The sequence below is a fragment of the Watersipora subatra genome, chromosome 2 (assembly GCF_963576615.1).
Source record: "Watersipora subatra chromosome 2, tzWatSuba1.1, whole genome shotgun sequence".
In the NCBI taxonomy this organism is placed as follows: domain Eukaryota; kingdom Metazoa; phylum Bryozoa; class Gymnolaemata; order Cheilostomatida; family Watersiporidae; genus Watersipora; species Watersipora subatra.
In genome coordinates, this window is record NC_088709.1 from 26352891 (window position 1) to 26412724 (window position 59834).

Below are 59834 nucleotides of genomic sequence, written 5' to 3' on the forward strand. Positions count from 1 at the left end.
AATGCTAGACATCTAGTTGTTATAAATTACCACTAGATTTCAAACTCACCACAAGAGCTGTTAACAAACTAATATACAAATAAGTAGGTCAAACACAAACGAATGGAGCAGATGGAGCAGTCCAACGATAATTATAGCTATTCAAACATAACAGGTCATCAAACTTAATAGAAAGTAATAATTGTAATTGTATATATGTAACGAACAGGAAGTCTGAATTGATCAGACGCGTGTTTACCAACTTCTGTTGTTCATGATTCATTTTTCAATTCATCATCACTTCCTACTTCGTATCATATCAAATGGTTAAAAGCAAATAATGGGTCCCTTTTTTATCAATTTCACCAGTTGCGAAACAGTCGATAACCTCTGTGTCATCAGTGTTCACTTGTAGGTGTACAATAGCAGCGTAAGGCAGTGTGGCCACTGGAGCAATAAAAGTATTGCTACATCACTGGCTGTATTGCTACACCACTGGCTGCATTGCTACACCACTGGCTGTATTGCTATATCACTGGCTGCATTGCTACACAACTGGCTGTATTGCTATATCACTGGCTGTATTGCTACACCGCTGGCTGTATTGCTACACCACTGGTTGTATTGCTACACCACTGGCTGTATTGCTACACCACTGGCTGTATTGCTACACCCCTGGCTGTATTGCTACACCACTGGTTGTATTGCTACACCCCTGGCTGTATTGCTACACCCCTGCTGCATTAGAATACCTGGTAATTCATTAAATGTCGCACAAATGTGTAATTACAGAGATTTCATAGATTAGAGCTAGCCTTAAATCTGTTTCTCTGTTATCAATGAATTTCAAATATGTCTGATAAAGCTAAGAAAAGGTCACTTGAAATGCTAAATTAGGCACGTCGTCGACATATTGATCATATCAGCGTGCTTTCGTCATTACACACTGAACGAATATAAAATATTGAATTAATTAATCAGTTAATTATACAAGAAACTGTTTAGAAATGCTTTGTATTAATTATATTATTGAAGGAAGGGAATGGTATTATTATAAACCGAAGCTACATGTGTCAAAACTGTACTGGTAGATGAGAGCCTGTAGTCTTTTAAATATTTGCGCCACAGTCTGCCTGCTATACCTAATTATCACATATATTCTCACATGGTGGGTAATGTTTAGGCACCTATAGAGTCGTCATAGAAACTTCATAGATGTAGCTATGGCGGCACAAAGAGACAATGCACTCGGTTAGAGATTAATATAAATATATTAACAAGGATTAACAGAGATTAAGAGGAATTAATATAAATAATCAAGGATTAACAGGTGTTACTATGAATTAATAGACAATAATATGGGGTATCAGAGATTTACAGAGATTAACAGGAATTAATATAAATTAGTAATGGTTATGGGCGATAAAGAAACTCTATGGGCAAACCATAGAGTTTATAGTTTGCTCATAGAGGTATAAACTAAAGTTTTCAACTTATAGATTAGAGGACAAAGGGTTCGAATGAGAGTTCGTAGTCCTGAAGTTTTTATTCTACAGACAAAAGCTCTTAACTAGTTGATCGGCTGTAAATTAGAGCTCATAATTTGGGAATTTGTGTTCAAATTCAGTTAAGACAAAAGGTCTTAAACTGTAGCTTAGGGTGCGTTTACATCAGGACGGTCTAGCGGAGTTGCTTCCCCGCTGACAAACTTTGCTATTAAAAAAGTGGTAAAAACAGCTTTGTCCCAGATGTCGACACAAGATTAGTAAAATGCTGTATATTATGTTTGCCCGTTTTTGACGGCCATCACTGAAGCAGTCAATGGAATTGCAGTCAATGGAATTGGCCAATCATATTTCTAGATGTTAATCGTAGCGAAAATACAAGTAATTGGAATGGATATCGATGTTTCATTTTATTGGCTAAAAAGGGGCTCACTTTGTAAAATCAGGATTTGAGTTGGTTTGGTATAAAGTCTTTGTAAACATGTATTCCAAATCATAAACAGACCAGGAGCTACTCCAACTCAGACCTTTCAGTGAAAACACAACTCCAACAGTCCTGTGTTTCTGTGGAAACACTTAATCTTTTGCGTCTAACCCTTGATAGCAAGTCACATATTCAACTACCGTAAGTCCTTATGCTCAAGCCGCGCGGCCGTTGTTGGACGTGGCTTCTGGTTCAAGGTCATAGGCCGCGGCTAAAGTCAAGTTTTTAAAACTTACGTAGGGTTCAGGGCGGCTTCTCGATAAATGCGGTCTCTGCTCAGTTCCGCATTATAACCAAAGAATCGCAGTCATGATACACTTTTATGTACGGGGGTTTTGGCGACCTACTCGTTTATTTTCAAGGTCATGTTTATGGAATACTTTAGAATAAAGAAGAATTTATCGCTCATGTTTAACTCACCACAGTCATAGGTAATTAACACCTTTTCATTATTGACCTGCATCTTTCCATAAGCGTGAAGCCCTCTAACAGTGCAATAAAAATCTAGCTGAGACATGGCAAATAAGTTATTGATGCAAGGGTTTAGGAATTTTAAATCGAACTTGAAAGTAAAGGAAGTCTTTTCACGTGTACTGATGTAGCCTAGTTTCTTATTCAAAAGGACGGGAGTATAGCGAAACCCGTCTTAACACTCTCGCTCCCAAAAGGGTTCAAGGGCGACAAAACCTCAGTCATTAGCCGCGGTCTATGGGCGTACGCGGCTTGTTGGAGGATTTTTTTTGTGTGTGTCATCTGTTTTTGAGCACAAGCCGCGCGGCTTGAGCATGAAGACTTACGGTATACACTTTGGCAGAGCTAATTTGCTGCACTCAGTATTTGCCCTTATACTTCTCTGTAAAGCTATGTAGTAATCTACAGCTATTACCAAAAGGCAGTTACTGTTATGGTGGATCTGATTTACATAAGAAGGGAACCTGTTTAGTGTTCAGCTATTCAACTCGAGTTGTCTTTGGATTAATTTCCAATTAAGTCAATTGATAAATGAGAAACAACAAAATATTCAATGACATGCAAATATTTATAAAGCAAGCTGAGAAAAGAAACAGGTTTTGCTGTACAGTTAGCAAACAATGGTTAAAATTACTACAGTATATAACTATGGCAAACAGTTCAGTTAAAATCAATTCAGAAAAAAAATTATGGATTCTGAGACGGCATATTCGTAAATGTATCATATAGCGGTCAAAAAAGAATATTAGCAACATTACAGCTTGAACATATTGAGCATATTGTAATGTTATTGAGCAATATACGGCCAAGAGAAAACAACTCCATCTCCTGGTTGTAAACTGACTTTCATTAGATCGGCTTTAGCACCTGGGATATAGCTGGATTTTCCAGTTATGGCAGCTACAGTTGCAGACGTCTTGGAAACGGCCTCACTAAAGTCTTCATCTACCAAAGCCGTATCTCCCATGTTCACAACCACCAGATACCTTCAACAGTTCAAATATTTAGCATAGCTGTCATAGCACTGCTTGAAGGTGGCCTAGTTTTCAAATTGTACAGCTCTTGAAAAAAATTTGAAATATTATATTTCATATAAATTATTTTTGCTGTATAACTTAAAATTTTAAACTAGCTCTTATCAGGATGTGTTCTGATTCTTACAGCTGACAAACTTTTGGGAGACAAAAAAATTAATAGAAAACTGTAAAACTAACCAGAGATTCTCAAAGTTTACTGATGGAGTAGTTATCAAGTCTCAAAGTTACAGAATAAGAAGGTCCAAATTGAAATAAAAAAGTAATGAATACTCAAAGTTCAACTTGAAGAGAAAAAATGTAGAGGACAGAAAAGAGAAACTTAACTGAGCCAAAGGCTTGTTCTTATCTAACAAATACAGTCAAACATGGATAACTCGGCCACGGATAGCTCGAAAACATGGTTAATTCGAACGGTTTCTTTGGTCCGTTCCCAGGTAATGATAAATTGCTATAGATAACTCGAATTCAACACTGTTAATTCGAACTGTTTTTTTGCCCAACGGCTACCGAAACGGTTGTTATTGCTTTAGAAAATCACTTTATTCAAAGCCATAAAGGTAAACCTCATCTTTTCGTAATTCATAAGCGTTGTTATTACCATCGGCAAAATAATTTTGTCAACGACTTTTCTAAAGGTTTGGTCCAATTTGATTTACAATTGTATACTGCTATACGATTAATAGCACGGGCTTGCCGGGTCACGGGCGCAAGGATTTTCGCCACGCACATACAAAACAAAAACAGCATGTTGTTTTGTATGTGCGTGGCGAAAATCCTTGAGTGCGTGACCCGGCTAGCCCGTGACGAATAGTTTTCCGACGTTGATTCCGTGTTGAATCAACGTCGGAATGTTGAATGTTTAAAACGTCTTAAAATTGTTTTTATTAAACGTATACGTCGTCTTAGCTAAAAAAAACTATTCATCGTTTGACCTAAACACAGAATACGTGTGTACATTCAATAAGTATCCATTCAAAAAGCGTGAGTGATATACAATGTACCGTTAAACCTCGTAAAACTTTTAATTGAACTGCCTCGGAGTGTTGCCAGGTATAAGGGTATAATCCCAGGTAAAGTAAGGGATTTTTCTTTGGTGACTTTTTCTTGAAGTTGCATAAACTTCAAGAAAAATCGGCAAAATTGATCGTGGGTAAAACGCTCAAAAGAAAAAGATGTCTTTTCTTTTGAGCATTTCAACAACGATCAAGTTTTGCCAATGTCAATCTAAAAAAACGTCCTGGCAATAACATCACCTCAAACAACAAACCAATCTCAAGTGATAGAAAAATCTCTATACTTCTTGATAAAAACGTTTTAAACTTTACATTAGAAGCATTTAATTTGAAACAAGCCATTTGTGCTTTTGATTTATATTATAGTTTGCATATGTACATGTATCTACTAATAAATAAGTAAATACATGGACTTGTGACAGTGCTCTGATAACTTGAATGCTCTGATAATTCGAACACTTTTGCTCGGTCTCGTGAAGTTCGAGTTATCCATGTTTGACTGTATCTGTAATCATACATGTGTCTGACATTTACCATACTAACTGGTATACTAAAGCAGCCAGTGGTGTAGCTATACTTCCATTGACCCAGTGGCTATGAACGTTACGCTACTTACATTGCTATTGTAGAACTGACAATACGTAACGTAAGTTACAATACTTACAATATGTAATGTAAGTTCTACAATAGCAACCTTACGCTGCTATTACCTTACATTGCTATTGTAGAGCTAACAGTGAACACTGATGGCACAAACTGATGGTCAACTGTTTAGCAACTGGTTAAAGTAATAAAAATACGAGGGGAGGTTTAATAAAAATAAGGATAATGATCCTCTCAAACTAGGATGAATTTATCATTTACACTGACAATAATTTACGGAGTAGAGGAGAACGTAGATTAAAAATAGTGAAATCCTAAGCGAGCACAAAATCATATCTCAGGGTACTGTCTGTGGTTGACTACAGGCTGATGTTACAAGACACCCAAATTCAGAATATATCAATGTGTCAATATTGTAGTGTCTTTCCAGGGTTATCAAGCCTGCTAGTGCTTGCCTCATTCTTCATTTGACATGCCTTCACTATATACATGTATACGTATACTACCCACTCTGGCGATGTATTAGCCAATCAAATTGAACAAATTTCCATTTTTTATCAGTTACAAAATAATCTTTACTATAATAAGGGCTGTGTCTATCCGAAGCCACAATTGCAGGCTGAGAAAAAAATTGCATTGTATGGGATGCGAACTCACAACATTTGTCTTACCAGCTGAACATGCTGCCACCTGCATTAATTGTTACTTACTTGCCCATACTTGCTCTCTGCACCTGACAACTTCTCATGTCTCGCCAAATTTCAGGTAACTTTTCAAAATGTAAAAATTAGACTGAGTGCCGACATAAATAACCAATGATGTGTGAGTGAGGCAAAAGTGTTGAAAAACACCAAGTAAATCTTAATTCCTAATTCCTATCATAAACATGCGACAATTATGGTGGTTCTCACACAAATATCTGTCAGAGCAGAGAACTTACGAAGTCAGTCCATTAAAAGAACGTAAATATGAGTAAAGATTGGCTGAGACTTTGAGAGTTGTCCAATCACCATAAGAAAAGGTCTCTTCTCTTCTCAGTCGACTCAAGTTTTTGTAAACACTCAGATGAGACAAGGGATCATCTCTTTCAACCTGCGTGTAGCGAACAACACAAACAATTTCACAAAACCTTTCCTTTTGTCATAATTTTGCAACCAAAGTAAAGGTAAGATTAATAATATAATTTAGTACATGTTTTCAAGGTGATCAACTTTGAGGTTCCTCTATCAAACTAGTTTGGTATCTGTGAAATGTTGCCATTTTTAAATTTCAACTTGAAATGTATGAAAACTGCTTTAAGTGTAACCCTGACACTGTAATAGTAGCCTTAGGTTTTTTTCTGTCAAACACTAAACTGATGTGCAAACAGATGAAACAACTAACTTAAAAATCAGCATAAAGTTTCAATAAAAATCTAAAGAAAATTTAACATAGAAAATCCTAAAATCTTTGCTAAGATCATAATTTTTAGTCTATTAGAATAATGTGATAGCTTGGTTTCCATAAAAGATTTTTGCCTGTTTCTTTGGTATTTGATTCAGAGAAACTATTTTAACAGAAATTTTGTCATGAAAACTCAGCTTCAGACATCTAACTTTAGTACCTGTACATTGGTTTCTTCAGCATCGGGGTGAGGTGGTAACCAGGCTGCTTGACAGTCAGAAGTGAATCCATAGCAAGAACTTGAATTATCATACCACTGCATGGGTGATCTTTCAGGGTCTCTGCTAAGGCTCTGCAGAAATAGTCAACCTGGTTAGTAGCAAAGTGACTTTCGATGGAATTGACAAAATTTAGTTGCTTTAGATTTAATCCATAGCAATTCTCAACCCATAACATATAGGAATCTTTGAGTGAGTGAGTGATGATGCAATATATTTATTACCGGAATTAGAACTGTAAGATGATTAATGATATTTGTGCACTGCTAACACTTTCTTATGTTTTTCATGCTTGTTATATAACTGGTTTGTGCTTTTTCTATTATATTATTTTGTTGGAAAGCTTAAAATGCTCATGACAGATTGGCAGAGCATCACTCGCTATTATGAATGAGAATAAAAGTGTCAAACAGTAAAATACATTCATAATAACACCTAATGTAACGGTGAGTATAAACAATTCCTACACATGAGAATAAAGGAATAAGTACAAACAACTCCTGAATCTAAAAGAAACCAGACAAGTTCAAACAACTCTTGTCTGAGAAATACAAAAACAGGTACAAACAACTCCCACATCTGATATGCTGATATAAATTCAAACAACTACCATTGCTAATCAACAGACAGGAGAATTGGGAGGAAGACCAACAACTCCAACATTTAACAAAAATAGATATGAGTTCAAACAACTATGTCCGAGGAAAAGAGGAACATAGATAAGCAAGTCCAGCGCTAATGATATCTCACTAGAGTCGAGAGTCGCATAGGAATAAATTATTATACATCAGAGGTGTATAATCTCAAAACCTAAGGATAGTAGAAACATTACAAGTGAATTCAAAATTTTCAAGCTAACTAATATTATTTTATTGCAAATTAATGAATTTAAATTTGATATAGTTGCTATTTATCATACACTAAAAAGAAACTATATCAGTACACAAAAGTCATGTACAGTAGCTAAATAGTGGTCACTTTTACTAATTGTTTATGTATGGTCCACTAATTCAGAAATACATTTCTAGATTCAATAGATACAAGAGACAAAAATAGATTTTTCAACATTAGCACATGTGGTAGAAATATAAAGGTCACAAAATTGTGATTTTAATTATTAGAACTAGTAATAAACAGACACTAGTGTCACTAGTGTCACTAGTGTCACTAGTGTCACTAGTGTCACTAGTGACACTAGTGACACTAGTGACACTAGTGACACTAGTGTCACTAGTGTCACTAGTACTAGTGACACTAGTGTCACTAGTGTCACTAGTGTCACTAGTGTCACTAGTACTAGTGACACTAGTGTCACTAGTGTCACTAGTGACACTAGTGTCACTAGTGTCACTAGTGACACTAGTGTCACTAGTACTAGTGACACTAGTGTCACTAGTACTAGTGACACTAATGACAATAGGCAATAGCTTTGAGAGTAACCATTAGGCTCACTGACTCAGTATATATTATTACCTTATCACTCCACCCTACTGGGTCCTGGGACGGCCTGTCTGATATGTTTATGTTAAGCATCCCAATTTCATCTCCATAGTAAGTGGTGGAGACACCTGGAAGAGTCAGCAACAACATAGTCAGCGCATCTAGCTTCTCCTCACCGACCCTGCTTGTGATACGAGACTTATCGTGGTTGCCCAGCTGTAACAGACAGTCCAGATTGGAGCACACAAATTATCTCATGGTTCTTCACTGCAAAATAGATGAGATATAGCAAATCCTTTTCCAAAGATTTAAACAACAAATTATCTCATGGTTCTTCACTGCAAAATAGATGAGATAGAGCAAATCCTTTTCCAAAGATTTAAACAAGGATGGTTTGATAGTCAAAACTACACATGTAGTACTACGGATAAGTTACGTAGAGTTATATAAATTATAAATATATTAAATTTTATTGATTTTATTGATTTTAGGAGCTCAAAGAGTGCTTTTTTAAAAGTACTAGTTGTGTTTGTATGTGTATAACTATACTTAAAGAACAGACAACCAAAAAAAATTAAAAATTACCAAATTTGACAAATGGTAAATAATATAAGCTATGAGTAATTTCAATTTATCGCCAATCAAACAATAAAAAAATATTTTAACCAAAGTAATCTTCGTAAATGACATATTAGAGTTGTCGTGGTTTCACTGACAATATCATATTAAAGTACATCGTTTAATGAAATGTTTTGTATTTAAAAACCTACAATTTATACGTATTCAACAACATTTACTATAACAAGAGCTGCTTTCCTCTATCCATCTGTCCAAAGTCATTGTTTGAAGTTAGGAAAAAGATTGCAATGTGTGACATTCAAACTTGTAACTTGCAGCTGGTAGACCTATGCTCCACCAGCTGCACCAATTCACCGCCCAGCAGCATTGCAAAATAATTGTACGTATAGTTATGCACAATTACCTGATGATCTCCTAACAACACACTTAACTGCCATTGTACCAATATAAATATTAATAATATATATAATAAATATATAATAAATAATATATATTTGTTATCTAAAATTATATATATTATACATATTACATATATATTTATTATACATATTATTATAAAATATTTATTATATTACAGTTAAGTATATTTATGACAAACTCGGAGCTATTCATACAAGAATAAATAAAAAAAACTAACCACCCAGTTAGCTGGTGCTTCTTCAGGTTTCGCATCCATCCAGGTGTCCACCAGACCTGCAATGCAGAGGCCATCACATGACTCATTGATGCGAGTTAAACCAAAGTTGAAAGGAAAGTTTGCTCCACCATCTTTAGTTCGCCCGTAATACATCTTTAGCTGCGTTGGACTTCCAGATGCTTCCGCAACCATCACTCTTGGCCTAAAAATTGTTTCAAACACTCAGAATTCTGGATTGTGACAAATATCAAAAAGAGAGTTTACCTTTCAGTTCTACGAAGCAGCAAAAAATTTCTTTGTAAGACTAGTTCGTTGTGGTACAATTTTATAGCAAAAAGGAGATAATGTATTGACGATGTTTTGTAGTCGCGAACTTAGAATATGTTGAACCTGTTTAAGAATAGCAGACATTAAACAGAGTGCAGTTCGTGTGAGGAAATATGGAGTCTGGTGCATGAGTAAAGCATTGCTTGTGACGTTGTGACCTTGTGACCTTGTGACCTTCAGACCTTTTGACCTTTTGACCTTCAGACCAGGTTAATTTTAACAACTCTTGTGATAATTGGTGGCCTTAAAAAGGGCCATCGGGAGTGTGTTAAAGGTTGACTTGCAACAAAATTCACATTACAGTTATTTGGTATCAAAAGACTCACCATGTCTTACTCTGTTGTGTTGTAGGTGCAAAATATGTGGAAATGTGATTACAAGTTCTTAAACGATTAAAAAATGAACAGTTAAAAAAACGGTCATGGGTTGGAATCTCTTTATTTCGAGGATGTACACAACTCGATGTGGTTATTGTTTTGACACATGATGTTATCACGCGAAATGAAAGGCCAATGAAATGCTCAATACAACACTTCTCGTAGCACTAATTTATGACAAACACAATTCAATTCACAATTACACAAAAACAAATCTATCGCAGATATAAAGTGATGACACTAATTCTATCTAATTTCAATATAAAATTAGACGGACAGGTTTTTGCTATATTTTGCTAGATTAAGGAGAGATTCCCGCATTTAATAATGTATAGTGTGTGGTAATTGAATAGATTAACAAGACTCCAGCAATAGTGCCAAGATGAACAAAGGCATGAAATAGTGGGTAGTCTCGTAACTTCTCGCAGCACTGTAATATTAACCTTGTGTAGAAATATGAAGTCACTTAGTATAATTTATCATTTATCACCAGCTGTAATTTGTAATTTCAACATGAACTAGATTAAGGAGGTATAGATTTTTAAGGCTTCAACAGTCTCCTGTCACAACCTCTTCCATACAGTCCAATGTTCATTAATATTATTATCATTATTACTATTACTATTATTATTGTTGTTAGTATTATTGGCTCAGCTAAGTCTAGTCCCTATTGATATTGTTACCTTGCAGGTCCTGAGTCAGTGTTAGTACTGTACTCATCTAGAATTCCTCGCCATCTGTTGATCATGTCCATGATCTCTGGTAGGTTTTTTGTGTAGGTGTGATTGAGGTACCCACCGTAATAGTCATTCTGTAGTAATAACATGAAGCTAAAACTAAGTTTATAAGATATTCATGTGTGCAACATTCATTTACCCAAGTAGCAAAAACCAGAGTAAAAGCATGAGTCTCAGCATGCAATTATACTATTTTACATTTGAATATATATTATATCATATTGTAATTGTAATTGTGTTATATTACATTGTATTTTAGTTTTTTATTTATATTTATTTTATTTATATTTTATATATCTATTTATATTTTATAATTATAGCTATATTTTATTTTTATCATACCATATTATATTTATATTATATTGTGTTACATTATATTTGATTCCAAACACTTTTATCTTTTTTCTCATTCAAGGTTTCTTTTTGGTGGTTATGTATCTGTAAAAAATTCTTATTAAATAAGGTTTACCCCAATCAAGTTTTTAAATATTACCAGTAATTAGACTACATTATATTATAGTTTATTACATAATTTAACATTGTATCATATAGTATCCTGTTGTACTACAATTAAAGCTCAACCAAGTTAATGTATTCTAACATTTGCTGCATGCGACAAACTCCTCGTAGGGCGAAGAAAACATTTTTTAGAAGGATGCATTGTAGTTTGTTCCATTCGTATATTAGGGTGACCAAAATTCGATGATTTACTGTACGTGCTGTGTACTACTATTATATTTAGTGACTACTATATGACAATTAAATTAAGTTATAACATTTTGATATAATATATATTTTTATGCGACTATGAATAGTGGATGTATATACCGGGTCAGCAGATTCATCACCAGCAGGTTCATCTCTCAAGTTGTAGTCTTCGTATAGTTTAGATATGGCATCTATTCTTATTCCATCCACATTCTTATCTAGCCAAAATCTTAGTACAGCCTTCAAGTTTAACAGGGAAAAGGTTTAGCAACACTTGAGATAAGTATTCATATACTGTGAGACCCGGCACAAGCCCTCAGATGCAGTGACACCTTAGACAACTACTCAAGTGCAGGGGCATCAGAGGCAAGTATTCAAATGCGGAGATACCTGGAGCAAATACACAAGTTCAAGAACTCCTAGGACACTCGCTCAGGTGTAGGCACACCTGGAATAAGCACTCAAATGCAGTAAGACCCACCACCGACAATCAAGCGCCAAAACGCCTGGGCAATTACTCAGATGCAGTGACACCTGGAGTGAACGCTCGGACACCTGAGAAACTGTTCTTGCGCTGGAAAACCTAAGACAAATGCTCAGGTGCAGTGAGCCGCAGTCTGCTGTTTACTGTCATACTAGATATAGTAAAAAATACAGCTGAGAAAACAAAGCCTGTAATAGGCTTCGAAAAAAGCAAATAATGCAAATAAATTTTTAGAGTTATCTTTCCTGAAAATAAGAGGAAGCACAATCTCAAGACTCAGATTTTTGCATATAACGGTCTGATAGAATTCAAAGACTATGAAGCCAAAACACTCAGAATGATAAGTTTGTATAGCAGTTAATTCTCACAATTTTTTGATGGATCATGGGTTGAGGTAAAGTCTTGGCAGGAAATACTTAAATAGCCGGCTTTACAGCGTCTCACTGATCATACGATAAAGCTCAGACAATATTTTACACATAGACACATAGTAGCCGTGATTGTACATACATGTTTGCGCAATGCTTCTTACAAACATTGCAAATTGAGTAATATGTCTATGGATCTTACGTCAATCTCTTCCTTGACTAGATTGTTTCTGTAGTTGAGGTCAGGCATGGAGTCCTGGTACTGATGGAAGTAACACTGTTGCCGTGTAGAGTGGTAAGTCCAAGCCGGAGTACCCAGGGCTGATTGCTGCTCAATATATGATCACTAATGTTAGCCTACTAAACTATGGTTGCAACTAAAATAGATCTAACTTCCGTAGAAGGTACTTTTGAGTGTTTTAATCTTATGTGTAACTAACGATCCTTTCTAATATGCCTTTTAAATAATTCTATGGCCCTAGTATGTATTTAATAATAGTCATACAAGATTGTCTGTTATATTAAAAACTTCACTTTAAAAATTTTGATATGTAAGTTTGCCATCCATTCTTCTTTTAGGACATTTTAGATTTTTCTTATTAATTTTATGATTGATTTTTTACAATATTTATTATTCTCATTACATTTTTACAAATAAAAATTTTGATCAGTCAATTATTATAGATTTTTAGTAGTTCTATTGATTTGTTTGATTTAAAAAAGTTGCTTTTAAACTTTTAATGTCATCCAGCTCACATTTTCTTCACAAGCATCTTAAAAATGACCTCTGATTAAGAACCATTCTCAACATTGTCGAATTAGATAGATTTTACTTACACTTCTGATTGGTTGAACGATGCAAATTAACTCCACATGTGATTGGTTGAATGATTAAAAGTAATCCCACAGCTGATTGGCTGAACTATTCAAAAGCCTGACCGTTATGAATTTTTTTTCTAAAGCATAATCCAGTCTTACTTAGGCTTCTTTCTATTATTTGTTTTACACTCTAAAGTTAAATACACCATTTAGTGTTATCCGGTTGCGAGAGCAACGAAACAACAACTTCAAATCGCATGTTTTGCAATGCCGACAACTGGAAGCGAACTAGATTAAAAGGATAATCCTGCACAAGACTTGCACGTAAGTATTACTGCACAACCAGACGAATAGCTACTGATTTACTTAATCTCAAATAAAACCGTGTTTATGAACGATGAGAAGCAAATTTAACACAGCTCATGTGTATAATTTTTATCTCAAAATCTTCTGTCGCCTAAATTACAATGGCTCTGCATACAATATGAGACGTTTGTAACTGTAGCTGCCATAACTGGAAAATCCAATTATATCCCAAGTGCTAAAGCTGGTCTAATGAAAGTCTGCATACAACCAGAGATGATGGAGTTGCTTTCTCTTGGCCTTATAAGGCCTATAACATTACAATATACTCACAAAATTTTCAAACTTCAATGCTGCTAATGTTCTTTTTTATTGCTATATGATGCACTTGTATCTTACCAAAGTCCTTAAACTTTCCTTTTCTGAAACAGTTTAAGTGGAACTGATTGGCAGTAATTAAATGTAACTGAATTCAAGTGTTTCTTATTGTTGGTTATGTGTGAAATAACAATGGCTAACATAACTACAGTCACTTTGTCACCAAAATTACTTTAGTTACACTGTACAGCAAAACCTGTTTGCCTATTTTAGCTTGCTTTATAAATATTATAAATTTACATATAAATACTGAATATTTGTTTAGAGGAGACATCGTGGCAAACAGCAGATCCGTTCTTATAGTACAACCTGTTTTATAATTTTGAATGTAAAATCTTTGAGCAAAAATAGAAAAACTCCCGTTTTCTTTATACCTAATACAATATTTACTATAAATTTTTAGGCCCTAAGAAATGCATGATTTGTTGATTATTTATCAGTTTAAAGAAGCTAATCTCAAAGCAGGAGGCTAGACATTTATAGCTGACGAGCATTGACTGGCATTCATCAAGCTGTTTACTCAGATCTATAGATCTGTAGATCTATAGATGCAGATATACAGATGCAGATCTATATCTGTAGATCTGTAGATCAGTGAGTCCACAGATCTATAGATGTAGATCTATAGATCTATAGATCTGTAGACCTATAGATCTACAGATCTATAGATCTATATCAATAGATCTGTAGATTTGAATTTATAGGTTTGTAGATCTAGGTTTGTAGATCTGTAGATCTATAGATGTAGATCTATAGTTCTGTAGATCTATAGACCTGTAGATCTATAGATCTGCAGATCTACATCACAAGCACAGCTGTAGATCTGTAGCAGTTGTGCTTGCACTCAGTTTACCTGAGCACAAACACAACAGTTACAGGTTTAAATTTTTTACCTGTGGAGATAACCCACATTTCAGAAAACAGTCAAATGCCAATGCTACCAAAAGACAATTAATATATCTAAACCTAAATTTTGTCTGTCTACCATTCATTCATGGTGATAAAATTTTAAAAATTAAAAATCTGCTGTGCACTGTATTTGAACTCAGAACATCCAGTTCTGTAGATAAGCATTATTCCAACACACTACGATGTCCAATTGGCTATTCTATAGAATTAATTAAGCACATATTTATTACACCTGTCAATCTTTCATGCTTAACACTGCAGCTAGCGTTATGCGTGAAGCCATACCAGAAGACCCAGTCATGCCAAATGTGGAGAAAAATGCTTAAACTTACATGGCCAACAAGACCATTGCAATCAGTATAGTTCTGTAGTAGGCATAGCAGCCGGTACGGTATGAATTACACAGAAATAAACAAAGTATACAAAAATAAACAGAACATTTTTATTTAAAAGTTAGAACGGTAAATCTTGTACATATAAATATTCCAATTGTCTGTGCAAAACTTTTTATTACTGATCCCACGTCGGGCATTCACTTAGTATTTAAACTTGGAGAAAAAACAGGCCAATAGAGTTTCAGTCATACACTGGAATGCTCACCCAATTGTTGGGGTCCTGAAGATGAGTTGCATTCCCGCAATCCTCCCAGATGTAGTACTCTGTATATGGCTCAACACGGTCAACACTTTGTTGAAACCAGATGCTCTCATTGCTAGTGTGGTTAGGAATAAAATCGATGATTAGCTTTAGGTCTGCAAGTAAAAATAATAACTGGACACATTAGAAAATAGTATACATGTATATGTACATGATTAACAAATAGCAGAGGATAGTAGATGTATATATGATAGGCAATCATACAACATACCAGTGATAAAAAGCAGCGTATATCATAGCATACCGCAGGAGAGGACAACACATGATAGCATATGGTAGGAGAGAATAACACATGATAGCACATGGTGGGAGAAAATAACCTGTGATAGAATATGGTAGGAGAGGACAACACATAATAGTATATAGTAGGAGAGAATAACACATGATAGCACATGGTGGGAGAGAATAACCTGTGATAGCATATGGTAGGAAATAATAACACATGTTAGTTTATAGTAGGAGAGGATAACACATGATAGCATATGTTAGGAAATAATAACACATGATAGCATATGGTAGGAGAGGACAACACATGATAGTATATAGTAAGAGAGGATAACACATGATAGCATATGGTAGGAGAGGATAACAAATGATAGTATATAGTAGCGATAAACTCGAAAACTCAAAATAGCTCAAATGAAAACAATCTCATATAAAGTGAAATCTTTGCTTGCCTCAACATAGAGCTTTGCATAGTGTTTGGTTCTTATATAGGTCAGAGCTTAGTATAGACTATCGTACACATACCAATATTGTTTTATTGCAACCGTGATGCGTGACTGGTCATATCATCAAGGAAAAAATGATTTTTTAACTCTTTATTGTCAGAAGTCAAGAAGTAGTGTGCACATGCTAATATATACCTTACATAAAAACTTTTCATACCAGAAATGTGGAAAAATTTATGTAAGGCGCTCCTCTGAATCCTAAAGCATGTTTGGCCACCCAATTTAGCATTGTTATCGTGCGTTGTCAAAAAAGCTTTTACAGTTTATGACCTGTGTCTTCCGATGAATAGCCAATGCAACAGCACCTCAACTTTTTTGCATCTGTACGGTCATGTGTACGTGTATAAGAACCAAGCATAGTAGGGTCATCAATGCTTTTAAGAAATATTATTACTATGTTTAATGTTTATGTATTAATACGTTGATGTATATTAATAGGGCTAGAACTGTGCAGATATTCTGTTGCAAAAGACCAAATTAAGTGAAGGCTGAAAGGCAGCAGTAATGACAGCAGAACTATGAGTTTTCATATAACTTAAAAGAACTAAAACTCAAGTAGCCGATTTACTCAAACAATAGACTTGTTACGCCATTTATGAAACTTGAAAAGGAACACTTTAGCGAGTCCAGATCTAAGGCTATCTAAAGTTATTATATTGTTACCTTTTTCAGATACTGCAGCCATAATTGGCAGGGCTTCTTATTCTTGAATAGAACTGCTAGTGTTACAACATGAGGATCAAAAGATTCAACACTCGAACAAGCATAGGTATGGCAAAAGATATTACTGATAGCACTGTTTAAATTGTGAATTTTTTTATTATCAATATCTGAATCAGCTGCTAAAGGGAAACCTAAGGCGTTGGGAGCTCAGTCTATGTAGAGTCTTTAAGGAAAAAACCTTCTATAGAACCTGAGGTGAAGCAGCTGGTCATAATGAGAAATGTAGAGTTAATGTAAATACCATCTTGTGTGTATTGCCTTGACGTGTACAGGTTTATTTATAGAGCCTATACAATGTATGGTTATAACCTTCGTAATGCCAACCATTAGATATCTGCCAACAAGTGGATCACTCTTGATTTATAGCTATGTAGTTGGGAATCACCGCAGCCTTCCTGGCACTACCCATGATTTCTGAGACCTAAATCTCAGCCTATCGACTACATGCCGCAACCTCTAATCCAAGCCTAACGCCAATTTCTTTTGATAACATATTTTATATACTCACTCCATTTGTCTGTTCACTGATTTATGGTTATGATTTAATGATTTGTCACAATTCTAAGCCAATCCTTGAAATGTTTGAATCACAAAATTTAGTCCAATTCTAAAACAAACATTAAATACAAGATCAAAACTAAATTTGCGCAAGTTTGCCAGATGTAGTTTTGGATACCAAGTCAACCAACAATATTTTTACTAGTGTTGCTGTGGTCTGTACCTTGTTACCGAGTTAAGTTAGTACATTAAACTAGTTCAGGAAAACCCTAGAACTAAGGCTATAACATTACGCACCAGGATATAAAAACAGATCTCATAAATCAAATGCTTTCATCTTGTTGTTTCAAAAAATGCATAATCATGTTCTGTTGAGCACTTTTGATGGTGTCACTTGTTCAGGATATTAGCAACAGTACCAGAATAAGACAATGAAAGAATGTTGCTAATTATCTGAATAAAGTTTGTAATATCTCATAGTCTATGCATACCAAATCTATTTACTATATTAACTCTGATCTTGCAAACTTGTTTGAAAGCATCCCACTGTAGAAATTATATAGGTAGTAATTAGAGTGCTTGATAAAAGATTGTTTTGTATGGGTTTTGATCTTGTGACATCCCGCTTATGAGACCAACACTCTATTTATGATGCTTGGAGATTAAAAATAAAGATTGCTTTCAAAGGGATTTTTTGCTTAGAAGTACAAAACTTTACCACCTGCCCTGATTGACTGCCATACTGCATCATGGAATAAGTGTGCAGGTAGTTATTACATCTGTCGATCTGTCGCGCCGCACCTGAATGTCAGTGTCCTAGTGTACTATAATAAGAGCAATATTGTGTGATGCTAAATATTCTCACATAAGGGAAGCGTTATCGGAGCAGACTACTGGAGCTCCACCAACTACCCTCGACTTATTTAAATAAAGAAGGCCTACTTCCAGCACTGCAGGGCTTTAGCGGGGAATCTTAGTGCTTCCGTTTTCCAAATAAATCCGCTATGATTTATTTGGAGAACTTATATATTAAACCGCCAAATTTATTTATTTCCTAATAAATCTGATTAGAAATCAATAATGAACCTTTTTGGGAACAATTCTTTCATGGATTGTTGTCAGGAAAGCAGTGTAGCAATTTGTGCTAAAAATAAACGAAATTTCAAAAGAAAAAAACCAGGCTCACTGCTATAAGCCCAGTGGTTCTCAAAACTCAGAATCCTTACATCGATGACAATTTATATTAATAAACCTCACTTTGTCATTGCGAGTATGTCTGTTAGTCTGTGGAAACGCTATGCATCTCCACATTCATTGGCCGATTTCATTCAAACTTTTCATGCATGTGCACTACGTGCCTTCCACCAGGTCGCTAAAATATTTGGTTTCAAAACTCCTGGTTCCTGCGGAGATGCGGGCTGCTACCTGCGAGCTAACTGATTGAAAATTAATGAAATCACGGGCTTCCCCAAGCTCACTGGTAAGTTATGCTACACTTTTTTATACAATTGTACTCATCACCGATAGATAACTTTCTAAATAGAACCTTACACAGATCGATTTAATATCTAGCTTGGATAGTTTTAGAGAATTAATATGAAGTTAAATATTGCTAGAAAACTCATCGCCAGTAGGTTGCTGTCACCATCAACTAGGGTAGTAACCTGGCAGATACTGTAGAGATCAAGTAACCTGATAAAGCAGAGAGAGCCTCTTAGAGATTATTAATTTGGCAATGTCTAGAGCTGTTGACTGGTGTAGATGTTACTGCGTTAAAATACTAAGCTAAATGTGGCGAGTTCAAATACTGTATGATGTAATCTTTTTGAACAGCCTCAAACTGTGGCAGTGACAAACACGGCACCAAGTATAGTAAAGATTGCAATACGACCTTCAGCAGCTGCAAATCTAAAGTCAGCTATTAAAAACCCAAATTAGTGTTTCAGCTAAGGTATTAGGACCTGAAAGTGGTAAGAATTAAAAAACTATGATGGCAGACGTTACTTTCTTCAGCGAGGTTCCACAAGCAGTCTTACCTCTGCCATCCACTTCCTTGTGCATTTCATCAATAAGACTGTCCAAGTCTGACATGTTGCCAAATAGAGGGTCCACAGAGGTGTAGTTGATCACGTCATACCCAAAGTCTCTCATCGGGCTCTCATAGAAGGGACTTAACCAAATTGCATCAATGCTTAGTTCTCGGAGATAATCCAACTTTTCTCTGATACCTTTATGAACAAACACAATTTCTTGTCGTATCGGTGTCTGTAGCCCAACAGCAAAACAATTGATTTGCATTACAAAAGCACCAAGTGAGATTTCTTTTACAAATACATTTACCTGCATTAAATAGAGTACCTATGAACTGCTAGTGTTGTCAGGCTTCCTAAAGAGAGGTACACATGAAGTAATGTTAAAAACTTATCTGTTGTGGAACCAGGTACACGATAAACATTTGGTCATATACACATCAATAAGCTTGAAGTTATATTCTACACGCTGCTTTCACGGATTTGAGGCTTACACAAAATAACTCTATCAATGGCCTGCGAACAAATGCGATCAAACATTTCCAGTGTACTATTATAAAGTATAAATGACTCGCATCATTTGGATTTGGAGTTGTTTCCCCCTGCGAATTAAGAATTTTTATGGAAATTCGCATAATGTGAATTGATTCCGGTGCCTTGTTGAAAAAAGGTTAAGGAATTGTACACTATAAGTTAATAATTAGCGGCGCATGTAGCGATGCATGTGTTAGCGACGCAAACACGTAAAACTCGATTGAGAGAGGGTGGCAGAAGTATTGAAAATGTTTAAAATTGAATAGCTGGTGCGGTATTTTAACGCACATCAATCGCAAGTGCTGTTTCCATTATTTGCAAGCATGTTGGATTTGATAAAATTTTGCGAATCGCAAATTCACTTAGCTTGCGGATTTATGCCGTTTCCATAATGCGGTTAACTTGCGGATTGATGTAAATTTGTGAATCATGCGCATCATGGAAACAGTGATTATTAAAATGTTCCTAAAGGTCTCTGAGGTTAGTGTTTGTTGACAAAATTCTATGCATGAGCTTGTCTACTGTCAACAGACACTATCCGACTCGGTTATTATGAAATTAATAAAAAGTAAAAGGGGAGATTTAAAGGTGTGAGAGCAATAATAATAATAATTCTCTCAATTAAACTAAGTCAAAAAATATGAATTTATCATTTACACTGAAAATGTTTTATGGAGTAAAAGAGAACGTAGATTAAAAATAGTGAAATCCTAAGCGAGCACAAAATCATATCTCAGGGTACTGTCCATGGTTGACTACAGGCTGATGTTACAAGACTCCTATATTCAGAATAGATCAATGTGTCAATGTTGTAGTGTCTTTCCAGGGTCATCAAGCCTGCTAATGCTTGCTTCACTCTTCGTATGACATGCCTCAACTATATAGTACACACTCTGGTGAGGTGTTAGCCAATCAGGTTGAATATAGTTCCATTTTTGTCAGTTGCAAAAATCATTATCCTTGTAGGCTTATTTTTCAGTTAACTTGAATAAGGTTATACAATTGTATATAATTGTTATATACAGTTATAGTGTATTTCATACAAACCTAACAAGGTATAACAACTACCATATTTCATGAGAAGGGTTGCTAGAGTTACAACTCCTTACATGTACCCAATAGGTGCCCCCTACAAGCACGCTTAGTCTTGCTGACTTACTCAGATGTCTCGAATGTAAACCTGAATGCTGGAGATAAATTCCTTCTATCACATATTTAGAAATAGCTAAATTGTGTCTAATAAAACCGCTTTCTCACTAGTGATGTAATAGTTTGCTTCTCTTCAGCAGATTCAGTCAACATCCAAAGCTAATTTACTTTCTTGGCGAATTGGGGTTATCCTACTAGGGAAACTAGGGCTATTCTACTAGGGGAGCCAGGGCTATTCTACTAGGAGACTAGGGCTAATCTACTAGGAGAGCTAGGGCAATCCTACTAGGGGAAATAAGGGCTATTCTACTAGGGGGAATAGGGCTACTCTACAAGGGGAACTAGGGCTATTCTACTTGAAGAATTAGGGCTATTCTACTAGGGGAACTAGAGCTATTCTACTAGGGGAACTAGAGCAATTTTATTAGTGTTACTTGATGGGACATTTAAGAAGCTCACGTAATCATTTATGTTTTATAATCCCAAATGCGCTCATCCTAGGGCATATTTAGGACATGATCACTAATGAGTTCTGTGTACCTATGACACTGTTATTTGAGAGACGAATATGACCACCCTGTTGTACCTTCATTATGAGCAGCCAACCATGAATTGGTTTTAACTTGTCTCAAGTCATCACTGATATCAGAGGATCTTAATGAACTAATGAGAGTCAATACAACCATATCACACACTTCTGGTCATTCGCTGGTCTAGAACTGGATGCTTTCGGACTTTTGACAACCTCTATTAAAGTTAACCAACTACATGGCAGAAAACAAACACTTTTGCCACAACTGCATCAGTGAACTGAATTCTGAGTTTGACAATGCCTCGTCAACACAGGCTGGGTGAAGACGCTTATATCTATCGCATATATCACACTATAATATCAACTTGAGCAAATCTAGTGAGAAGCTTATATAGAAGTTTAATAACTAATACTAGTTTTTGTAAGTAGCATAATAAATTATTTTCAGATTTTTATATAGTTTTAAAGGATAATTGTCTTTGAAATAGTTATACATAGAAATTTAGTTTTAAAAGGAATTATCTTGATAACCCAGTACATTGGATCAATAACCGCTTATGAGTAAGTGAAACTTACAATTTCGAAACCTTATCTCTCTCTACACCCATCTTATGGTGGTGCCACATGTTTATCACATTCCCTTATGACAAATCATTTATAATTTATTACATGTTATAGGAATAGAGACAACACTAATAGAAATGACAAGTTGACCAAATACTACTGCCATTTTATATTGGTTACAGCCTAATCTGATCGTAAATTACTTTTGTACCCCAACATACACCTGCCATGTTGCAAACATGGTCGGTGGCCAAATCTACCATCCTAAAAAATTCTCTCAGACAAGTTTCTTATTAAAGTTCTTTTTGGTCTTTAATAGACATCTGAGAAGTATGTGGAGCACAAGCTTTAACTGTAATTTCCTCATGATAGTTCTATTATGCCTTCAAAGAATGCCGGAGAGATACGTGGGAGATAAGCTCAGTAGAAAAACCGGCCATTCGCTAATCTTGTATGCCTACCATCACTTTATGATAGCTTGAGTCAACTAGGTTATCTTATATCTCTGTGATAAGGGATCTACATGTAACTGCTGCAGTTGTTAACAATCCTATCCAATACACTTGTTCGCTTGTTTCTGAGCCAATGAAGTAATAGTTTTACCAACCGTTGATGTCACCAACACCGTCTCCATCGGAGTCCTTAAAACTGCGTGGGTAAACCTGGTAGACGGATGCCTTTTGCCACCACTCTATGTTAGGCTTCAACTTGCACCTACAGCAGAGCGTCACAGGAACATCTCGGCAGCAGTTGATAAGTTTCCTTTCTTGCAGCAAGCGAATGGCTTAAGTGCAAAGATATAAGACTAACTTACCTTTTTTTCAAGAGAGTCACATATATAATAGCTATCAATAGAATGAGCCATGACCATTTGGCTAACCGAGGTGATAAAGGACCGAACATTCTATCTTTACTAGCAAAGGTTTAAAACCGTACAATGTTCAATGGCGGTGTATCCTTAACCGTATCCCTTCATGTTTATCTTGTTTATGCTTACGTACGTTATATTGGCGTCTGTACTTCGATGGGTTTTCCTTAAATTGAAACGTGACTGCTGGGGCATGACGTTCAACTATCCTGTCATTAGTAGCCCTTCCAACTAAACTTCAATTACTCACAACTTTCTTTCATTGTCCATTGTTCAATTCGGTTTTGAGTTCATTGTTTTTGTGGAGGTTGGGTTAAAAACTTTGCACTTTTAATAAGACTCGCTATAAGGTATTTGGGTTGAATGTTTTAAAGTGTGTTTTCCATAAAATTAGGCGTATGAAATATTGAATAATTTGACAAATATTCCATTTATAAATTAATGAAATAGACCGTTGAAAAGAAGAAGTCTTCAACTGTAAGCCTGTAGCAAATGTTGGCACTAAAAATTTTGGAAAATCATCATATTGTCTGTTTAGTTAAAAACTGTCGTTACTATGATGCCGTCATTCGCGCTGGTTTACACAATTAAAAGTGCTGATAGTAAATCGAATACTAGACATTTAAAAATATTCTAACCAGTTTTTATTAGCTTGATGTAACTATTTATTAATGAATGAGCATCACTATTTGCAAGCCTCAATACCAACTAAATACTTTTAAGCTTGAGATAATTTGGCGAATCGTTTTTCTACCTGATTCTACGCTCTAGTATACTCACTATAAAACACTACCCGAGTAGTCTTTTATTGTTCTCCTGATTTACATAAAATTATGAAATTGAAGCAACTTTATGCACAACAAGTTTTAAGCCTAATTCTGCAATTTCAGGTTGATTGACTTATTAGCTCTTTAGATGTCACCAAAATGCGAAGGCACGCTTTACCGATCGAGAAATGAGAAACAGCTGCCGACAGAACAATAGTTTCTAATGAAACACTGAATAAAATGGTTCAAATGGATGTAATAAAATATTAAACATATACAAAACTAGAAAGCTTCTTTCTCTTCACCACCAAGAGTTTTACACCAAAACTATTTGCTTTTCTATTCATAACAAATAGACATACTCTACCAGACTCGATGTACTGTAATCATTGTTTCTTCAATTGCCTCTAAAACATCACTTCTTTGAAAGAGTGTGAAAAAAGACTATTTGCTATATATTGCTCTATTTTCATTGAGTTCTGCAGACCTTCAAAACGATGTTCAATTAAAAAAGTAATCAGGCTATTTTAAATTTTTTCACAGTCGATTAAAAGTTGTTAATACTGTCTAGCGTCAAGGAAATGCTTGTATATACAAGATAAGGCTTGAAAGTGTTAACGACTGCTGCCGCACTAACCCTCAAGCACTAGCTAGTAATAGCCCTTACCTTGGATGGGCGACAGTCAAAACAACCACTGCTCCAATAAGAACAATCCAAGAACCCCAGAATATCATCAACAGGACTTTTCTAGCTCTATTGAAGGCGGGAGTGTTTGAGTAGTGCAGTACCATCTCCTTGCCCATCCCAGCATACGGTGGCTGCAATAGTCATGCTTGTCACTCACAATTTTAGAATTGCAAACTAATGTGCTGTGATTTTTAAGCATATAAAAATATTTGTCTTTCATTATTTTCAATATATTTAAAAAAAATTTTTAAATAATAATAAAGAATAAAATAATTAAGAAATATTAACATTATTTGTAACAAAATTTTGTCAAAAAATATTTTTCAAAAATGTTAAGAATTGTTCTTAAATCTGCTCAACGTCAAAATACTTTTGCTGCTCCAGAAAATACCAACTCGAGTTAATGAGTGAAACGTCTGACCTGAAATTGTCGGTGAACTGTGAGAAGTTGAATCTAAAAAATATTTCTCAAAGATGCTTTGTTGAGTAGAAATTGGATTGAAAGTCACAAAATGACCTATTTTTATTTTAACAATTGTGAAGATACAAATTGGGCTTTAAAATATGTTTGTAACAAATAGCAGTTCATAAATTTCAATTTCAATTTTCATAAAGTTCACAATTACCTTTCATTTAGTGTGGCATTAACTTGTTCCCATAGATTTAATTAATCGATTATATGTTAACTAGTCGATTATATGTTAACTAATCGATTGTATGTTAACTAGTTGATTATATGTTAACTAGTTGATTATATGTTAACTAGTTGATTGTATGTTAACTAGTTGATTATATGCTAACTAGTTGATTATATGTTAACTAGTTGATTATATGTTAACTAGTTGATTTTATAATAACAAGTTGATTATATGTTAACTAGTTGATTATATGTTAACTAGTCGATTATATGTTAACTAGTCGATTATATGTTAACTAGTCAATTATTTGTTAACTAGTTGATTATATGTTAACTAGTCGATTATATGTTAACTAGTCAATTATATGTTAACTAGTTGATTATATGTTTATTAGTCAATAATATATCAACTACTCGATTGTATGTTAACTAGTTGATTATATGTTAACTAGTCGATTATATGTTAACTAGTCGATTATATGTTAACTAGTCAATTATTTGTTAACTAGTTGATTATATGTTAACTAGTCGATTATATGTTAACTAGTCAATTATATGTTAACTAGTTGATTATATGTTTATTAGTCAATAATATATCAACTAATCGATTGTATGTTAACTAGTTGATTATATGTTAACTAGTTGATTATATGTTAACTAGTTGATTATATGTTAACTAGTTGATTTTATAATAACAAGTTAATTATATGTTAACTAGTTAATTATATGTGAACTAGTCGATTATATGTTAACTAGTCGATTATATGTTAACTAGTCGATTATATGTTAACTAGTTGATTATATGTTTACTAGTCAATAATATATTAACTAATCGATTGTATGTTAACTAGTTGATTATATGTTAACTAGTCGATTATATGTTAACTAGTCCATTATATGTTAACTAGTCCATTATATGTTAACTAGTCCATTATATGTTAACTAGTCCATTATATGTTAACTAGTCCATTATATGTTAACTAGTTGATTATATGTTTACTAGTCAATAATATATTAACTAATCGATTGTATGTTAACTAGTTGATTATATGTTAACTAGTCGATTATATGTTAACTAGTCGATTATATGTTAACTAGTCCATTATATGTTAACTAGTCCATTATATGTTAACTAGTCCATTATATGTTAACTAGTCGATTATATGTTAACTAGTCGATTGTACGCTAATTAGTTGTAAACTAGTTGAATGTAATAAATTATATTATGTGTTAAATTGCATACAATTGAGATTTACCTACAAGAACAGAAAAGCTGCAAAGCTGGTATACATCTCCTTACAAAGTTTCCACCATAATATTTTAGTTTAGTTTACTCGTATCTGTTGATTATAATAACACTTTTAAGACAGAAAATAATTCATGTCGAGCGTTTTGTTGTTAGGCAGTATCTCAAACTGCCTGCTCAAAAAGTTGTGCATGGAAATCTTTAGACTTTACACAATTATCGCAAGATCCAAATCTAAAACAAAAAGTAAATATACTTCTTTGTCATGGTTAGTCTTTAGTGAAAAAGGCAAAAAATCAGCTGGTATGCTGAACATCAAAGGCAGGCACGCCACATGTAAGTTGTTGTTCTATGCCTAAAGGTCAATCTGTTAATTGAAAACTTTTCTTTGTCTGCTTTGTTGATGCCTTCTGCTAAATGATTAGGTGTTAAGTAAGATTTAGTAAAACATTGTAGAAATTTAGTAAAAAAGAGGTAGTAAACAAAAGGTGATCACCCAACAGCCAATTGAAACTTCTGATGTTGAAAAGATTGGTTAATACAAGCAGCTGAGGAAACCAAAGCTTGCAAGTGAGCAGCTTCGGCCATGGTTTAAGCTTACGTTTGATTGGTCCACATTATATTAGCGAGTCCAATATTTACCGTAGTAATTCAGAATGCAAACAATTGAATTCCACAGCCATAGGGTAGAAAACAGCCAAAACATTGTTAAACTTCAGAGTTTAGTTCTGTACCATGTGATCGCTCTAAAGAAACTTTGTATTCTTCTACTAAGATATGCGAACATCAAAAGACTTGGTTCAACTACAGCGTGTCAACTGCTTTGGCTTGCAGATTGCAGCAGTTATAGCAAATACTAGATCATCAAAAGTGCCAGACAAATCATTAAAATCATATCTTACAGGATATTCTTTAACAACGTTGCTGCTGCTGCCACTTTCTACGAGGCTTGAAGGGAAGGACTGTTTTACATCCTTGTGTCGTTGTCTTTCTGCTCCGTATTCATCTTGCATCTCCATGTCAGCCATTTTGTTTACAGGCTATGTTATAAAGAAATCAATGATACAGATGCTTATTGAAACCAACATCACTTCACCGTAGTTTTTCATTAGTTAAATAACAATCAAGATAAGCACCACCCATAGGCCTGAGCTCCATACAACTTTTATATTCCTGCACAGCTCGTAGGTAAGACGAAACCATTCTCATTGATCACATGCGCAAGATTTTTTGCTTGGTGTCAAAAAGTTGGAAATTTCACAGGCAAATACATTTCTAATTTTAATAGTCGTGATGTTAATGAAAACATGAATTAGTTGTGTAACCTTGACTGGTGCTGAATGCAATGAAGAGAATTCTTACGTAAGAACGGCCATGTGTATTCAGTTTCATGAATCAAAATGGCTGCATGTAGCTTAACACATTACAAAAAAGTTAACGCTCTATGGTGACAGTGAACTGGGTTTAGGATTGTGCCTAACCGCAGAGACCTCGTTTTTCTAAAATAACATTACGCGCCATGTGTGATAGCCAAGGATATTTCTTGAAACCAAGCTTTGTTGCGATTCAATTTTGTGCAGTTTCAAAATAGTAGAGAGGTCTTCTCTATGGATAGAATACAGCATTGTTAAAAGTAAGAGGTATTTCATGATGCTGCCCTTACCTGTCGCTGCCTTTATCTGTCATATATAAAATGAAGAGCCGTGCCCAAAAGCTGTGAAGTGTCTGATATGGATTCTGTCTGCGTTAAACATATATCAAATCTTATCAGGGGGTGTGACCTCAATCTCTGATAACGCCAAGTCATTGAACAGCTGGAAGTGATTGGCTAGTGATGCTGCCGTTTTTTGGGTAACAATCCATTCGTCAATTAAATATGCTGCTATCAGAGAATTAGATGTATCAAGTTGATCAAGGGTCAATGGTTGGAATTTAACTTTGATGTTTGCTGTTTTTCATACACAATGACAGTGTTAATTGACCAACGAATTGTGCTTGAGGGTAATTTCACCTTGGCTACAGTGCTTTAGTACAATATGCGCATGAGTAAGCATATTATTATGCAGCTTAGAATAGGGACCAAGGCAAAAATTACAGCCACCTGTGCATAATGTCGTGATCGTCTACACCACAATCAGCTGGTAGAAGTTGAGGCTTCATGTCCACAAATACCAATTGGCGTTTAATAGCTCTCTTATCACTTTACATTATCCTCGGGAAGCATACTGAATTTATATAACTGAACCATGGTAGATTTTCTTTCTTATAAATAGAACTTAAACTTTTTTTGATCAATTGCTGATCTGTAACTGAAGGTATTAGAACTTTTTGATAGCCGGTGTTTAAGTTCAATAATCACCTGGCCCCAAATATTTCAAACGCAATTGCAGCGATGAACTCAATTTCTGGTTTGACAATGTCTCATTTCAACCATATTGTGTATATAATGTGTATATCATGCGCAAATATAACCTTGGCCATGTCTATTGCAAGCTAATGTGGAAGTTTTAAAATCACTATTGCAAACCATCGTTGTTAGTTCTATAAGTAATATAATAAATTATTTTCCAAATTATATTTAGTCACCAAGGTTAACTGGATCTGGAATAGCCATACAACGGAGTCATTTTAAATGAAAATATCTCGATAACCCAGGACATGTTACAGGCATAGAGACAACACTAGTATAAATGTCAAGTTGACCAAATATTGCTGCCACTTTATGTTAATTATGGTTTAATCTGGTCTCAAATTCCTCCTGCACCCCAAGATATACTTGTCATGTTGTAAACATGGTCGGTGACCAACTCTACCACCCTAAAAATCCTGCTAGTCAGGTTTATCATTAGAGATCTATCAAACCTTCAAATTGCACTTGGTAGGCATGGGGATGTACAAGCTCAGTAAAAAAACTTGCTAGTCTTGCTCTAAAAATAGAATTATAGACAAATTATTACAAGTTGCAAAAAATTGCCAGTAAAATTGGTGAAACGCGGGGTATACCTACTTGACTATTAGGTAAGGGGAGTGCGAGATTATCATGGGGCTAGTAACAAGTTAAGAAGGGAAACTTTTTATAGGCGGTCAATATGCAACTCACATCATGAGTAGAAAATAGACCAAAACCTTTGGTAAACAAACCATCATATAGTATACAAAACAGGCTTCAAATCTTATTAATAGTAGCGAAAGCCAGAGCAGGTACATGAATGACTATATGGTTCAACTTCAAACAACTCACCTGCAATATTTTGTTGTCACGTAGGACATTCGGTGACACAAGATTAGCATACACTACTGAATTATGTTATTTGATTAGCAGCAATGGCCAGGTGCTAATGAACTCATAATATTTATTGTAAAAGTCATCAAATAACATAACTGTCTAAGAAAAAATGGTGAGCAACTGGAATCGATAACGAGACGCAGTAGGTAAAACTAAAATCAATATAAGAGATAACACATTGCAGATGCCTTTGGACATAGAATAGAGTAAGGAAAGTGCTGTTTTTTCTGCACATACAAATGAGAAAATTAAGTAGCGCATTAAAGTTGTCAATGATGTGTAAAACAAAAACCACTATAGGATATGAGTCAATAGAAAGGCAATGGGTCTGAAGAAATCAATGCCACGGGTCTGAAGTGATCAATGCCAGCATCTAATCAACTTCTACCATAGCTCGAATCTTGGGAAAGTTTGTGTAGAAACTCTGTAACAAAAATCAAGAGTTGTCCTATGCCTCGAGGTTAGATAACTCCGCGACAACTCCATGAAAGATTTTAAAATATTTTACTAGAAATTCTTTCAGATTCCACCTGGAGACTCTGGTATTATTTGAGTAATCTACCGTATTATAAAGCTCGGATCTTGTAATCTTACTTGAAGCCGTTACACTAAAGAAATAATAGAGGTAATTAAAGTTCTTGATAAAAGATTGCTTTGTATGGGTATCGTGCTCATGCCATTTAGCTTGGTAGATGGAGACACTGCTAACTAGGCTAATCGATCACCTACAGTTGTTGACTAATCTTTACTATAATATAAACATTAAAAAATTTTTCGTGTAGAGCAGGAGCGGATTGCCAGGGCTCCACGCGTTACCTACGACTTATTTAATGTGAAAAAGAAGGTTCCACTCATATATATATAGATATATATATAGATATATAAATATATATATACATACAAATGTATATATATATACATGTATATATAGTATATGTGGTTTACACCGTAAAGTAAAGTGCTCAATAATCGAGTCAATTAGAGCTGTGTATGAAGTTTATTAAAAACTACAGGTTAAAATCATTACTATTAATAGTTTCATGCAATTGTGTTGCAATCTTCAGGTAGAAGATTGTCCTCAAATAGGTATAGGTATATTTGTGCTCAAATATATATATATATATATATATACAGTCAAACATGGATAACTCACCCTCGGATAGCTCGAATACATGGTTAACTCGAACAGTTTCTTTGGTCCGTTTCCACGTAATGATAAATTGCTTTAGATAACTCGACCTCAACGTGGTTAACTCGAACAATTTTTTGCCCAACGGCTACCGAAACGGTTGTTTTCGCTTTAGAAAATCACTTTATTCCAAGCCATAGAGGTAAACCTCAACTTTTCGTAATTCATAGGCGTCGTTATTACCACCATCGGCAAAATATTTTTGTTAACGACTTTTCTAAAGGTTTGGTGAAATTTTATTTTTAATAAACATCCGCTTAGCAATGGCCCCTCGGAAGCAAGGAAAAGTGAGGTAACCTTCGCATAAACTTCAAGAAAAATCGGCAAAATTGATCTTGGTTAAAACGCTCAAAAGAAAAAGATGTCTTTTCTTCTGAGCACTTCAACAACGATCAAGTTTTGCCAACTTTAATCTAAAAACCGTCCTGACAATAACATCACCTCAAACAACAAACCAATCTCAAGTGATAGAAAAATCTCTATACTTTTTGATAAAAAAGTTTTAAACTTTACATTAGAAGCATGTCATGAGATGGCTTAGTTGCACTTAATGCCCTGTTGTTTTACTTGCTGCTTGCTATTTGTGTGTCTTGCATATACGAGTTAAAAACGCTTGCTTGATATAACGATAGCAGTTTATCTTTAGCCATCATAGCGTTTAGTCTAATAAAGAGATTCCACATGCCAATGACACAAGCCTACAACTTTATAATAAAGCATTTAATTTGAAACAAGCCATTTATGCTTCTGATTTATATTTTAATTTGTATATGTACATGTATCTACTAATAAATAAATAAATACATGGACTTGTGACAGTGCTCTGATAACTTGAACGCTCTGATAACTCGAACACTTTCGCTCGGTCCTGTGAAGTTTGAGTTATCCATGTTTGACTGTATATATATATATATATATATATATATATACACATGTATATCTATATACAGTACTTTTCGGACTATAAACCGCACCCCTATATAAGCCGCATCTGCCTTATTTTCCTAAAGACGATAATAAAACAGTACATAGGCCGCACCTTTGTATAGGCCGCAGAACTCAGGACGGTACTTTCACCGCTAGCGGCGCACTAACCGGAGAATCTGATTAATGCGCCCTAGCGGTGAAAGAAAAAGCCACAGAATAGCCTCACCCTTACAAAAGCCGCATGGCTTCAATCATCAGAAAAAGTAGCGGCTAATAGTCCGAAAAGTATGGTAAACATGCCTATGTATACATTAGTGCTGGGCACGAGTATGTCTTGGCCAACGGGTTTAGACTCTCCCTCTTCCGTTCGAGTTTTTTGAGTATCAGGAAGCTGGTAGTGCTTGGCACAAGTACTTCTTGGCCAACAGGTTTTTCAGGTATCGAGTTTGTTGATACGGTTTTTACGTCTGAAATTTCCAAACATCAGACATATCTTAAAATTTACAATGCAATTATTATTCTATTCAATTTATTTATTTTTTACTATTTTCTATCGACCAATATTCATGCTCGCAGCATTAACAGGTTGTTAAACAGTGCGTACAGCACAGGGCGCAATGACCGAGTTTCTGTCCACTCTACTCAACGGATTCGTGTACCAAAACCCAAACCCGCAAGATCGAAATGCCCAAAATTTCTATTACCCGAGACTCGAGAGAAGATAAACCCGCGAGTTCACCGAGGTTTATTTTCCGTGCCCAGCACTAGTACACATGTACAAATGTACATATACACATGCGTGTACATACATACATATATATATATAAATACAGCTGTCACCTTATGATGCCAACACCAGGATAAATTAATGTCGAATGGCGGGGTGCACTGTATTTACCAAGTCAGTCGACTTGTGAAAAACGGCTCACCTCATAGAGAGCTATAGCTTGGGCGACACTTGATGTACAGCATTGCTCTCTAATGGAATGCATGGATAGTTGAGGCCCACCCAAGTCAATTGTAGGAATGGCAAGCTTCGTGGCGATCAACGGTCCTATGGTGCTGCCGCAAGTGCTGTCATTGCGTACAACTATCTCCTTCAATACAAAAGCGACAAGAAATTTTCAACTGAAGAAAATCTACACTCAACAATGACAGGAAAACTTAACGACATTAAAACAAGAGAAGAGTCCATGTAAAATTGTTAGTTGTCAGCAAATGGCAATTTGTTTTTATATGAAATGAAGCATATGGACAGTGATACAAGCTCTGTAGACCAAAACTTCACAAACAATGTATTTAAAAACAGAGATATGTATTCACCGGATGCTGGACAATGAGAAGCACCTGTCACTGCAAAACTTGACTAGCCAAAACTGCCTTCAAAATATTTGTTTACTATTTCTACAAAAATCCAATTATTTCAGCAAGATGAATTCATTGTTAATGACACAGCGCAGTATCGTAGCAAACGTACAATTGAGTTCAGTGACGGTAAGCTGAAACGTCTGATACTCGCACTAAATTCATAAGCCATGTCTGGCTAGCTGACAGAGACGCGAAGCAATTCTAAGTCAACTAAAAGCACCTGCAAGGGAACGCTAGCAAGGCTGGCAACCTCTCTCAGTACTGTGCTGGTCCAAGCATTGGTAGCGTAGCGCTGTTTGCAGTTGAACTTCATGACTATACCCTTGTGCATTTCCACGCTGTGGTTCTCCTCATGTTTGCTTTTGTAATTAGGATGTACAGCATGGGCTTGGTCAGCACTTATCTGCGTGTCATTACATGACAAGAATGTTGATAGTCATAATGGTAGTTGTCACAACGATAACAATGTTCATAATAACAATAATAATAATACAAACAGCAAGAACAAGATAAAGAAGAAACAATGACTGTTATTAACTAGTCATTACAATAGCGACGTATCAAGAAAATTTGAATAACACATGCAAGGTCTTTTATAGATAGCTTTGTGGAACCATTCAGACAGAGGAGACAACTATGCCATCAAACTTGCCAAATTACTTGGAGGAAGGAGTGAATATCAATTGAAGTAGTGACCGGGTGTGACATGCACTGAATGGGAGAGGATATGTTGACAGAAAACATCCTCATATCTTATTTATAAATGCGAACTGACGACAAAAGCTTAACAGCGTTATAGATTTCTAAACCATAATATACATGTATTAGAAACCATCACATTTTCACACAAGATTATTCAAGGCTATCAGCATATATAAACACTAGCTAACTATACAAGGGACTAGCTTTTGTTCACAGCAATGGTGCAGGCTAATTAGAGAAAATGTGAAAGCTGCAGTCACTATGTTTCCATGACACGCTTAATTCACAGGTTTGCGTCACCTGCAAGATGAAGACGGCAAAAATCTGCAAGTAAAGTGAGTTTTTTTAATTATTTATTAATTATTATTATGGTTTAATTAGTTTTCGCAAACTATTTTCAAATATTTCATGTTTACAAAAGATGGAAATGGCACTTGCGAATGATGCGCATGAAAATTCCAGATTAGCTATTCCATTTTAAACATTTTCAAGACTTCAGTCAATCTTATTTCGATTTGAGCAGTTCCGAATGTGCTACTATGACATCTGGCATAAAAATCCTTATTTTTGTTAACAAAGCGCTGGCGTTTATCGGCATCATGTGAATGTCTGCTGAAACATCTGTCGCACAGTAACTCTACAAACACAACATGCGCTTCATGGAAACAAAGTTATTGCCTGAACAATCACAATACAAGCAACAAACACCCTGGCAGCGACAAGCAACAAGGAGTCCAGTAGCATAGCCTCATAACCCCGCTTACCACAAAAGACTGAGGGATGCACCTATGGTATGCCTCAGGATCCTCACTGCTAGCACTCAGTCTTTCCAAAATGAACCGCTGAAGGCTTGAGCTGGCACCCTGGGCACTCGCAGACCCAACCTCCTCATGGTCGAAAAAACTGGCGACTCTGATGCAAGGCTCTGAGGCTATCTCATTGTCGCAGGTACTTATAATGGCCTAATAACAGATTCAAACCAAACTCGATGAGTAACTAATCTGCTTTCTCTTATATTACTAGCTGTGAAAGCATATGAGCGACAATCATTGAAGTCTGGTTCACACTATATCGCCGTACCTCGGCGTTGATGCCACAATACTTCGGTGATCGTCGATGATACTGTGTTCACACTATCACAAACCCAACCCATCCACGCTTGCATCAGTGACGTAGTGTTCTCATTTTTCTTTCTAAACTTTTGCGAAGAACCCTTTTTGTTTTCGCGTCACTGAAATCAATCACTAGTACCACAGCAATGGTTACAAACGGCAATAAATAAATCACATTATTGGCGACCGCGAATTATCATCGCGGAAAGAGTTCACATTTGAAAGGCAGTCATCGATGCTCAGCGAAATATCGAGAAAGTTTGGCAGCTGCAAACTTTCCCGGCGTTTCCGCGTCGCTTTGTCGATGCCATCGGTGTACGGTTCACATATTCGACGATGAACGCCAAAAGGAAAACGCTGACATACGGGGATATAGTGTAAACCAGCCTTTAGCTTTTTTTGATTCACAGTAATCGCTCAGCTTAACTTTCATGGCATCAGTACATCGCCAGATAAAAATATTCACTAAAAATGAACAAAAAGCTGAAATATTGTAATCTCTGCAATACTCTAGCTCAATGAGATCCCTCCTAGAGCCTCATTGCAGTCGCTGCAGGTCGCTGTTTCCGTGTAGCACCTTGTGAGGTGTAAAGGTGCAGTGTTTGTGACACCCTTCATGATGCCTGTTAAACGCTTTTGACCCTAAATATTATCTAATAAACATAAAAAAAGAAAAATGCTTACAAATAATAAAAATGTGGCTTCATTGGATACGAGTCTGTTAGTTTCTATCCCAGAGATTTTCACTTGTTGAGGGGACGGGCTGATATCAACTATATCGTTGCTATAGGTGATATCGGCTATTGCATTCGTGTTGTAACGTTGTGCATCTCTATTCTATTTCTCACTTTGCAATCATAGATGTGATAATCACACTTTCGCTTGATCTGATCGTTTCAACCACGATCAAGTTTTGTCGATTTTGATCTTGAAACATCCTGGCAGTCAGATCATCTCAAACATCAAAAACAAGTGCAAATAATTAAAGCATAAAAAACAAGTGCAAATGATATAAAAATACTGATACTTTCTGATAAAATCTACTCAGATTTCTTACAAGTTCATTTTTAACTTGAAGTAGCCATCCTCACTAAGGACACTCTATGGAAGAAGCAGCATACGGAAGCCAATCCTGTATAGCAACTTTGGTCGGTGAACATTTTGCTGGGACATTACAAGCTTTGGTAACTTTTTGTTTTTATGCAAGTGGCAAAGGCAACAAAAAGAAAATCCAGTAAAAATCCAAGCGAACACATTTCAAAAACCAACAAACATACTATGGTTGTACAGGGTATTTGTTGGTGAGTTGATAACAATCTTCCATTTCATGTGAGGAAAGCGCAGTTTCTAATCGTCCTCCCAAACCATCCAGTTGTAAACTTGCCATATTACAGGGTTACAGCAAAACCCACCTTAATTTAGCAGCTTTCTAAGTCTTATGAGCAATAACCAGACAACTCCAATATCAAAAACAATCTGGAAGATTTCTGATCAGACCGATAACTAAATAGCCATTTGATTACAAGTTTAGTAAAATAGAAAACGTTTAGTAATCTAAAAGACACATTTATCGACTCATACTAAAACACAAATGCTGTATATCACCGCATATAAGCTGAGCTTAAAACTAAAAAAGTTACCAAACTAAGGAGTCGGCTCGATCTCTGATCTAACCCCAACTCAAATAAAATGAAATTACAGTAACTTAATTCAAACAACTAAAATACGAGCTATGATAAGCATGCGGCTGTTAGCCAGCTACATAAAACAACCTCACGGCTCTTTTGAAGGTTCTTTGAAAAAATGTAACGAAACCGGCGCATTTTGCCTTTTTTCTATCCAGCTTTAGTTCTCATGATAAGAGTGTGTGCAAACACTCGTAGCAGCGGTTGGTTGATAATAGTATGCTATGACAGTAATAACAGTCTGTGATCGGTTAGTCATGCACATGATGGCTTGCATATTCATGCTTGTGGCATACAACTTTACATGCAGTTTATTTGGCATCACAAGAACAGTTGAAAAAATTGACCGTCATTGATAAAAGTACAGGAGACACTCATACAATGTAAACAATCTGTTCCGGGAACATTTACGTAATAGGGATTTTACAGTATACAAACAGAAAATTACATGCTCTAATCTGTTCCAAGATCTTTCCAAACTCACCCGTTTGACCATACAAAATGAAAAAACTTTACTATATATATAAGGGATTTTACATTGTATGAACAGTAAAATACATGTAAATAGCCTAATCCATTCCAAGACCTTCCTAAACTCTCTCGGTTGGTCACCCCAAAAAAGTAACAGATGACATAACTCTTAAATTTAACGACTTTAGTATAACTGCAGTATTACTGGTTTATATCGACAAACCTTTTCTTATCACTTTCACTCGGTTCATTGTTGCACTAGTTTTACAATAAGTTATGGAGAATGCACACCTTCGATGTCAATATACCTCAAGCTTTTTTTCTATTCTAGACAGAAAGGTCTATTTCACAAAAGGAAAACAATAAAATGCTATATCTAAAATAAATTAAAACAAAAATACAACTTTACAATAATAAGAGCGGTGTCTATCTGTCTGTCCATCCCCAGAGTTCAAGGTTATAATAAAAGATAGCTTTAGACGATAGTCCAGCTTGTGACATTTTGATTGGTAGACCGACACTCTAATACCTGCATCAATCGATCGCATTTGAAGTGCTTATGAAAAATTACGTGGTTACTGATTATCTGTGCTTTATCGACACAACTGATGATCTCTCACAGCGAACTAGACTACCAAGGTACTAGTATATATACTAGAGATATACATCATTTTCTCAAGTGCGGCAAGAGAGAAAGTGATATTTTCAAGGCTAACCACGAGATGCGGCTTATTCAAATCAAACTTGAGAACTTTTGTGGATTTCATGCTTCACATCGTATAGACTTTTTATGTAGTATGAATCAAAATCTTTACATAAACTGTTTACGTTATGTGGAGCTTATGTTATAGGAGTGTCTACTGTAAAACAACGACAATGGTTATCATTTTCATTAATGCCCTTCTGCAGTTTTCTGCTGTGATAGGTGTGTGCACAGCGTGTCACGATTTGTAGCGTCAGCTAACATGCGAATTTTTGAAAAATTCACCGATCGGCGTATATATGAAGACATGCCGTAACTGTAATCCTAGGACTATTCATTGTTCAACCACCCATAAGTGCTGCTACTTATGGTTTCTCAAACTTAGATGACTCTATAGAACACATGCTATGGCAAAGTTCAACTGACCTCCAAAGAAGCGTAGACATTTAAAAGGTTGTCAAGTCTCGGAGCAAAAACGAACTCTTCATAGACACCTCCAAGCACCTGCAAGACAAGACCACACACTATCTATCGTAAGCGCTGAACCACGACCTATTTATTAAAATGTAAAAGTGCCACATATACAAGAGCTTAGCCACATCTTGGTTATAATGACTTTTTACCTGCTTACTGTATATAAATGCTTTAATATGGATGTATGTACAGCTGAATTCTATTAGCTTAAGAAGAAGCTTAGCTATTAGAATAAAATAATTTAACTTTAATTTAATAAGTCCTTTTGGGAGAGGAAACACCCCGCTCATAATCATTAAACTGCAGTAAATTAAGAAAGGACAATCTGACTCATGAAAACCTAATCAATTTTCATGCCAACTGGCTTTTTCCCATGTCTGGAATATTTATTCCGGCACACCTTCATGACATGCCGTACACAAACATGGCACCTGTAATCCACTAAAGCTAGCACCTTTCCGAAAGATTTTTTTCCAAACAAATTCCTCTACGAAAAACCAAAATGAGCCGACAAAGACTAACCAACAAAGCATGAGCGATAGCTGATAAGTAAGAAAAATGCATTCCAATGTTAAACATCTAAAACAAGACTAAATCAGAACAAGGAACAATTCATAAAACGAAATACAAAAATGAAATATGATACTCCAACTGGCCATAAATTTAATTCTACTGCATGATCTTTGACAGCATGATGTCATTATCCACTAATTCTTTAAGAGATGACGTTCTGACTCGCGTCTCTCTTGCAAATAATAAAAACCCACAAAACCTTTCTAAACTTGGTATTTTCTTACTAGATCTACAAGGCAAGACTGCCTAAATTGCTTATTCATTGATTTTCTTTCAAAACAAACTTAAATTACAAACCAAACTGAATCGATAGGTTTTTATATCACTGACTATTCTTGTTCAAATTTTTATTTAATTATTTATATGTAATGTTTTGCCATAGCTTGTTGCAGCTATTTTTTGTAAATACTAGGTTATTATCATTAACTGAGTATAATCAAACTCTTGCTTATAGTCACCTCAGCATACGACTTGAGACTATTATATTTCTCTACATACTATTTGAGCAAATATTTGACTCTAAACAGGAAGTAATTTTCAGTAGACAACATTTAGAGTTCCTGTGGGCAAATGAAATTCTTCACTATAATAAAAATCATGTTCTTTCGTTAGAATCCGAGATAGGAAATTTTGAAAGAAGATCCGGTCTTACTAGATTTAAATTCATGACATTTAGCTTATTAGACAGATACTTAACACCTACAACTACGAAATCCCGTAGTCCTAAGTGATTTTTTCCATTTTCAATATAGCAGCTTGCAGGTGGGTGCTTAGGAGTCTGGTTCTCAGGAACCAGACAGAGGTTATGTTTGCAACTTGGCAGAAGGTACGGAGCATCTGCATGTGAAGCTTGGATGGATTCGCCCAAAATATGGAAACTCATAGCGTTTACGCAGGCTAACAGACAGACACACGATGTTGGAGTTATTAATTTATAATTAAACTGAGTACCTGTCCCATCAGCTCCTCTTGCTAACCTAGGAACTTCCGAAACTGCACTTACGTTGGCTAGTTTTGGAGATAATTTAACAAAGACATATCTTTTATTGACTATTCTTTATTACTTTAGGTTTTTACCTAGCTTTATGCAATATTTGCTGTAGTCCTATGCGTACGTAACTGCAGTATTTATTAAGGAGTTATGGGAAGGTCGTGAGCTGTGAAATGAACCAGACAAATTCTTGTATAAGCAAAACTTTGTAGAGCAAACAATTTTATATGCAAATGTTCCGCTGTATGACGAGATTGGTTGAAATAACCTAATTACTTCATCTTCTGAGCTATTAAATCATAGGAGAAACTTTGACAATATCTTAATTTATCATTATTCAAGAATCTATAATAATAATCTATACTAATAATCTATAATAATTTAAGAAATTATTAATAATCTAAAAAGATTTAGCAGCCCATTAAAACTGTTGAATCTCCAGAAAGCAAGATTTCTTTCTCATGTTGTCGAGGCAAATGAAAATAAAGGACTCAAAAATAACTTCACTGATATACATGTACGGTATTTAGGGGAAATGATATCTTTATAGTAAAATTAATTTGAATTTTAGGCAATGTGAGATAATAAAAAAATCTCAGGTAATTAACAAAGATCGGTAAAATCTATAGCTTAAGCACAATAAGACATTGGGCCCAGTCAGTTTAGAAAGCGCATGTAATCAGTCAAGTTTCACAGCTAAATTTGTGAAAGCATTCTTCTGGGTAGGTCAAGTGATTACATTGTAGATTTGTAAAGGAGTGATTAGGTGGCAGTATAAGAACATTTAGCACTCAAAGAGGTGCAAACATCTATTTTGTTAGTTACGACTACTTCCTGTTAGTTACGACTACTTCCTGTTAATTACGACTACTTCCTGTTAGTTACAACTACTTCCTGTTAGTTACGACTACTTCCTGTTAGTTATGACTACTTCCTGCTAATTATGACTACTTCCTGTTAATTATGACTGCTTACATCGTGAATTCTGACCGTTTATTGTCAGAAACGGTCAGCATCACTGCGAAGCCCTTTTATAAGCTTTATCTGGTATTTTTCATATTATTGGTATGTTATGATAAACATGAGACGATGAACAAGTTTTCCAACAACCTAGGAGCAAACAATGGCACTAGACAAATCCGTAATGTAAGGCTGATGCAATCGACAACAGAACGCGCTTGATTTGAGCAATTAAAGACCAAGAGTTTGGAAAAATTTCTACTGAGAGTTTTTCCCCTTTTTGGGGAAAAAAGTCCTTGGAGTTCGCATGACTGATTGCTTGCGTTCGGTCACTGCTGGAAACATAAGTAAAGCTTTTAGAGTTGACTCATTATAACTAAAGGCTAGGTAAAGAGAATATCAAAACTGCTAGAAAGAAAAGAGACCAAGTTGTAACAGCTGAGACTAAGCATACGTCTTACAGAAGGTTGGTAGTCAGCTAGACACAGCTCCATATCCGTTATCTCCTCAACTTCAACTTGAAGTTCCTTGGCTATGAGGGACAAAAGTGCGGGGTGGTGCTTATCCGTCTGCGGTCCTGACTGAATTTTTTCCGTTGGATTTAGCTTCTCTTGCACAGCTGTTGCTAATACTGGCAGTCTACAATCAACAGAACCCCAATCTACAGTCTCAAACACACGAGCTACATGATATTGTCTCAGGCGCTGGCTAAAATGTAAAGGAGTAAATGACTAACGTTATATTGTATGCGCTACCTCGCCTATTCTAACCATGCCAATGACACTTGAATCAAGGTGCCTAAGCAAAAGGTCAAGGTTAATCTAAGGTGAAACTTGTACTCACATTTCTGACTCAAGGTTAGGAGAGAACTTGCTATTTACATCTCTCTGGAGATGAATGGCAAGATGAGGCACTCTTAGCAAAGGCCGATTTATGTCTACCAGCCGACTTTGTATTTTCCCTTGGCTCTATTAAATTAAAGCACGGCCATATCTTAATAGAACAGCCTATACAGAATTACTCTAAAGATCCCTGTGTAAGACAATGTAAGACTGTGTAAGACAACTATACGACAACCAATTGACAATATGACAACTATGTGACAGCCAATTGACCATATGACAACTACATGACAGCCAATTGACAATATGATAACTACATGACAGCTAATTGACAATATGACAACTACATGACAGCTAACTGACAATATGACAACTACATGACAGCTAATTGACAATATGACAACTATGTGACAGCCAATTGACCATATGACAGCTACATCACAACTAATTGACAATATGACAACTACCTGACAGCCAATTGACAATATGACAACTACATGACAGCCAATTGACAATATGACAACTATATGACAGCTAATTGACAATATGAAAACTACATGACAGCTAATTGACAATATGACGACTACATGACAGCTAATTGACAATATGGCAACTACATGGTAACTAATTGACAATATGACAACTACATGACAGCTAATTGACAATATGACAACTACATGACAGCTAATTGGCAATATGACAACTATGTGACAGCCAATTGACCATATGACAGCTACATCACAACTAATTGACAATATGACAACTACCTGACAGCCAATTGACAATATGACGACTACATGACAGCTAATTGAAAATATGACAACTACATGACAGGCAATTGACAATATGACAACTACATGACAGCTAATTGACAATATGACAACTACATGACAGCTAATTGACAATATGACGACTACATGACAGCTAATTGACAATATGGCAACTACATGGTAACTAATTGACAATATGACAACTACATGACAGCTAATTGAAAATATGACAACTACATGACAGCCAATTGACAACTACATGACAGCCAATTGACAATATGACAACTACCTGACAGCCAATTGACAATATGACGACTACATGACAGCTAATTGAAAATATGACAACTACATGACAGGCAATTGACAATATGACAACTACATGACAGCTAATTGACAATATGACAACTACATGACAGCTAATTGACAATATGACGACTACATGACAGCTAATTGACAATATGGCAACTACATGGTAACTAATTGACAATATGACAACTACATGACAGCTAATTGAAAATATGACAACTACATGACAGCCAATTGACAACTACATGACAGCCAATTGACAATATGACAACTACATCACAACTAATTGACAATATGATAACTACATCACAACTAATTGACAATATGACAACTACCTGACAGCCAATTGACAATATGACAACTACATGACAGCTAATTGACAATATGACAACTACATGACAGCCAATTGACAATATGACAACTACATGACAGCTAATTGACAATATGACAACTACATGACAGCTAATTGACAATATGACGACTACATGACAGCTAATTGAAAATATGACAACTACATGACAGCCAATTGACAACTACATGACAGCCAATTGACAATATGACAACTACATGACAGCCAATTGACAATATGCTAAGTACACAGATCAAAAGAAGAGCATTGTGTGAGCACAAATTATGTTAGATTTTACCAAAAACACTAACAGACAGCTAGTCACCTTAACCATAACTCTTCCTGCTAGCTTGAGATCCCTATCGAACCAGGTAAGCCAGTTACCTCCTCCATACTGCTCCACCCCAACTTGAATGTAGCCTGCATTTTTCTTCTTTGAAATGGGCTTCACCTTAACAACAAACGAACAGAAAAATGTATGTGGGTGGGAACCTGTTTGCACTTAGTAATACCAACTAGTAACACCTTCGCCAATAATACATAACAAATTGATACAAAAGCGAGGACATGTTTAGCAGGTGGGCACATCAATGATAGAAATATAACAAGTGAACACATAAATAATACAAAGGCGATGACATGTTTAGCAGGCCCGTACAGAAATGATACAAAGAATGAAATGTTTAGTAGGTGCACATATAAATGATACAAAGACAATGACATGTTTAGCAGATGCATATAGAAATGACAAAGGCGATGAAATGTTTAGCAGGCGCACACAGAAATGATATAAAGACAATTACATGTTTAGCAGGTGCATATAAAAATGACAAAGGCGATGAAATGTTTAGCAGGCGCACACAGAAATGATATAAAGACAATGACATGTTTAGCAGATGCATATAGAAATGACAAAGGCGATGAAATGTTTAGCAGGCGCACACAGAAATGATATAAAGACAATTACATGTTTAGCAGGTGCATATAAAAATGACAAAGGCGATGAAATGTTTAGCAGATACACACCAAAATGATACAAAGGCGATGACATGTTCAGGAAGTGCCCATAGAAATTTATTTGGAATTAATATATAGCATTGTCATTGAGCCAGCAATCAAAAGCAAATATTAATGATATCATTACTCATGTTTTAGCAAAAAATGCAGTAATTACTAGATATGAAGATAAATTAATGCGTCACAGTGTAATCCATGCAAGGCCAAAGGTTGTACAGCACAATTATGACACGTCATGCCGTACACCAATTTGTTGGTTTTTATTGGCAATATATTAACCTACGCATCTGGCATTGGTTGTATGAGTCAATCGTTCTGGATCTAAGTCTAGCTACATTGTCATCTACTCTCAATCAGACCTGGCAATGGCTTCAAACTTATCTGTATCACTTCCCTCTTTAGTGAAAGCTAGGTAGCATAGGTATTTCTTCATACCCTACCATAAATGATAAACTTCGTGTAAAATCCAGTATAGGTTTGAGAGCTAATGCTCATTGGCCAATATTTTGTTAAAACTCTTACTTGTCCAACTACATGATTGAGTATATGTTAGGAGTAAGCTGTGCATTTCAGTGCTGTCTGTAAGAGACAAACAGAATATTCAGACTGCGCACTCACCCTGAGACAGGGACTATCTGTATGAGCCCCAATAATGCTAAATCCATTTCCAGGCTTGTAGGTTCCACCTACCACAAAGGATATAATAGTGGACATGTTCCTCGTCACAAAGTACTACAAAAGAATACAAATACCTTCTAACAAATGAAACTAATGCAGAAACTAAATCAATCAATCAATCTCAATAGCTGTCCGCATTACGCGTTTATATTGAAAACCAAGAAGAAACGCGTGCTATCATTTGCGCAGCTGGTCTGTGAAAGATGGAAAAAAACTGCGATTGCATGTGAGGTATGTCATCTTTTAGTACATACCACTGTTATTGCTCGCAGTGTACAAGCATGTTCAAGCTAATAAGTCAACGAATACACATGATCATTTTTACAGCGAGAATAAATAAGTGGATTCTATTTGGTCAAAAGTAATCATCCATTGACTCTACCTTACTTGTCTTTAGACACAGATATAACAGCCAGTCTGAGCAGAGGCAGCGTCATAACAAACTATAAATAAAACTGAATATAAATAAATACACAATAAATAAACAGTAGCATAAATGTAACGACATATTTCATAAAAAGCATGTTTCATAAAACATGTTCTTGCTTATAACCCAGCAAAGACATATGTTATATATTTAGTTCCCCTTAAAAAGGTAGCGCCCTGATTTGCTTGCAGGAAATGAATGCCATTCAAAAGCTATGGCAGCATTCTTGGGACCAGCTGCATGACAGTGCAGTTACTGTAAAATCTCTATTTGAACACCACCTTTTATTTGAATGTTACCTCTAAAAACCGTCACTACAACAGAAGGGTTGAAAAATAAAACACCACCTTCAGTCAAACCTCGACATACGCGCTTTTAATTCGTTCTATGACTGACTTCATATATCAACTTACTCGTGTCTCAAGGCAACATTTCTTCTACAAAATAACTAAATACAAATCAATCGTAGTAGTACCATACTATAAAAAAATACATCAAACTGAATATTACAGTAGAAAAACGTGTTTTAATTGTAATTCTGTGCCTATGCTAACAAAATAACAAATACCTATTAAGTTGTTCAAATCTGCAATGAATGTAACATTACTATGTAAACTACTGTAAGTTGGTACCTTGGAGACAGACGTAGAGGCTAATGGCTGTATGAAAGAGACAAGACAGCAACACGTTCGGTACATTAAACATTTGTAACGCTACGCAACAAAAACTTTGAAATTAATATACAAGAATTTAGCTTACTAAACATATACTTAAAGTTAAGTTTTAATTCTTCACTAAACTTAATTTAATTTTGTAGTATTAATTTTTTATTTTTTGTCTCCGGTTTAACACTTTTTTGCCTCGTGTTTCTATAACTTTTAGCGACCTTTCAAAAACTGATTCGAAGAGAAAGGTCGAGCCATGCTGTTCTCAAAAGCGGCCTATCGCACACTTGGCTATATAGTGGCTCTCGAGAGCCGGCTCATATTTCAAAGATTCCTCGTATCTCATGGGAAAAACTTGCTCGAAATTTTACACGTATCTCGACTTTCTCATGTTGGGGCACTTGGATGTCGAGGTATGACTGTATTTGAAAGTCACCTCTAATACAACGCCACTCTAAGGAAAGGGTAGAAAAATAGAGCGCCATGGCATTCAAATAGAGGTTTTACAGTATTCATGCAAGTGGTATGTTGGAAGGATCTTGGCTACCTGCACCTGGTGCAGAGCATATGTATCCTGAACTCACCTTGCTCTTTGGTTGAATTTCCCATCTGTCGGCCTCTTTCAGTTCCTGAAAGCCGGCGGCTACCAGTCGTCTTTTGCATTCGGAAACAGCTGCATACAGAAATGAGAAAAAACTCAGGATATAATCATGTAGCACTATTGTTACATGGCCAACTTGAGGGAGTCAGGTCTGTAAATGACACTTAACATTCTAGATCCGAATTTATTTTCTAGAATAATCCTGTGGTGTAAGCCATCGCTCTTCAGTTTTTAAAAGTGTTGTCGATGACCGCTTGTCAATATTGCTTCGTAATCCTGATAGAAAAACCATGTTTCCAATGCTCGCAAATAGCCAAGATAACGATAATACAAAATTCTAACTAAAAGCTTGCCAAGGCTTATCAATCCATAGTCCATAACCTTATAATAAAAATGGCTCTATGCGATTCAGAAAACACCCTTGAAGATGAGTTTGCACAAAATTTTTAGTAGAGTTCATCAGAAATATCAGTATTTTTCTACCATTTGCGATTGTTTTGATGTTTGAGGTGATCGATTGCCAGGATGTTCAAGTTTTAAATCGATAAAACTTGATCTTGGTTAAAACACCCAGATCAAGCGCAAGTGCAATTACGACATCTATAGTTGCAAAGAGACCGACAGAATAGAGATGCATAACACTTCAACTTGAAAGTAATAGCCGATATCAACTATCGCAACGATAACAACTAATGACACCATTTCGTATGTATTTTTCTTCTGAGCATCTTAACTGCGATCAAGTTTTATCGATTTTAATCTTGAAACATTCTGGCAGTCAGATCACCTCAAACATCAAAAACAATCGCTAATGATAGAATAATACCAATACTTTCTAATAAAACCTCCAAAAAAATTGTGTAAGTTCAAATTACCGATATGCGCAGAGATCTACTGGTCAGCGATCTCACTTTCTTGATCTGTGTAACAGTATGAACATGTAGCCTACATGGTTGTACCAAAACTAAAGCAAACCACAGCACAATGTGTGTTTGCCAATATTGAATAGCTTGACATTGCAAAGTACAAGGAAGAGGCTCATAGAATTCAATAAACTTTAATTCGCTCTTACCGTGCCAAGGAGAAGGTGATCTATTGATGAAGTCAATCATTCCTTGGGCAGCATTGCTAGACCACTGTCGACCCGCCATTTCACCCTATATATAACACAAAGGAGTATCGAGAGTTGTAAAAATAAAGTTTTTTACGCAACAAGGAGAACCACAAAATGCATAAATTGGTTTGCTTTGATTACAGGTATTGTCGGACAGGTATTGTCGATGCATCGTGTCGAAACGATAAAACTGAGGCAGCAGTAATTGGCTAAAATAGTTTATTTTAATGATCATAATAACGATTCCAATTTATTCAGTTTTAATGCAAGTTTTACATCTATGATTCACTTCTGAATGAAGATGACAACATGACTTTACACGAACAACCAATGAACAAAGATATTCTCACTTGTAAATGGTCATCAAGCATTTCTCATAACTCATGCAATTAAATCTGATGCACACAATTGTTAATAGTTTGATTCTTATTATTAACCCAAATTAGGCTACTTTTTACTCGGTTGTTTTCTTCATTAATATGTAAGAATAATTCTCTGCACAAAATATATCAAGGTGAATAGTTGCGTAAATATTATTTTTAGCACAAATTGTTGATTATCCATATTAGGTAGTAAATATACTGACAATATTTCATTGATGAAAAATCCAGCAAGAACATAATGGATTTTGCACGACTACAGCAAATTCTCATATTCAGTTTGTATATATCTGTCAACCCAATCCATCATTTAATCGAATTAGTGTGTAGACACGGCAAATCCCTAGGAATGAGCTATGAATTTTGAAGGTATGTGTAGCCAAGTCTGTAAATGATAATAAAAAACTAAATAAAATAATGCATTACCAGCAGCACAATATTAACAATTGGAAATTCAACAATATTTCTGTTTAATTCTGATTGAACATCAAGTTTTATCAATAATATTGATAAAAAGATGTTAGTCCAGGGTGTTGTAAAACTTAAAAGCCTAGTTATTTTTCCTTGAACAGACAACACATGTTAACAAATAGAACACCAATTATCATGGACTATGATCAAGCTAATCATGCAAAAACAATTAGGCCTAAGGAGCATCCCCACACAAAATATTGCTCAATGGTTGCTGACATACGACAGCAGCCACAGTAATACAAAAAAATCAGATGATCAACTGTTCAATAAAACCAGTGCAACATCTTGAACTAGTACTAACAGCAAGGATTATAATTTAGTTGCAGAAGAACATGCTATTGAGGTTGAAAATGTTGGCAATTACAAATTTTTCAAAAAGGTTAAGCAATACATAAACTTTATCAAATATATTACTGTTACTGCTTCTCTCGAAAGCAGATTACATTTAACTTCTAACTATCATTTAGTTAAGCTTTCTACCTTCCTCTAAAACTTCTTCGGCCCTCTATCACTTTCATCAACTGTTTGTCTACTGATTAAAACTTAAGCCCTTTATAAATATTATTCAACCTGCCACATTATGTCAGTAAAACAATTAATTATAGATCATTCATAGGTGGGATTTGCTCCGTCTAAATAGAATCCTGTATCTCGTAATATTTTTTCCACAGCTTTCTCTAGCCTTGAATAGTGGTACCAACTTGATGCACAATAGATGGTCTATTATCAGCTAAACCCAGCTAATCTATCTATTGAAGTTTTAAAGCTTAAATTTATCTACTTAATAATTCCCGAAATATTATTACTACGAAATATTTCCCGTCTCCTCTTACCCTGTCTTAACCACATCTCACACTATCTATAAACCTGTAAAAGTGCAAGCAATTGTTACTCAATGTAAATTACCATCAGTTGTACGTATGACAATGCACGATCGAACTGCGATATGTTGATTAACGACAAACTAGCCCGATATGCTCAGTACTCCATAAAGCCTCCCTCCATCTCCCTTGCAGCTAAATACTCACCATACGCCAATCCGCTCAAAGCAACCTCTGTGACTTGTTACATCTGCCGTAGCTCAAACGTCTGCGTAACATACACACCGACAACATAAATTATAGGTTATTTCATACAAGATTCTGAATAATCAGGCTATGTCCGCAATAACAGTTCCAGTAATTTTTCTTTTCAAAATAAAACCAATGCATGCAGTTACATCAATGGTATAAAACCCTCCTGTGGGGTGGTTTATATCATTGGTTACATAGGTATATGTCGCGAACGGCGATTAACAAACGCAAAGACCTCTTCAGTGGATTAAATTGGGCTGCTGAACAAACTGATAGGTAATCCATAGCTGCGAACGAAAAGGTAGCAATCGGAATAAAATTGGAACGACGTTTGATAAAACAATTTCAACAGTGCCCAGTCTATGACAAAGTGTTGTATACAAGCTACACGACAATCTAAACCAGCAGGTTTGCGCGACAAACAATATTCGACACCCCTCATTTCTAATGGATGAGCAAGCTACATTTGCAGCGAGCTGATTTCTGGAAATTATATTGTGTGAGGTACATGTACATCGAAATATCAAAACTGCAGGTCTAAATTTTTATTTTCAATATAGATTTTGAAAATATGTTCAAGTACGTTTTTTTATAATTGCCAGCGGCGGGCATTGAAATGATTGACGATAATCTATATGACACTAAAGAAAAACCTATGAGTACGAAGTTCTATGCGCTGGCCAACGGTCACAAGTCTGATCTATATGACAATTGAAACGTAGCTGAAAAGCAACTCTACCGCTTTAGTGACAGTGCTTCAAAGGCTTTCCAATTTTAGCTAAATCCGAAGAAGTTATGCTAGCAAAACCAAAACTCAACCTTCCTGCCTACTAATTAAGAATGCTTCTATTCCCACTCTCAACTCTACGATGAACAGGTTTAGCTTACCAGATAGTTCCACTACTACAAAACCTACTGATGCTAACTCCTATAATAACTGCTCAAAGGTGGTCAGTCAGCCGACAGAAAGAATTTGTGAAGTAGAAAGTCAGCTACGAACACGAAACAATAATCTACCATCATCTACTTGTACAAAACTAGAAGAGCTTGAAACCAAAGTCACTTTTTTAACATTTCAACTTACTGAAATAAAAAAGAATCAAATGAGACTTATGCCATTGTGTGCACTACACTAAAAGTACTTCCAAATCATAACACTCAAACACAACCATTTGCACTTCAATATGCACTAATCAACAGAAATACTGATACCAATAGGAATCCTATAGTAAACTCTACAACTGACTATGCTACTACAACACCTCCAGACAACAGAAACAATGCTAGTCAACTCAAATCAAGTTAAACATCTACTACAGTATTTAAACCTGAAAATTGTATTTTCACAAGCCGCAGGGACAAAAACGTTGACAAAAATCTATTCTAACATACTGAACAAAACGCGATACGGCGTATGGTATACGCGAATCTGCAGAGACAGCAGCTAGGATCACCAGAGACTGGAAAGCCGATAGTTCTGGGGGCTCTACTAGTTCTGATGGCATTAGAATGACTATCGACCCCAAAGACTCATTGGAACATATTGGTATGGCAAAAAGAGTTCCTAAAGATATACCTGACTCAGAAATATTTGATGCCATACAAACGAAATATTTCGGCGCCTCATTTTTTAGGCTTGTCAAAGACTGGCAACCACTGCGTTCACTGAAAATAACTTGCAGTAAAAATAGCCTATTACTTTTCAACTTGAGCATGATCTTCAGAGTAGAGCATCTCTCTGCCAAAACAAACCTCAATAGACACAACAATGTTTGTTAAATTTGTCGGATTACCCTTTGCTCTCGTAAACACGGGGACTTCTCAACAAAATAGATGATGTAAAATCAATAAATACAATTTCAAAGTTTTTTGTATTTCTGAAACACTGTTAAGCAACTCAATAGATTTGTTGTATATTCCTGATTATGTAATACAGCGTAGAAATAGAAAGGTAGGCAGAGTGGTGGTGTTTTGACATATGTTCACTGCTTTATCGACTTCATCTCGCTACTTGATCTTGATAACATTCTACCTGAATCTATTACTATAAAAATCTCTCAACCATGCTCGAAACCATTGTTCACCTCAGTTGTTTACTGGCCTCCCAATTATCCTGTTACATGATTAGACACATTTGAAAATTATATTTCAAATTGTAAAGACATCCGTCATGTATTTATCATCTTAGGTGACCTTAATATAAATCTTAATGCTCCCAATCTCAAATGGAGTAATATTTTAAAACAACTGGATCTGGTTCAGTTAGTCAAACAAAATACTAGAGTCCAGAAAAAATCTCCATCACTTATTGACCACATATACACAACAAATCAGATAACATTCATCAATCAAGTGTACTCAGAACTGGTATGAGGGATCATTATCTAATCTTTGCATCTCATAACTTAGGCACCTCAACTACAGGACCTAAAACTAACATGTTTTGATTGGAAAAGCTTCTCAGTTCAAGCTTTTCAAAAAGAATTAAAATGAGCTGACTGGCTAACTCTTTACCAATCACCTTCCGTTGAGACTATGCTCAATTCATTTTCTTCTAAACTAAACTCGATTATCTTGCATCACTTGAAAATCAAGATCAAATTTGTCAAGTCCTCAACTCTTCTCCCCTGGCTGGACAGGAAAATTCTGGAAAACATTGAAAAAAGAAATAAACTTGAAAGTCGGCAGTTATGGAACGAATATAAAACAAAGAAATTACACGGCAAATCTGATACATAAAAAAAGAAACTTTATATCTCCAACTTAATTTCAGAGTCAAAAGCTAAGCAAACCAAGAAGCTGTGGCGAGTTATGCACAACACTAACAAAAATAACATTCATACACCTTAAAGGTTGACTTGCAACAACATTCACATAACAGTTATTTGGTATCGAAAGATTTACCATGTCTTACTCTGCTGTGATGTAGATGCAAAATATATGGAAAGTGATTGTAAGCTCTTAAAAGCTAAAAAACATGACGAGCCTGTTGGTCCCCTGTGATAGTCAAAAAATGTTGCAGAAATTGTTCGCGCCATTTGGCAAAAATTATGGGTCATATGATCATATTTAGACTAGATTATTAGACTAGGCTGAAACAAAACTGTCAAGTAGCGAGCATCTATATTTGATACGAGTTTGCGGTAGAATCTGGAGTGTTTGTCATAAATTAGTGCTACGAGAAGTTTTATATTGAGCTTTTTATTGGCCTTTAAATACATGTGAGAACATCATGTGTCAAATCAATAACTAAATCGTTTGACTACGTCAGAGAAATAAATTGATTCTAATCTACGGCGGTTTCGTGATGGCGGCGATTAACTGTTCCCTTTTGAGCTTTTAAGAGCTTGTAATCACATTTCCACATATTTGGCACCTACAACACAGCAGAGTAAAACATGGTGAATCTTTTGATACCGAATAACTGTAATGTAAATTTTGTTGCAAGTCAACCTTTAAGAATCACCTCACATTAAAAATAAAAATCTTTCTGCAGTATTTTAACTGCCAATTAAGCTTTTTCGTTGCTTCTTAGCTGATATGATTAAAGAGTTGGTATGTGTAAAACACCATTAATTCATGAATTTCTGGAACTTTTGACCTGTGAAGCATATGCAGCATTTGAGTGAAACGGGTGTGGCCTCTTGTGGTACAAAATGGATCTCTTTCAGTTTGTTAAGTGTAGGATTTGTCTCATCAGGTAGTGGTTCTATTTTAATGTGGTCACTTATGTAGGCTACTATGGCTAAGTGTGGCTGGTACTAATTATAACATATTTCAGTTCCAAACTTTTAAAGGTTGACTTGCAACAAAATTCACATTACAGTTATTTGGTATCAAAAGATTTACCATGTCTTACTCTGTTGTGTTGTGGGTGCCAAACATGTGGGAATGTGATTACAAGCTCATAAGAGCTCTAAAACGAAAAGCCGCCGTAGATTGGAATCTGTTTATTTCTCTGACGTAATCATTACAGTTTGGTTATTGTCTTGTCACGTGATGTTCTCACATGAATTGAAAGGCCAATCAAAAGCTCAATATAAAATTTATCGTTGCACTAGTTTATGACAAACACTTCGGGTTTTACGGAAGACCCCGTATCAAATATAGATGCTCGCTACTTTACAGTTTTGTTTTGGCTTGATCTAATCGTCTAGTCGTAATCTGATCATGTGACCCAATACTTCGCAAATAAATTTTGCAGCACCTTTCGATTATCACAGGTGACCAACAGGTTCGTCATGATTATCAGACAATGGTATGTACTCCTTCGAGCTAAGGTTAAAAAGTTTAACGAATTTTACAGTAAGTTATAAGATATCAGTGCTAAAAGTGACGATTACAATGACGATAAAATAGACGCGTAAGAACAATAGACCTGGTTTTATTGAATGCATGAAGTATATTTGTGAAAATATTTCGGCGAATGAGGTTGCATGAAAGTGTAAACAGAAACCATCCTGTAACAACTGCCTCCCATTTGAGCCGTTTTCGAAAGAGAATCCAAACTACGGCGGTCTCGTGTGGCTGCGATTAACTGTTCGTTTTTTAGTTTTTAAGAGCTTTTAATCACATTCCCATATATTTTGCACCTATGGTGAATCTTTTGATATCAAATAACTGTAATGTGAATTTTGTTGCAAGTCAATCTTTTAGAATGACGGCTTCAGAACAGAAGGTCATGGCAGGATGAGCTGAGGCTTTCGTCATACTGTAGAGGCAAATCTTGCACTTACTCGCCGTTGAATTGACTTTCCCATCTTTGGCCAAAATAGAATATTTTGTGCTCTTCAGAACAGCTTCAGCATTTTGATAGGCTTTGCAAAATTTCCTGCCATTGTGGAATAACCAGCCACTCTTCCAGACTAGTTCATTTTGCACAGTCATTTTCCTCCGTGTAGTAGTCTAGTAGTTGATCAAGAAAGGTTCACTTCTTTTTGTCAGGTAATGCCATCTCGATTGAACGGTGACTACCTTTCTGACATTAATTAACTCCAAATCAATAAGCTCTTTGTATTCAGTTGAGTTGCTATTATTCTTAGACAATCCTAGAAAATGTATACATCAACGCATGTTTTTAATTCTTTTGGTATTCTGTATAGATTTCATATCCCTGTAGTGATAAGAGCATATGTTTCACCCTCAATGGTGATTTCTCCAAAGGCTTATTAAAAACAGTTTCCAAAAACTGAAGCTCTAAATGTACTATATAACATCCACCTTGTCAAATAGGTAATGGTCCAACTTGATGCATCTAGATAACATTACTAAACATTACAGTTGTTTAACTTCATTTAGCTCTTTTCAGAATTAACACCCGCTTCTCTCTTGAAGAGACACTGCCTGATCACATTGAGCAACTATAGTTTTATTATTATTAAGGTACCTGAATACAGTGTTTTGACAAGAAACGATCTGCTGCTGCTGTCTCCATCAGTCACTCCAAATTTTCTAATCTTTCCATTTTCTTTAGGTTGGTCATCAGCATTTCTTGATTGGTTGGAATGCAAGTAAATATTTATATTCGTTCATCTGCAATTTACATTTCAGTTGTACAGTTGTACATGTATATCGGTGCTTCAATGTTCAGTTTAAATTCTTTGCACACTGCTCTGAGTCAAATGTTTTTTTCGTGACTTCTAACATCTATATATATATAAATGTCAAAGTTTGTGTGTCTGTCTGTAATTTAGTGTGTCCAGCTGTAGCTATTAAAATGTTGGAATGAAATATCCGCTTCATGCTAGATTTGATCTCCGGAACCTCCCATTCGCCAGGCACATTTACTACGATAATTGAGCCATGCGAGATGCATTTAATTCTGAGAATATGAGTCGTTATGTCATTTAAAATAGGCACAGCATTCAACGCAACGTCACTAAAGCTTGCTCTCACAACTCATATTAGTAAGTTTAGCAACACACATAGTAGCGTACTCAAATTAGTCATTGATAATGTATCAGGCTAATGACAAATGGTAGGCAGCTACATTACCTGTCACTGTTTATAAGCTTTTTGTAACATTTTTGTAGATTATATGTAGTATTTTGTGAATGCAGTTGTACGCTGGTCTGTAAAATATGCTGTTGATGGTGGCCTCTTTTCTGTGCTATCTTCAATGAATTGTTTGAGTATATTGGTAGTCTCGGTTTCAATATTGCCATAGACATGGGTATCCAACGCTTCACAATTTATAGTAGTACATCTGTTTCATTTAACAGAAATCATACTAGTTGCACAAAGCATCAAAACCACCAGAGTTGCAACAGGTTGTCAGTCTATCTGACAGGATGAATGGCTTACTCCTGAAAACAAAACTGTTGTGGGGGCGAGTTTTAGAGAGTGCATAGTGATCAAACTCGGCCTTTGTACAACTTATCAAACTGTATTGCTATTCTGACAAAAGTTGTACATAAGCTGTACATTAACTGTAATCTGTATAGGAGGTAGTATGCCCATGTATAAAGATAGCAATAGTAAGTTTGTGTACTACAAAATCCATTGATACACATTGGGGAGTAATAACATTGGCGATCGAATACTTGACTATAAAAATAATTTCAATTTACACTGCAAAAAATACTGCGCTGTCCAAGAAACGTGCCAATTCACACTTATGAAAAACAGGAACTCATCTTTTCAACTCTAGCAGTCTAGCCTGAATCAGTTGGAAAAAATACAATGAAATTAGACCTTACAAAAAGTATTCGACAATCGTAAGCTAAGTGGGCTTTTGCATAATATTTAGACAAATGGTAGCTTGTAATTGGTGCAAAAATACCACAATGAGCCGCTGTCCTATGCATGGCATTCAAACCCAAACTGTTTATTGCTAGGTGTCTCTAATCATGACCTATCTTAGTAATGATTGGGTTCTGGTGACAAAAGGTGCAACAGTGAGAGACTCTATGTTGTTGGCTAGTGTACTTGATTTAATGAGAAGATGACTGCAGACGAGGATGAGCGTGACGCTGCTGGTGAGACACACCGAAGAATGTTAGCTGACGGTACTTTCTCCTGTTGCACAGTAAAAGCTCATGACATATTTGACAGCTCAACTTTATGCATAGTCTACCTTTTTGGTTCTACTCTAACTCTTGGGTTCTTCACACTGGCATGAACAAAATATTAATAACCAGGTTCTTCCGTAGTAATCTCAAATCATTTATGCCATTATTAGTACGAAGAGGATTTTGCATGGATTCATTTTTATAGCCTCAACTCAAGCCTTTTGCTATTGCTGTTTTATTGCATTGGTGTTTGAGAATAAATTTGTTTCGTGTAATCATAGCAATTACAATAAGCATAGAAATGGCTAATATGACTGTGAGTATTGCAACAACTTACATATTTCTCAAAGTCTGTCATTACTCAGTCTGTTCAGCGATTAGTATATAACAATGAAGAATCCATATCGTAGAAGATTTGATCTCAGAGCCTCCACTTCACCAGGCGAAAAGCTAACCAATTGAGCTAAGCGAGATGCAATGAATTCACTGTACGATATGAGGCTTTATCTAGGTTAAAATATGCATAACAACTCCGCATTACGTTACAGAGCAACGTCACTAAAGCTTGCTCTCACGGCTCCTATTAGCAAGTTTAGCAATACGGATACTAGCTTGCTCAAATTAGTCATTGGCAATGTGCCAGGCTAATGGCAAGTGGCAGGCAACTACATTACCTCCCACCGTTTATAAGCGGTGTTTTAATACCCATGCAACGTCAAACATTATTTCGCTAGTAGTTATTTAAAAGTAGAAAAGCTTAAATCATCCTTTCTCATTCACATCTATGCCTATTGAATGAGTAGTTATTCCTTATATGTCCTGTGTTGTGTCTTTGGTAGTCTGACTGTTCTCAGTTTTTTTCTGTTTGTGCAACATACCAGAATCAAGTCATGCCGACTAAGCACTTTCTATAGAAATATTTGAGATTTATTTGCGACGAAAATTGGCAAGTTTTAATTACAAATGAATATTTGCTAAAAGTAACCAGTAAAAGAAACCGATGCTTCTTCGTTTTTTTTAAGACAGCCATTTCTAATATATGCCAAACCTGCAGTAAAGTATACATGTGTACAGTATTTTAATCCAGTGCTCATTTGAACATAAGCTCTGGACTAATAAGTCCTTGACTGTCTCTCAGCCAGCAAAAACCTGATGCTGAAAGCAAGCTGTATATTAAAAAAAACATTGATATTGAGCAGCCATAGTTGAGTAGTTAGGGTGCTGGCTTATGATCAATAGGTCAGTTGTTCAAGTCATAAATAGACCGAGAATGGGCATCCAATAACAATTGCTCCTGTGCCAAATCTCATTAGCAAAATCTTATAACGGAAGTAAGACCATTTGTAGTGGAAACCCTAATAGGAATATTGGGTGAGCTTTCTGCCGTTGGTGCTCATTTTGAGTAGAGATGATCAGAATCAGTGGTGTAATATTCAGATTAACATATCGTGTATTTATTTGTACAACTACAGGCTTTTGCAGCATAACAGGAAGAGAGTTAAGTCAGCAGCTAATTTATCTAGTAATCTGATTGGCTAATGTAGATAAACATGTAAGTGTAATTATGATATAGATAATATATGGAGTTGTCTATACGGAAAGGGTAACTCCTAATTAGTTAGTCAGCTGTAGATTGTCTCTCTACAAGGAAACACGGAAAAAGGAGATGTCGGGAGAGAATTGATAAACACTGAAGAAGTCCGTCATTATTAACCATGACAGACACGTGTAACTTGAAACGCTGCAATAAAGTTAACCTATTGAACCATGTGTAGCAATGTATGCAATTGTTAACTTATTACTTTGCTGTGAGCCTCCTGATCTCACCATATGAGCTGCGTATAAATGTTTTTGTTTCTAAATTTAGAGGTAGAGCTCTTAACGTCTTCTGTAAACTAGCTATATTTAACAATTTTACTATATTTTTTCAACTTTTTTTTAGATAACACAAAGCATTTTAACAAATCTCACACTAAAAAATGTACTTAATGTGATAACTATAACAGACTTTACTGTATAACTCTGTCATATTCTTAATTGATTTTTAGTTGGATTTGTATGTACTGTACAAATATATAAATATGCATCTATAACTTTTCATCGGCATTGCATAGGTAATCATCAACAAAATCATGTTTTTTGTTACATGCCAAAAGAAGTAATGTAGATTTGCGGCCTATCTGTTCACATGAAGCACCTTTGTGCATAGGAAAATGTGCCAGTTTTTTAAAGCTAACTTTATTGGCCTTGTGTTGTATCTTAGATAACTACATGTACCTGTAAATAAAAAAAAACAATAGAAACCACCCAGATGTACGTACACAACTGTATATTACACAACTGTTTTCTGTTTGCTAACTAATTCCATTACATGTACATGTAATTCGTAAATTCTTAAACATTTTATTTGTTGCAGACAGGCCTACCAACCCAAGAGTGGGGCAATGCGTGAGATTTGGTTTTGGGCCAATTGATGTATCAATGATAGTATATATAAAATTGTGGAAATTGGGGCAAAAATCTCACGCATTTCTCACGCATTTTCATTTTTTCTTTGGGATGATTGCGTGAGTCTCACGCCTAATGCGTGAGAGTTGGCAGGTATGGTTGCAGAGAACAGGTGCTGACAAGTGATATTAGCGCGTCCATGGTCATTACAGACAAAGTAGACCGTTATCTGTATTATACATGGTATTCATGTAGAAAGCTAGTTATATACAGGGCAAAAGAACAAATGGGTCAATTTTTGTCATATTTTTTAATTGTGTAGCTCTATTTTTTATTGTTTAGATATTTTTGATAAATTTACCCTAAATCTTTGGCTAAATTACAAAACTTACACAGATGTTGTTCATGAAAAGTACCAAGTATATGCATGTACCAATAAATAGAATAGCCCAAATTGGAACTTCTTTGTACATCTTTATCTTATTGATGTGCAAGCATTGTGACTATTACCGTAAATATTATACCGGTGATAACGGTATTGGCTAGTAGAAGCAACACATCCCCCAATTGAAAGAGATCATTCGTCATCTGTTGTAATGAAACTGTTGCATTTTTACGGCTATTTCTTTTTCTTTTATTAGTGTTTGTTACTCTCCACAAGATGTAACTCCATCAAGCGAAAGATAACTTCTATTTGTAGTTGCCTGATTATTGTAGAGGCAATTATTGCTCTTTTTTCAATGCAAAGTAGCAATTTTGAACTTGGCAATTTATATGTTAGATTTAGCTTTCACCC

General features: G+C 35.5%; 2 protein-coding genes across 4 annotated transcripts; both read right to left on the reverse strand.

The window, feature by feature from the left end:
• Positions 1-2988: 2988 nt before the first annotated feature.
• LOC137387124 (maltase A2-like) lies at positions 2989-28160 on the reverse strand. Of its 2 annotated transcripts, XM_068073433.1 has the most exons (14): positions 28107-28160; positions 27346-27483; positions 24540-24691; positions 22845-22951; positions 19465-19656; positions 15420-15571; positions 12613-12738; positions 11679-11798; positions 10797-10924; positions 9410-9611; positions 8227-8409; positions 6696-6827; positions 6033-6184; positions 2989-3425 (listed from the first exon to the last, which is right to left on the reverse strand). In XM_068073433.1, exons 2-14 carry the CDS (start codon positions 27469-27471, stop codon positions 3227-3229), a joined length of 1971 nt encoding a protein of 656 aa, XP_067929534.1. In that variant the 5' UTR covers positions 27472-27483; positions 28107-28160; the 3' UTR covers positions 2989-3226. The 2 variants fall into 2 exon arrangements, with proteins under 2 accessions (XP_067929534.1, XP_067929535.1); XM_068073434.1 differs by lacking the exons at positions 24540-24691; positions 27346-27483; positions 28107-28160 and adding an exon at positions 23052-23207.
• A 1622-nt stretch (positions 28161-29782) lies between these two features.
• On the reverse strand, positions 29783-49613 carry LOC137386809 (aspartyl aminopeptidase-like). 2 transcript variants are annotated; one of them, XM_068072958.1, is made up of 12 exons: positions 49536-49613; positions 47612-47696; positions 46523-46611; positions 44787-44900; positions 43477-43602; positions 41728-41852; positions 41346-41523; positions 38313-38390; positions 34680-34877; positions 33434-33616; positions 32775-32942; positions 29783-30153 (listed from the first exon to the last, which is right to left on the reverse strand). In XM_068072958.1, the coding sequence occupies exons 1-12, from the start codon at positions 49536-49538 to the stop codon at positions 30103-30105; spliced, it is 1398 nt and encodes a 465-aa protein (XP_067929059.1). In that variant the 5' UTR covers positions 49539-49613; the 3' UTR covers positions 29783-30102. The 2 variants fall into 2 exon arrangements, with proteins under 2 accessions (XP_067929059.1, XP_067929058.1); XM_068072957.1 differs by having other exon boundaries at positions 49414-49551.
• Between the last annotated feature and the right edge of the window lie 10221 nt (positions 49614-59834).

Coding starts and splice junctions, on each gene's coding strand:
- LOC137386809 (XM_068072958.1), bottom strand. Junction 34,878..38,312: donor ATGTCTACGCTTCTTTGGAG/GTCAGTTGAACT, acceptor ATCTGTTATTAG/GCCATTATAAGTACCTGCGA. Junction 32,943..33,433: donor TTGCTAGCGTTCCCTTGCAG/GTGCTTTTAGTT, acceptor TTTGTATTGAAG/GAGATAGTTGTACGCAATGA.
- LOC137387124 (XM_068073433.1), bottom strand. CDS start 27,471: ATGGCTGACATGGAGATGCAAGATGAATACGGAGCAGAAAGACAACGA. Junction 12,739..15,419: donor TTCAGGACCCCAACAATTGG/GTGAGCATTCCA, acceptor TATATTGAGCAG/CAATCAGCCCTGGGTACTCC. Junction 6,185..6,695: donor CTGAAGAAACCAATGTACAG/GTACTAAAGTTA, acceptor CGCTACACGCAG/GTTGAAAGAGATGATCCCTT.